This window comes from Amphibalanus amphitrite, unplaced genomic scaffold (assembly GCF_019059575.1).
Source record: "Amphibalanus amphitrite isolate SeventyFive unplaced genomic scaffold, NRLGWU_Aamphi_draft 000059F_arrow, whole genome shotgun sequence".
Taxonomy (NCBI): Eukaryota; Metazoa; Arthropoda; class Thecostraca; order Balanomorpha; family Balanidae; genus Amphibalanus; species Amphibalanus amphitrite.
This window is the reverse complement of record NW_024881555.1, coordinates 1,124,905-1,178,046: the sequence shown is the minus strand read 5'-3', so window position 1 is coordinate 1,178,046 and position 53,142 is coordinate 1,124,905. Positions and strand designations below refer to the sequence as shown.

The window sequence follows — 53,142 nt, the reverse complement described above, 5'->3', positions numbered from 1 at the left end:
CATTCAAAAAAATCCGAGGTCAATGTCATAGGTCAAGGTCAAGGTCACTTTAAACGTTAATTTTAGTCCCCGTACCCTATAAAATCTTCATTTTTGGAGCTATCGGAAACTTTCGGCCACCACTGTGTTCGTCTCATCAAGAAGCAGTAGCACATTCGAAAAAATCCGAGGTCAAGGTCATAGATCAAGGTCAAGGTCACTTTAAACGTTAATTTTAGTCCCCGTACCCTATTAAATCTTCATTTTTGGAGCTATCGGAAAACTTCGGCCACCACTGTGTTCGTCTCATCGAGAAGCAGTAGCACATTCAAAACAATCCGAGGTCAAGGTCATAGGTCAAGGTCAAGGTCACTTTAAACGTTAATTTTAGTCCCCGTACCCTATAAAATCTTCATTTCTGGAGCTATCGGAAACTTTCGGCCACCACTGTGTTCGTCTCATCGAGAAGCAGTAGCACATTGAAAAAAATCCGAGGTCAAGGTCATAGGTCAAGGTCAAGGTCACTTTAAACGTTAATTTTAGTCCCCGTACCCTATAAAATCTTCATTTTTGGAGCTATCGGAAAATTTCGGCCACCACTGTGTTCGTCTCATCGAGAAGCAGTAGCACATTCAAAAAAATCCGAGGTCAAGGTCATAGGTCAAGGTCAAGGTCACTTTAAACGTTAATTTCAGTCCCCGTACCCTATAAAATCTTCATTTTTGGAGCTATCGGAAAATTTCGGCTAGCACTGTGTTTGTCTCATCGAGAAGCAGTAGCACATTCAAAAAAATCCGAGGTCAAGGTCATAGGTCAAGGTCAAGGTCACTTTAAAAATCGCCGTACCCTATAAAATCTTCATTTTTGGAGCTATCGAAAAATTTCGGCCACCACTGTGTTCGTATCATCAAGAAGCAGTAGCACATTTGAAAAAAATCCGAGGTCAAGGTCATAGGTCAAGGTCAAGGTCACTTTAAACGTTAATTTAGGCCCCGTACCATATAAAATCTTCATTTTTGGAGCTATCGGAAAATTTCGGCCACCACTGTGTTCGTCTCATCGAGGAGCAGTAGCACATTCGAAAAAATACGAGGTCAAGGTCATAGGTCAAGGTCAATGTCACTTTTAACGTTAATTTTAGTCCCCGTACCCTATAAAATCTTCATTTTTGGAGCTATCGGAAAATTTCGGCCACCACTGTGTTCGTCTCATCGAGAAGCAGTAGCAAATTCGAAAAAAAATCTAGGTCAAGGTCATAGGTCAAGGTCAAGGTCACTTTAAACGTTAGTTTTAGTCCCCGTACCCTATAAAATCTTCATTTTTGGAGCTATCGGAAAACTTCGGCCACCACTGTGTTCGTCTCATCGAGAAGCAGTAGCACATTTGAAAAAATCTGAGGTCAATGTCATAGTTCAAGGTCAAGGTCACTTTAAACGTTAATTTTAGTCCCCGTACCCTATAAAATCTTCATTTTTGGAGCTATCGGAAAATTTCGGCCACCACTGTGTTCGTCTCATCGAGAAGCAGTAGCACATTTAAAAAAAAATCCGAGGTCAAGGTCATAGGTCAAGGTCAAGGTCACTTTAAACGTTAATTTTAGTCCCCGTACCCTATAAAATCTTCGTTTTTGGAGCTATCGAAAAATTTCGGCCACCACTGTGTTCGTCTCATCAAGAAGCAGTAGCACATTCGAAAAAATCCGAGGTCAAGGTCATAGGTCAAGGTCAAGGTCACTTTAAACGTTAATTTTAGTCCCCGTACCCTATAAAATCTTCATTTTTGGAGCTATCGGAAATTTTCGGCCACCACTGTGTTCATCTCATCGAGAATCAGTAGCACATTCGAAAAAATCCGAGATCAAGGTCATAGGTCAAGGTCAAGGTCACTTTTAACGTTAATTTTAGGCCCCGTACCCTATAAAATCTTCATTTTTGGAGCTATCGGAAAACTTCGGCCACCACTGTGTTCGTCTCATCGAGAAGCAGTAGCACATTTGAAAAAATCCGAGGTCAAGGTCATAATAGGTCAAGGTCAAGGTGACTTTAAACGTTAATTTTCGAATGTGCTACTGCTTCTCGATGAGACGAACACAGTGGTGGCCGAAATTTTCCGATAGCTCCAAAAATGAAGATTTTATAGGGTACGGGGACTAAAATTAACGTTTAAAGTGACCTTGACCTTGACCTATGACCTTGACCTCGGATTTTTTTGAATGTGCTACTTCTTCTCGATGAGACGAACACAGTGGTGGCCGAAATTTTCCGATAGCTCCAAAAATGAAGATTTTATAGGGTACGGGGACTAAAATTAACGTTTAAAGTGACCTTGACCTTGACCTATGACCTTGACCTCGGATTTTTTCGAATGTGCTACTGCTTCTCGATGAGACGAACACAGTGGTGGCCGAAATTTTCCGATAGCTCCAAAAATGAAGATTTTATAGGGTGCGGGGACTAAAATTAACGTTTAAAGTGACCTTGAACTTGACCTATGACCTTGACCTCGGATTTTTTCGAATGTGCTACTGCTTCTCGATGAGACGAACACAGTGGTGGCCGAAATTTTCTGATAGCTCAATAAATGAAGATTTTATAGGGTACGGGGACTAAAATTAACGTTTAAAGTGACCTTGACCTTGACCTATGACCTTGACCTCGGATTTTTTCGAATGTGCTACTGCTTCTCGATGAGACGAACACAGTGGTGGCCGAAATTTTCCGATAGCTCCAAAAATGAAGATTTTATAGGGTACGTGGACTAAAATTAACTTTTAAAGGGACCTTGACCTTGACCTATGACCTTGACCTCGGATTTTTTTAAATGTGCTACTGCTTCTCGATGAGACGAACACAGTGGTGGCCGAAATTTTTCGATAGCTCCAAAAATGAAGATTTTATAGGGTACGGCGATTTTTAAAGTGACCTTGACCTTGACCTTTGACGTTGACCTCGGATTTTTTTAAATGTGTTACTGCTTCTCGATGAGACGAACACACTGGTGGTCGAATTTTTCAAATCGGACCATAAACAAAGATTCTACAGGGTACGCAGTATTTTGACCTCTCAAGGTCAAACGGTTTGACCTAGGAAAAAAGGTCACCATTTTCGAACTCAGCGTTCCATGGGCTATCTGTATGCCAATTTTGAGCGAAATCATTACTCGAATTTGAATCCGAATTTTAACGTTTAAAGTGACCTTGACCTTGACCTATGACCTTGACCTCGGATTTTTTTGAATGTGCTACTGCTTCTCGATGAGACGAACACAGTGGTGACCGATATTTTTCGATAGCTCCAAAAATGAAGATTTTATAGGGTATGGGGACTAAAATTAACGTTTAAAGTGACCTTGACCTTGACCTATGACCTTGACCTCGGATTTTTTCAAATGTGCTACTGCTTCTCGATGAGACGAACACAGTGGTGGCCGAAATTTTCCGCTAGCTCCATAAATGAAGATTTTATAGGGTACGGGGACTAAAATTAATGTTTAAAGTGACCTTGACCTTGACCTATGACCTTGACCTCGGATTTTTTTTCGAATGTGCTACTGCTTCTCGATGAGACGAACACAGTGGTGGCCGAAATTTTCCGATAGCTCCAAAAATGAAGATTTTATAGGGTAAGGGGACTAAAATTAACGTTTAAAGTGACCTTGACCTTGACCTATGACCTTGACCTCGGATTTTTTTGAATGTGCTACTGCTTCTCGATGAGACGAACACAGTGGTGGCCGAAATTTTCCGATATCTCCAAAAATGAAGATTTTATAGGGTACGGGGACTAAAATTATGCCCCCCCACGAGCCGCTGGGGGGGGGGGGGGCATAAAGTTGCCCCCCCCCTTTACGTTTTGTGAAATATCTCCGAAACCTGATGAGCTACGAACGTGAAACTTGGCATAGCTTCAAATGAATACCTAGGCAATGTTTGAGAAGTTTGGTGGTTGTAGCATCTAAGATGACGTCACATTGACGTCATAAAGTTTTGTCGTTTTCCGATATGGACCGTTTCTGATGACGCTGAGCATGAAACTCAGCTGTAAATGAACTAGACAGCACCTGCTGTCATCCTAAAACATCTAACTACACTTCCATCTAGTTTCTGACCAATAATCGACCCTTTATATTCGGTCCCATATATCTGATGTATCGTTAGGAACATGAGAGTCGCAAATCTATAATTTCACTTATGACGTCACTTTGACGTCATTTCAAATGGGATTGACACCAAATTTGAACACAACCTCGGCTAGGTATTCAGGAAGATGTGTGCAAAGTTTCGCTTCTCTATCTCTTCGCGTTGCGACGATATCGTCGCAGAAGTAAAGGGGGGGGGGGCAACTATATGTCCCCCCCCCAGCGGCCGGCGGGTGGCGCGGAGGCCCAGCGGCCGCCGGGTTAAAGTGACCTTGACCTTGACCTATGACCTTGACCTCGGATTTTTTTGAATGTGCTACTGCTTCTCGATGAGACGAACACAGTGGTGGCCGAAATTTTCCGATAGCTCCAAAAATGAAGATTTTATAGGGTACGGGGACTAAAATTAACGTTTAAAGTGACCTTGACTTTGACCTATGACCTTGACCTCGGATTTTTTTGAATGGTGCTACTGCTTCTCGATGAGACGAACACAGTGGTGGCCGAAATTTTCCGATAGCTCCAAAAATGAAGATTTTATAGGGTACGGGGACTAAAATTAACGTTTAAAGTGACCTTGACCTTGACCTATGAACTTGACCTCGGATTTTTTTAAATGTACTACTGCTTCTCGATGAGACGAACACAGTGGTGGCCGAAATTTTCCGATAGCTCCAAAAATGAAGATTTTATAGGGTACGGGGACTAAAATTAACGTGTAAAGTGACCTTGACCTTGACCTATGACCTTGACCTCGGATTTGTTTGAATGTGCTACTGCTTCTCGATGAGACGAACACAGTGGTGGCCGAAATTTTCCGATAGCTCCAAAAATGAAGATTTTATAGGGTACGGGGACTAAAATTAACGTTTAAAGTGACCTTGACCTTGACCTATGACCTTGACCTCGGATTTTTTCGAATGTGCTACTGCTTCTCGATGAGACGAACACAGTGGTGGCCGAAATTTTCCGATAGCTCCAAAAATGAAGATTTTATAGGGTACGGGGACTAAAATTAACGTTTAAAGTGACCTTGACCTTGACCTATGACCTTGACCTCGGATTTTTTCGAATGTGCTACTGCTTCTCGATGAGACGAACACAGTGGTGGCCGAAAGTTTCCGATAGCTCCAAAAATGAAGATTTTATAGGGTACGGGGACTAAAATTAACGTTTAAAGTGACCTTGACCTTGACCTATGACCTTGACCTCGGATTTTTTTAAATGTGCTACTGCTTCTCGATGAGACGAACACAGTGGTGGCCGAAATTTTCCGATAGCTCCAAAAATGAAGATTTTATAGGGTACGGGGACTAAAACTAACGTTTAAAGTGACCTTGACCTTGACCTATGACCTTGACCTCGGATTTTTTCGAATGTGCTACTGCTTCTCGATGAGACGAACACAGTGGTGGCCGAAATTTTTCGATAGCTCCAAAAATGAAGATTTTATTTGACCTTGACCTATGACCTTGACCTCGGATTTTTTCAAATGTGCTACTGCTTCTCGATGAGACGAACACAGTGGTGGCCGAAATTTTCCGATAGCTCCAAAAATGAAGATTTTATAGGGTACGGCGATTTTTAAAGTGACCTTGACCTTGACCTATGACCTTGACCTCGGATTTTTTTGAATGTGCTACTGCTTCTCGATGAGACGAACACACTGGTGGTCGAATTTTTCAAATCGGACCATAACCAAAGATTCTACAGGGTACGCAGTATTTTGACCTCTCAAGGTCAAACGGTTTGACCTAGGAAAAAAAGGTCACCATTTTCGAACTCAGCGTGCCATGGGCTATCTGTATGCCAATTTTGAGCGAAATCATTACTCGAATTTGAATCCGAATACGAATACGACGCTAACTTTATGGACATGGAACTTGAAATATTCCTTGCTGGAGGACGGGTCCTTTGTGGTAACTTCCCGCCCCCCCCCCCCCCCCGACCCCCCCACGGCGCCCGAAATCAGTGGGAAGTCGCCGTTTTTCCACAAGAGAGAGAAAATGGTTATTTCATAAGTATGTTTCAAACTGAACAGCATTAGATAAGGAAATGAAATCCAAACATTCCTCCCCGTCCTTGCCATCCTCAGGATAAACCTATCCGTATCCCCCTCAATTCTCATTCCTCTGTTACCTCTCCGGTCTGACGGCCGCCCCACCTGACAACCGGAGCCCGGTGGATGAGGTCTCTCACCGGGACCAGTAAATCCTCTCCAGGGTGACCGTTTGGGAGGCGGGCGGACTGTCCCAACGGGGCGATCCGGTCCCACCTCCGCGCGGCTTAGGTACCTACTGTCGGTGGATCCCGCACAGCCCAATGTCTACGCCCTATGCTATGCTACTGTAGGAGGGCTCCTCCTGTGCCGCCGCCTATTGCTCGGGCGGCTAGATGTTGGCGCTGGACTGCCGCAGGTCACGCGCCGTGGGCTTTATGCCGAGCTTTGCGGCGACGGCTTGCGACAGTGTGATGCCCGGCTGCTGATTGGCTGGCGCTGCGACGCCAGGGCAGCCGCCGATTGGTTTCTCTGTGGGAACCTTCTGTACCTGAAGGTCGTCTGAAGGTCATTCTGGAGCCGGGGGCATTGAGACGGGAGCTGGGGGGACTTGGACTTGAACTTGGACTGGACTTTGGCTTGGAACTGGTCTTGGGTTAACAATACACTTTGACTATGTTTTACGTTTAACCTCTCACGGCCATGTGTTCACTACCATCTCATAGCTTTGCAATGGCCTTTTTAGGCCGAAAGAGCATGCTCCCAACAAAATAGACAAACAAGTGAACAAACAAAATCCAAACAGCTTTTAAGTTCGGAAGCATCTTTTTGGGTGGCAGGTGTGTCCCCGAAGAGTCCAAGACCGCCCTTCTGGATCCACCCATGCAGACTCTTGACCTCATCATCCAAGGATAAAGCTAATCGATACGATACCGCATTGCCGCATTCGTTGGTAGTTCCAAAAAGACCAAATCTCTGCTTTTATCTCTCGTTTGGGCCTTAAAGTATGGTCTTTTTAGTGTGCTGATGCGACAGGAAAGCTTGGGTACATTATATTGATAATCCAACAGTCTTCAGACACAAATCCAAATACGTCAATAGTTCAGATATATTTGCAGAAATAATAAATACAAGTGGGATCGGCACAGTCGTCGCCTCTCTAAAACGTCAGAGGGACGGGTCACAGGAAAGTTGCACCGGGTCCGCGCCGCCGCGCCAACACATCACACTCTACACACACACACACACATACAAACACGTGCATAGCCGGTGCCGCTAATGCTGGCTGTGGGAGGGCGGTGGCGCCGCAACCCATCCTCTCCACCAGCGTCACAAGTATTGGAAGCGGGTGACTCAACACAACAGTCGGATCTTACAGGCGAATTTACACGGGCCGTGCCGTGGGTGGTCCACTAGCGGTAAAGCGTTACCACACTGTCCAGTATTTACATGGTGGCGCTGCACGAGAGCAGAGTCGGCTTCCTCTGCTGCAGAAAGTCCGGCCCGTGTCGGGATAATCTCGGCTCACAAACCAGCACCAAGTTCCACGGAAGTTGTGTACAGTGGTTGACGCCAAAGCGCAGCGTTTGCGAAACATGGCACGGCGATAATTATGGTGTTTCCGACGCAGGAAATTCAATTGCAGGTGCAGCAATACACGCCAGTCATCCAGGACTTCGGACAACATGGCATGGTAGAAGCACGAACGCGTACGCAAACCAAGGCGCAATGCAGAGGTGGACGTTATGAAACATACCTACAAATCGGCTCACGACGTAGAAAGACGTATAAAGCTCGTACCGAAAGTCAGTGCGAGAAAGTCACGTGAAACTCTCAGCAGAGGCAGCGCGAGCATTGCAACATGTCAAAGACCACTGACAAAACATAACCATCTTCCTGCAGGCATCGAAAGGTTGAGAAACGCACACTTCGCTTTCCCAAATCACGGGCTGGGAGACACGAGTACAGCCGTCGCCCAAAAAAACACCCCTATAGATGTCGCACCAGTCGCGGCCAGCACCGCGCGGCGGCAGCCTCCTGCGAGAGACTCGCTGATCGGTGCCGCTGGGTCCACAGCGCCCCCGTGCGGTCACTCCGTTTGGCCGTCGTATCCAGCTGCGGCACATTCGCCGCGCCACCGTGCCTTATCACAGTCAGTTCTGACGCGCCGCGTCACCTCACGCCATATTGCTGACCAGCAGCGCCTTGTCACTGCACTTGACCTCGCCGGCGGCCGGCTCGGGCGCTCCGTCAGCAGGCCGGGTGGTGGACAGCGAGCTGCGCATGTTGGCCAGCGCCTGGGCGGGCACGGGGCCGGCTCGGCCGCGGCCGCGACCCCGCAGCACCTGCGACACACGCGCCTCGAGCACGCTGTTAAAGAAGGACGCCATCACCAGGTAGATCGAGTACGTGTTCATGATGAAGCTGTACGTCGTGAAGAAGAAGAAGAGGGTGATGTCGAGCGGCGGCATGGTCATGGGGCTGCGGCGGGCCAGCGCCAGCGCCAGCACCACCAGGTAGACGAGTCCGTCGAACACGATGGCCAGGATGACGCCCAGCGCGGGCACCCAGCTGGGGAAGCGGCCGGCGCGCCGCTCGCCCACGATGGCCATCAGGTGGGTGTAGATGTTGCCGATTTCGGTGGTGAGCGCCAGCGCGGCCAGCACCAGCGTGGTCTGGGTGGCCAGGAAGAGGCAGTAGCAGACGGCGGAGACGGCGTGCGTCAGGCTGGGCACCGCGCTGCGGCCGGCACGCCAGCCGCGGCAGCTGCAACAGAGCACAGGACGGCGTCAGAGAGCGGGACATAGAACAGAGAACAGCGTCAGAGGGCGAGACACAGAACAGAGAACAGCGTCAGGGAGCGGAACACAGGACAGAGAACAGCGTCAGGGAGCGGAACACAGAACAGAGAACAGCGTCAGGGAGCGGAACATAGAACAGAGAACAGCGTCAGGGAGCGGAACATAGAACAGAGAACAGCGTCAGAGGGCGGGACACAGAGCAGAGAACAGCGTCAGGGAGCGGAACACAGAACAGAGAACAGCGTCAGGGAGCGGGACATAGAACAGAGAACAGCGTCAGGGAGCGGAACACAGAACAGAGAACAGCGTCAGGGAGCGGGACATAGAACAGAGAACAGCGTCAGAGAGCGGGACATAGAACAGAGAACAGCGTCAGAGAGAGCATCACAGAACACAGCCGGGCGCATCTCAAAGGGCGTAACACCGGGCACAAAAACCCAGAGTACAGCCAGGTGGCAGAGCACACGGTGGAACACGGGGCGAGTACGGTTTGAGTACGAACAGCGGAAGGGGAACGCAAACACTCACAATAAGGATGTCCGCTTAGAATAGACGAGAGATGTCAATCAACGGGTTTGAGCGCAGCTCAGAGTGTCCTAAAACAGACGGGCAAACGAAGTACTGACGTACGAGTATTACAAAGCGTTGCCGTTGGTTTGCTTCAACAATTGAATCAGTCGTCCATGTCGTTATAAATAACCTCGCCGGAAAGCTGACATACGGCGTCGGCTTGTAAGAAATACACCGCTACGTGGGTACAATTAATCTTATATAAGCGACTCGTAAATCAACTGGGTCGCATGAATCAAAAGCCGCTTATAGAGTCACTCATTCACCTCACAAAATCAACAGGAACTTCTGTCCTACGCCCGGATTTGAGGCCGTCTTAATTTAATTTTAGACGGAAGCCGCTGAGAAAATATTGAGATATGATCCTCAGCTGCGGGCCGCGGCAGACGGACCGCAGTTTATGTTTCATTCTAGATAAAAGTCGTGCGGTCTGAGTAAATTAAGTCGTGCAGAAATGAACCACATCGCAGCTTCTGCATAGTGATTAGTGCATTATAATGTCTGGTGATTTAAGATTCTTTGGAAATAAAAAAGGTCAGCTTCAACATGCACAACTTTCAACGATTAATTGAAAACAAAGTAATAGAAACATAACTTGCATGAATACCGAAGAACTTATCGAGTCGATTGCTACCGTCCGTCTGGCAAACAACATGCCATAGCCCACAACCGCAAGCACATGACTGCAAAACCACTTCTCTCTCAAAACCTCGCATACAAAAAGTACCCCGTCTTCGGAGAATTTTCTTTGTCAGAAAGTAAGTAAACTCTGTCCTTCTAACGGGTGGTCAGTATGAAACTGGACAAAGTTTGAATTGTTACTGTGTCGTAAGTTTTCAAGCGAAAGCAACGAAAATCGCGTTACCGTGCCATTATTTTGTTGTGATCACGCTCGCCCTAATGGATCTGCGACACTGGACCTCTGTCAGCCGCCAAGCGCACGCGCGCTGGCAGCCCCGCCATTATCTTTCGCGGCACCTCCGGGTCGATTTGACGGATGGCCTGCTGGATTCTCTGCTTCAATTTTGCGTCTCAGCTGACCTGCCACCTTCCCTTATACACTTTCTGTTTGATGAGCCCCACAGATCCTCAATGGGCTAAATCTGAGGGGTACGAGGCGGGGTCATGTCACGTGCTATTTCGGGCACCCCAGCCTCCTCAAGAAGTTTCGTGTTCTAGCGCGCGTACTGTGACTGTTGCAAGGTGGGAACCTAACAGAGCATCATGCTCTGTGTTCTGAGACTCAATAAGTGGTAACAACACGCCATTCAAACACTTTTCATAGCACAGTTCACCCGTTACATTGCCTGTGCTCGGCAAGTAACTGGACGCACGAGCCCCTCGGACTCATGGCAAGCCAGACGGGCATCTCGGGTGGGTACTTGCTCCCAGGTCGAAAGCGAAGGTGAGATCCACATGTGGAATAGTGTCTCCACCAGGTGAGGTGTAAAATTCGACAATGGAAGGCATTTGGCTGCCACTTCAGGTGAAATCAGATTCATTGTCCATATGCACCTCCATGTTTTTGCTACCCTGTATTGGACCCTGTGACAGACGGCGCAGGCGGTTTTGCTGTATACGAAATTGTGCCTCCGTCACCTTTATCCTATTTCTGTACCTGATTCCTGCTTGTGGACATATTAATTGGTCATATGTTTTGAAGATTCCAAAATTTCTTCCCAGAGATCACTGGGAGAGCCCCAACTGTTCGGTGACGGCGCCGGTTTGTTTCTTCCGGAGCTGAATGGGCATTTTCTTGGTGATCTTGCCGTGCCCACCATGCAAAACATCTGCAAGTCCTCAGAACTTATCGATGATCACATATTCTTTAGATCTGGTGAGATCCTATGGCGTAATGTGACGCAAAATTGTAGCATTTTTGTAATTTGTATTATTTTCAAAAACTTGCGCGAACAGGTCCCGGAACGCTTGCTGACTTACCGGCGCAATGTTTTCTACTCGTTAATAGTAGAAAGTTGAAATCTGAGCTGGTAATATAGAATAACTGTAAGTATTTACCTGCCGAAAATAATTAAGATCGGTCCATAATTGGAGATGCTATGCTTAATCAATTTTTGTCCAGTTTCATACTGACCACCCGTTACTTGTCAGCTGTGCCCGCAGTTCTGTGTAATCCCTCCTTACCACGGCGCCGCCGGATGCGGCAGATATCCTTCAAACGCTGTTTAATTTTCCGCGCCTTTGAAGACACCGTCGTGGTGGTACTGCGTCGCCGGCGCGCTCAAACGCGACATTTTACGGAGCGCCGTCCGTCGCCGCCGGCGGCCGCAGTTAATTAGTAACCATGCGATAAAGCCGGGCTCACGTGATGTCTTAGCGGCACTTTCATTAAGATTGACTCAGCGATCCGGTCGGCATTTCTCAAAGTTTAGGTGTTTTATGATGGACGCCCGGCACCGCTCGCCGGCTGGACGCAGCTGGGGCTATCGGGGCGATAGAAGAGAAGGGCAATATTTGACTGCGATACATACCCGCTCCGCCCCGCCCGGGGAACGCCCAGCTATCAGAACGGTTCGGCATACACGTGGCTCGTATCACGGTAAAACGGGGCTACCAGCTCGTGTGTCGCAATGCCGAAACGGGGCGCTGTTGGGGTACAATCTTTCCAGCCAGCACATTACACGCTTTCAATATAACGGCAAAAAGTAAAAAGGTACACAACGTTTAATTACATCGACACATAAACATTAACAAGACGGTTTAGTCATATCGGACTAGCTTCACTCCAAAAGAAACGAACTTAAGCACATATATTGAGAACACTCTTGAGTCCCTGACTGGCCTCTCCTTTCCTCCCCTTTCCGATCTTCCCTTGAGGACACACCCTTCTCTATCTCTCTCACTCTCCAACTAGTGCTCACCAGAAGAACACATGTCGTCCGATGGCCACACAGATGGCCGGCACCATGTAGCGGGAGACGCGCTCGGAGGCTGGCAGGAAGCTCTGGTCGAGCAGAGGCAGCCAGAGCAGCAGCGCCAGGGCGTACAGAGCCAGCGCCTGGCTCAGCACCAGGTCAATGACACTGCAACAGAGGCAGAGACAGGGAGGTCAGAGAGACATCTCGGCGGCGGGGGAGGGACGGGCGATCAGAGGTGAGAAACGCATCAGCGGGGAAACAAGTCAAAACACATCTGCTGACTGTTTGTCTGTTACCTGCCATCAACTTGACACACGTCGACAACATAACAGAGGCCAGAGCAGAAGGCCGAATTGGCCGGAAAAGGGTCACGCTAAAGCACATGTTGCATGTATTGGGTAGCAGCCATGAAACAATTCATCAGGACGATTGACGGCGCTGAAAAGGTCAACAGCGTTCCTCTGTCGACGTCACACGTCAGGAACTAACTGTCTTCCGGTTGAGACAGGTCAGAGGGGCCTGACGGAGTCAGCACCGGAAGGCGTCACTCAGCGTACCGACAGGCAAATGCAAAACCGACCGTGACCCAGGAAATTCAGCTCCGCTTTTTGAGCTACAATTAGCAACTGCTGCACTTCAATTAGAACGCCCGAGGATAGGAACAAGGCCCAGAGACAGGAAGACGTGACAAGAAGACAGACTAGTTATTACGGTAACAGGCTCCGCAATCTGTCTTTCGATAGGTGCTCGTCCTCACAGCAGCGCTCAGTTTTGGTTCCGGTCAGCGCCGGTGGCCCTGCCCTCCAGTCCGTCAGGGAATACCCGATCGGCCCCACTTTCCTGTGCCGCCCGCCGACGGGGGGAGGGGAGGGGGGGGGAGGTGGCCGGTTTGGGCAGTGGGCTGCAGGACACCTGGCAAACTGCCAACGGACTGGCACCGCGGCCGGGGACAGGTGCGGCTATGGACGGTAGACGGTGGACGGTGGACGGTGGACGGTGGACGGTGGACGGTAGACGGTGGACGGTAGATGGTAGACGATAGACGGTGGAAGATAGCAGTGGAGAACGAACAGCTGAGGGTGGATACTGGGGAAATATGGCATTGTTGCGTTTCAAACCTTTCACACTGGGGGGGGGGGGGGGGGGGTAATGTTTCAGTAGGACCTCAGTCCGATGCGTAGGTATTTACCGTAAGAAGGTAACGATACACTGTTCCATTGTGAACATCTAGCAAATATCGGCTGTGGTTCAGTCGGACAGGGGGTTGAGAGGGAGAGCTAGGTTACTGTCCAAGCATTTATGCTTGTGGCCGAATGCCAATGGTGTCAGCGAAGCCATTTCAGCCACAACAAACGGAAAAGAACCAGAATCCTCAGCCAAGAGCTCTGCCAGACGGCCAAGTTGCTTATTGCCCTGATGACGTCACAGTTTACAATGACGTCACCGGCGGCCCGCTGACGTAGCGCTCCGTCCGATGTAAATGTTTAACCGTTCGTGACAGCCCTGTTGTCGGCCGACTGATTGATTACCCAACGTCCAATAGCCCCCAGCCAAAGTCAATGTAGAAATGAATGATCTGCCTTTATGTGTTTCAATCACGAGCGCTTAATTCAACATTCATTTAGCAAAATAAACAAAAAAGCAAGGCAGTTTAACGGAGTTTGCAGGCCACACTTCACTTAACACTTGATCAGTTGCATAGCCTTCTGCCTCTGTCATCAAAGCCTGCAAAAGATCCGCCGGCCGGACGGCACAGAGCCGCCTGAGTGTCATCCGGTACAGCCTAACCGCAGGCGTTTGTTCCCAGAGCCAGCTAGGGGACAATAGACAAATTTAGACGGTCGGAGGCAATAGACGGTCGGAGACATGTCAGCTGACGTCGGTGAAGAAATATAAACTTAAATAAGCGTAATTAAAACAAACGGCTGATGTCTAGACAAAACAGACGTAGGCAGGTGAGCCGTCGGCGCAGTCGACTGTCGCCTGACTGTGATCTGAGGCTTACCGCCAACCGTTCCCGGTAAGCTATGACAGCTGTCCCGCTTCTCGAAACTGCAGGCGCCGCGCGACGACATGCGATAGGGGGAGGGACTATCCAAGAACCAGCCACACCATGCCCAGGCGATTTGCTTGCAGCGCGCCATTTGTTTGGTTTTGGCCCCGGGGGTGACGTGTGGACCTAAACAAAATGGTTTACATCCCCCTAGTCACGACAAACTAGGTCACCTGGGCGGCAGAGACGTGTCAGTTTAGCAGTCAGCAGTTCATATTGAAGGCCAAATGCGACCTACATACTGTCGGCTTCCGCTGTGAATTGTGAACTGTAAATGACGTTCGGCCTGGCACCAGCGGCCCGGACCGGCCGTTATATCGCCGGAGTTTCCGACCGTGTGTCAATGTCCAAAGTCTGCCCGTTTTGGAGAGCCCAGCCCTGTGGACACCGCCAAAACCAGTCAGTCAACCCAGACGGTATGCGCGTCAGTGGTCGCAGCTGGCGTCACCTTCGAAATGGCTCCGGCCCACCAGATGAAGTCACTGTCCGAAATATGTCGTGTTTCTGATCAGAAATACCATCCTCGCTCGATCCACATTGCATGCAAAATCCGCAGGCATTATGACCCTTCAGTGCATACAGATTGTTCAAATATTTAAACAGCAAATGAGACAGAGCAAACACCCATAAATCCGAGGCCAACCGCAGGATTGAGCAGTCATGCAAACAAGTATTTAGGGCTTCTCATACCGTTCGCTCCTCTGATCTGTTACACAGAGTTGGCTGTTGTTGGCCGTCTGCACCCAAATCGTGTTATCGTTCATATCATGATCGATAACAAGACGGGCCGACGACGAGTGTCTCTACAGGATGGTGTTAAGGACTGAAGGTTGTAGTGAGGGGCCGGGGGGGGGGGGGGTATTTTTCGCAGCCTGTCACTCAATCCCCGCTCGTCACACCGTCCGTCGCCTCTGAGCGCGCGTCTCGGACTGTTCGACCACGTGGTGTTTGCTTCTTTCCCCGGGCCTGTCCCACCACCCCTCCCTCCCTCTGTTTACTGCGCGTGCCTTATCTCGGGTCAGCCTCCTCCCCTCTGCCTCGGGTCGTGTGTTTCCCCTCTCCTCTTCCACAGACACACGTCTCTATCTACCGTCTTCGCGCCCCCCGCCCCTCCCCTCCTTCCTCGTGCCTGCTGCCGGCCGCTCACTGACCTTCGAGCCCCTAATCGACAATAGGTGGCCCTATTACTGATTAGGGCTTCTCATACCGTTCGCTCCTCTGATCTGTTACACAGAGTTGGCTGTTGTTGGCCGTCTGCACCCAAATCGTGTTATCGTTCATATCATGATCGATAACAAGACGCCAAACACGCCAACGGAGCAGAATGTACAATACAAAAGCGGGCAGATATATGGGCAATCGTCATACACCCATCGTTTCTCACCTGACGGAGGACACTCACTGCTAGCCCGCCTCGCTCCGGCCGGCGCCGGCTCGAATCCAATCCATGACACCTGCAACCAGACATGTGAGCCAAAGACACCCCTCCCCCGCCGGCTGGCCCATAGCCGCGCAGTCCCCCCCCCCCCCCCCGTCTGTACCGCCCCGTCTCGGCTGGCCCATCGCTCCCCCATCAGCACTGAGAAAACGGTTTCTCCATTTTATCAGATTCATATCATATCCATCAATCTGATATGGATAGATCATCATATCCATATCAGATCTTCCCCAGATCATCGTAGGAGACCTGTGAACAGTCTATTGTGTAGTAATATACATTACCGAAGACATCATTGCAGACCTTTCCCAGGTCATCATGATTCATGTGAGACCTTGTGGAGGTCGTCAATCGTCATGCCATGCCTCAGCCCAGGTCAGCGGATCATATTGAACTCTGGTCATGTGTCAGACTTGGTCTAGGGTGTTTTGTCACACTTAAACGAAGAACCGTTTAGACTCCGGGTGGCGGTCGTGATAGGCATAGGTATAACGATTTTACCCCAGGTCATCGTGTGGGGTCGATGCCAGACCATCTTATTGGACCTTTGCCCAGGTGATTGTATAATAATAATGCTTTACCAAAGTCATCATCGCAGACCTTTCCTTGGTCATCATATCAGACCTTAATGAAGGTCGTCGTCAGACAATAGCCTTGGTCATTGACCGTAGTTACCTCAGATCCCGTAATGGAACTTGTCCAGGAATTGTAGCACAAGTCAACAAAGTCATCTAATTAGAACTATTCACAGGGCAAGGTGCGAGACCTTTGTGGTGGTCCTAATATAAGACATTATCTCCGATCAGTGTGTCGGATCAAACCCAGGTCAGAATATATTACCGCGGTCTGGATATTGTGTAGTAGTTAGCCAAAGTCATCGTCACAGACCTTTCCCATGCAATCTGGGCAGACCTTGGGAAAGTCGTGATAGAGGGCCTTAGCCCAGAACATCGTATCAGATCCATCCAAGATAATCGTCTTAGACCGTTCCAAGTCATCGTATCAGACCTTTGTAGAGTCGTGATATAAGACCTCAGCCAAGGTCACCGTACCATATCGCGTTGGGTAATACCTGACCCAAGGCATCGTCACAGACCTTCCCAATTCATCGTGCCAAACCTTGTTGAGGCTGTCATATCCGATCGTATTCCGTGTCATCTTACCATATTGACGCAATTTCCGTATCAGCTTTTGGCCAGCAGTGAGCACGGCCCCCACCCTCCCGTCCCCGACACCCTCGTTTGTCGACGTCCACGGGTCATCGGACCCGGCTAATGGGGCCATGGGCCCGCTCGGCGCCTGTTGACATCCGCTTCGGTCGACTTCCCGACGCTCTGGTTCACGCAGCTGGGACCCTCTCCCCATGGTGCCCACTCGCCCGGTCTAATTGCCGGTGCTCTGTTTCACGCAGCTGTGCCCCTCGCCCCCACACAGGCCGCCGCCATGCAGCGAATCGCCGTTTCACGACGGGCTATCCGGCGAGTACACCCAATAGGACCAAATTTGTACCCAATCTCTTTACGCAAATCTTTTCCATGAAATTACCTCAGTGAATTAATCGGTGATACTCTCTGATATATGACAAATGACAAAGCAGGCATAGCAACAATTATTGCAACCCCAGCTGATAGCTTCAAAGATCCACACTGACACTAACTGACCAAATCTGCACCCAGCCTGCACCAGATGTGCTCCAAATGGACCAGATGTCGGTCGTGAAAAACGGCGAATATGACGCGGTGCCGTAGCCGCCCCGAGGATCATATGCGCGGTTAGCCCGGTACATGGCGTATCTCATTAGCCGAGTCGGTGAGGTAGGCACACCTAGACAGGAGCGGCTGCTGTTGACGTTCCTTGCCGTGTCGGTATGTTTTATACTGGGTCGGCTGGTAACTGCGGTTAGCCGAGTCGGTATAACATTCATGCCGAGGTCCTGCCAGCCTATGACTTTATATGATCAGATTAAATCTGCTGTTACGTTGTTATAACATTCTCGTACGTATGATGTTCGCACGCAAATGCTACTGTATCACTTAAGCCGAGTCGGTGAGATATTCACACCTGGACTGGAGCGGCTGCTATGTATGCAATTGCCGAGTCGGGATGTGGTTCTTACTCCGACTGGAGCGGCTGGTACTGCGATTAGCCGAGTCGATAAGGCGTTCAAGCCCAGACTGGAGCGGCTTACGTTCTCATGCCAGCCGAGTCTGGATTACAGTTTGTAATCAGACTGGAGCGACTGTTACGTTGTCGTGGTATTCGAACATGTACGAGTGCACGCACAAAAACAAAAAAAGATGCTACTGGTCTCATGAGCCGAGTCGGTATTAGTTACGTATTCCGACGGGAGCGGCTGGTACGGTATTAATATCACATAAGCCGAGTCGGTGAGATATTCACACCTGGACTGGAGCGGCTGCTATGTATGCAATTGCCGAGTCGGGAGTGGTTCTTACTCCGACTGGAGCGGCTGTTACTGCGATTAGCCGAGTCGATAAGGCGTTCAAGCCCAGACTGGAGCGGCTTATTTTCTCATGCCAGTCGAGTCTGGATTACAGTTTGTAATCAGACTGGAGCGACTGTTACGTTGTCGTGGTATTCGAGCATGTACGAGTGCACGTGCAAAAACAAAAAAAGATGCTACTGGTCTCATGAGCCGAGTCGGTATTAGTTATGTAATCCGACGGGAGCGGCTTGTAAGGTATTAATATCACATAAGCCGAGTCGGTGAGATATTCACACCTGGACTGGAGCGGCTGCTATGTATGCAATTGCCGAGTCGGGAGTGGTTCTTACTCCGACTGGAGCGGCTGTTACTGCGATTAGCCGAGTCGATAAGGCGTTCAAGCCCAGACTGGAGCGGCTTTCTTTCTCATGCCAGCCGAGTCTGGATTACAGTTTGTAATCAGACTGGAGCGACTGTTACGTTGTCGTGGTATTCGAGCATGTACGAGTGCACGCGCAAAACAAAAAAAGGTGCTACTGGTCTCATGAACCGAGTCGGTATTAGTTATGTAATCCGACGGGAGCGGCTGGTACGGTATTAATGTCACATAAGCCGAGTCGGTGAGATATTCACACCTGGACTGGAGCGGCTGCTATGTATGCAATTGCCGAGTCGGGAGTGGTTCTTATTCCGACTGTAGCGGCTGGTACTGCGATTAGCCGAGTCGATAAGGCGTTCAAGCCCAGACTGGAGCGGCTTACTTTCTCATGCCAGCCGAGTCTGGATTACAGTTTGTAATCAGACTGGAGCGACTGTTACGTTATCGTGGTATTCGAGCATGTACGAGTGCACGCGCAAAAACAAAAAAAGATGCTACTGGTCTCATGAGCCGAGTCGGTATTAGTTATGTAATCCGACGGGAGCGGCTGGTACGGTATTAATATCACATAAGCCGAGTCGGTGAGATATTCACACCTGGACTGGAGCGGCTGCTATGTATGCAATTGCCGAGTCGGGAGTAGTTCTTACTCCGACTGGAGCGGCTGTTACTGCGATTAGCCGAGTCGATAAGGCGTTCAAGCCCAGACTGGAGCGGCTTACTTTATCATGCCAGCCGAGTCTGGATTACAGTTTGTAATCAGACTGGAGCGACTGTTACGTTGTCGTGGTATTCGAGCATGTACGAGTGCACGCGCAAAACAAGAAAGGTGCTACTGGTCTCATGAGCCGAGTCGGTATTAGTTATGTAATCCGACGGGAGCGGCTGGTACGGTATTAATATCACATAAGCCGAGTCGGTGAGATATTCACATCTGGACTGGAGCGGCTGCTATGTATGCAATTGCCGAGTCGGGAGTAGTTCTTACTCCGACTGGAGCGGCTGTTACTGCGATTAGCCGAGTCGATAAGGCGTTCAAGCCCAGACTGGAGCGGCTTACTTTCTCATGCCAGCCGAGTCTGGATTACAGTTTGTAATCAGACTGGAGCGACTGTTACGTTGTCGTGGTATTCGAGCATGTACGAGTGCACGCGCAAAACAAGAAAGGTGCTACTGGTCTCATGAGCCGAGTCGGTATTAGTTATGTAATCCGACGGGAGCGGCTGGTACGGTATTGATATCACATAAGCCGAGTCGGTGAGATATTCACATCTGGACTGGAGCGGCTGCTATGTATGCAATTGCCGAGTCGGGAGTAGTTCTTACTCCGACTGGAGCGGCTGTTACTGCGATTAGCCGAGTCGATAAGGCGTTCAAGCCCAGACTGGAGCGGCTTACGTTCTCATGCCAGCCGAGTCTGGATTACAGTTTGTAATCAGACTGGAGCGACTGTTACGTTGTCGTGGTATTCGAGCATGTACGAGTGCACGCGCAAAACAAAAAAGGTGCTACTGGTCTCATGAGCCGAGTCGGTATTAGTTATGTAATCCGACGGGAGCGGCTGGTACGGTATTAATATCACATAAGCCGAGTCGGTGAGATATTCACACCTGGACTGGAGCGGCTGCTATGTGTGCAATTGCCGAGTCGGGAGTGGTTCTTACTCCGACTGGAGCGGCTGGTACTGCGATTAGCCGAGTCGATAAGGCGTTCAAGCCCAGACTGGAGCGGCTTACTTTCTCTTGCCAGCCGAGTCTGGATTACAGTTTGTAATCAGACTGGAGCGACTGTTACGTTGTCGTGGTATTCGAGCATGTACGAGTGCACGCGCAAAAACAAAAAAGATGCTACTGGTCTCATGAGCCGAGTCGGTATTAGTTCCGTAATCCGACGGGTGCGGCTGGTACGTTTAATAGCCGAGTCTTCGGTATGCTGTGCAGTGTAGTGCAGCCGAGTCGTTGTGGCAGTTATACATAGACTGAAAACGGCTGACGCGCAATCATGCCAGCCGAGTTAGTATTACGAATCATAATTCAGGTGGCTGGTAATGTGTCAATGAGCCGAGTAGTTACGGTAGTCATATCGGGTGTCTGCTGCTGTATCGGACCAGCCGAGCCGGTAGTACATCATACCCAGGCTGGAGCGGCTGGTGTCAACTAGAAGTTTGTACGCACATCGTCATGTCTACATGTGTCATGTGTTGTAACAATTTTAAACTGCCGGGCGGGCGTCCTGATATCTCCTGTTGCTAGCACGCTAGCTTGACTTACCGGCCATGACAGTCCCCTTATGTGCCTCTGCGCTGCGGACCAGGTACTCCGTCGCGCCACACTCACTGTCGTCTCTCCTTTCTCACTTATCCTGTTCGCTCATTTTTCGCAGCCTGTCACTCAATCCCCGCTCGTCACACCGTCCGTCGCCTCTGAGCGCGCGTCTCGGACTGTTCGACCACGTGGTGTTTGCTTCTTTCCCCGGGCCTGTCCCACCACCCCTCCCTCCCTCTGTTTACTGCGCGTGCCTTATCTCGGGTCAGCCTCCTCCCCTCTGCCTCGGGTCGTGTGTTTCCCCTCTCCTCTTCCACAGACACACGTCTCTATCTACCGTCTTCGCGCCCCCCGCCCCTCCCCTCCTTCCTCGTGCCTGCTGCCGGCCGCTCACTGACCTTCGAGCCCCTAATCGACAATAGGTGGCCCTATTACTGAATCACCCTCCTTCTACCAGGGTTCAGAAACTACAAAATAATGACACTTAGTGACAAAACCAAAACAACAGGAAACATTCCCGCTCTTTACATCTACGTCTTGAAATCTTTTCCTCCATTCGCTGCAATCCAAGCTGTCTATCTCGCCGTCCGCTGCGTAAGTACAGTATTTCCACCTCGCCGGTCGTTGCTGTCTTCTTATTCTCCGTCCTCTCTGCTCTGTGCCGTGTCTCCGGCCCCTGTCAGTGTCTGGCGTCCCTGTCTCCCACCCACTCCGGCTGGTCGCTGCTCCTGTCCGTGTCTCCGGCTCCTGTCCGTGTCTCACGTTCCCTGTCTCCCACCCACTCCCGCTGGCCGCTGCTCCTGTCCGTGTCTCCGGCCCCTGTCCGTGTCTCGTTCCCTGTCTCCCACCCACTCCCGCTGTCCGCCGCTGTCCGTGTCTCCAGCTCGTCAGGCCGTGTTCCGCGCAGTGCCGGCGCCAACCGCAGAGCAGCATTCCTCGAACGGAGGCCGTCTGCGCGGCCGCAGGTGCCCGGCGGGCCGCGGCGGCCGGCCGGGCGCCCGCTGACCCGCGCCGCCGCCGGTCCCTCCGCCACTGCCAACTGCCGACAAGCACGTCACAAAGACGCCAGACTCCCATGGCCGGGTCTGTCTGCCGCCCACCCCTCTGACCGCGGGGGGGGGGGCGCAAACCCTGTCAAGGTTACAGGCTGGGCCGCTGACTCCAGAGGAGAACAGAGATGGGCCGAACGGACATGAGCCGGGCCCGGAGATGGCAGTGGCAGAGTGGCAGCGGCGGCGTGCTGAAAGATGACCGATATTCAAATGGCCGGCCCGCTGATGAAACTCGCCGCTTCCTGGTGGTGTCTGGCGCCAGGTCGGACGGTCGGAGACAGGACGGGCACACGTGCCAACCACTGGACTGTGACGTGACAGCATCCGCTTCGGCATGTTGACACGGGGACGCTCCGGACGACCCGTCTGAATTGCTGATGGCGGAGGGCACCGGGCAGGCTACTGCGCTGTTTGCTTTGTTTGCTTTCTCTAAAATGGTCGTCGTGACACCGACGTTGATTGGCAAGTAAAGCCTCTTACAGCCAGAAAACCTCGAATTCGCGTTTATGACAGGCTTATGCGATAAGGGTTCTCTTGTTCAGAAACAGACGTAAAACTAAATCGTTCCGCTGAACGGGAAACACATGGAAAGGGTCTTTTGTCTAAATTTCAGTGAATACTGAATTCTCTCGAAAGCCGACCGAGTGCATATTCCGGAAGCACCTGTCATTCGCGCCGCGCACCACCTGGAATGTCCTGTGGGCTGTGACTTGCGTTTAGCGGGAAACACCCACCCACATCGACGACACGTGCGGCCACGTGCGGCCTCGTGCAGCCACGTGAGGCGGCATGGGACTCACTGCCTCCAGCTGAGCGTTATTCTCGGATTTTGACGTGCCGTCCGCGCCGTACCGGTCGGCGCGGCGCCCACAGCCCTCTCAGAAGCAATTTCCGGCGAAGGGGCGTCCCTGCCACCAGCCGGACGGTCGACGCATTCCTCCCCGCTCACTTTAGTCCCCCGTCCTGTCTGCCTCCCCTACAGCTGCCCTTCGCAGAACTGGTACCTACCGAACAAAATGGGGACACAAAAAGTCCCCGCGGTCTCGACAGTAGATCGATAGCCACTCGCTGCCCACTTTGCCGCGGCGTCGGCGAGTATTGTGCAGCGAGGCAGACACAGGGACAAGCCGGTGAATAGATAATGGCACGGACTTCACCGGCGGCGTCACGCTCACCATGGCGGCCACAGGCGGCCGTATTGTTGGGGGAGCTCGTGTAGAAACGGACGGTGAGGTACAAAGGAGGACAGGGCGTGTAGACAAGGAGAGACAGGGCGGCAGGTGGACACAAGGACAGATACAGGAGAGACAGACGGACAGAATAAAGGGAAAGACGGGGGAGAACAGAATATGACAGATTCGTGAAACATAAAAAGCGGTCATTGCGCAGATGGGTGCTTTGATAAGGCAAAGCAGCAAACGTTCTAGGGACTGAGGTAACTGAAGGAACTTAACGGAGAGCACTCAGAGCCACCACAAAAAGCCGTAAACTAATTGCAGGACTGCTCATATTACCCGGTATCTCCATTCACCCGAACGCAGCCCTCGCAGGAGATGACCTCAGCGCACGCCATTCCCGGCAAACCCGCGGTAACGGCGGCTAATAGATCGGTACCGGTGCGGTCCGCCGGATAACTGGAACTGCCGCTATCGGGTGCCGCTGCGTGGCTGTCAGACAGCGGTGCTGCCCGCAAACAGCACCCAACTGAGCCGCTGGGAGAGCGGTGCAGTGCAGCGGCAACAGATCGACACAAAACGGGAATCTACAGAGTACAGAGACGGAACGGCGCGGCCCCCTGAGCTCCCGGCTCGCCCCGCGTCGTGCATGTGGCCGACGAGGAAGCATTCTGGAGATTGGCGATAGGCAACAAAAGTTGGGTTGCGGTCGTCATGCATTGCATGCCAGGATATACAAAGCGAAAGCGATCTGGCAGCTACTATGAAAACGTTCAAAAGAGTGCCACAGACACCAAAAAGATAACCAAAACGAGCAAACGGTAGAGGGCGGCGCACTTTTTCCTATACTATCCGCAATAATAATTGGAGGGGAAAAGAAAGAAATTGTTGGAATAGTCATGGGACTTCTAAAGAGGCACTGTTACAATAGATAGATATCCATCAACCAAAACCAGCAAGCAACACCATCGCTATAAGACAACTCGACGATAACACTCCAAACTTGAACTATGCTATCACGGTTTGGAACTGCTAAGGCGCTGACTCGTTGCTTGAATCTCCCTGGCTGTTTCTAAAACAAAGCCTTCCCACGGCTCGACCGCATATCAAACGAACCCACAACAAATAATCAAATACTATCGGGCCGTCCAATATCTCATCGGGCCACTTTCCATCACGCTTGGGCGATAGCGCCGAAACCACAGAAGACATTGCATTATCCGCCGTGCCGGCTGGCAACGTTCGTCGCTTGGCTGGATGCGGCAGATCACAAACGGGCATCTGTGCACTTCTTGAAAGAGCGTCTGCGAACTCGCCCGACGATGACTATTGCGAACATGCTCGACGATGTCTAAGAACTCAATCGATGGGTATATATGCTTGACGAGCGTCTGCGCTTGTCAGCGGAGCGTTTGTGCTCAGCTGCTCGACGACGTGGTCTTTCGGCGGGCGTCTGCGTTTGATGGGCGTCTGTACTCGTCTATCGGACGCCCCAGTCGCTCGTAGGCCGTCTGCGGTTCCATGGGCGTCTGCGCTCGGCTCGCGGGCGTCCCGGTCGCTCGCTCGGCGGGCGGGCGGACGTTGGTGGCCGTTCAGTCGGACGGCGCGCCGAGTGGGTAATCAGCCGACCGCCGACCGCTCGCCTGACAGACTGTCATCAAGACGAGCCGCGCCCGCCGCCGGTGAGGAGCCGTTCTGAGAACCGAGCGCCGCCGCAACCCCCTCCGCGCGCCGCCGCCGCCGCCGCCCCGAGCGAGGTGCAGACCGGACCGGCGCGCGGCCCGCGCAGCGAGAGCCTCAACATCGCCGAGTGTCCTCTCACTGTGAGTGAATATCTCTCGACAGACGGGCATCCCCGACTGGTCGCGGCTGACAGCTCCAAATCGGGACAGGCGGAGCCAGAAGTCGAAATAAAAGTCACCGTACGTCTCAGCAGATTTATGGCATCAAGTTGAGAATCAAAGGCGTGGTGCTGACTGTCGGAAATCCTCAGATCCGTGAGCCTAAAAAAGGCGCCCAGACGTGCGGTTGCATACCAGCAACATGACACACAGAGAATGGTTGCAGACATTGACAAATTCAGAATGCATCGTCCAGGCAGCGTGAATGCAAATCCCATTCAGGGTGAACATAAATGGTGCATGCCTCATCTGAGAAGAAAATGAACTTGAACTATTAATGCGGCATCCTGGTCGGCCATGCGATACCAAATCATTGAGTTGACTGGGTGGCGGCTAGCTGCGGTTATATAAGCGCCCGTCTCCTGGAGATCCCCCGCCGCCTCTGGAGACCGCGCCGGGCACCTGTTGCTGACACAGCCGACAGGATCCGGTGTCGGCCCGGTGTCGGCCCACGGGACCCAGCCGATGTCGCCGCGATCGGCCGCCGGCTGTCGCGGTCCGGACGGCCATGCGACGCCCCGCTGAACATGCACGCTACCGCCGGCAGTGTGATCGGATCGCACGGCGACAGCGGCGACCGGCGCTTCGTGCGGCGCGCTCATGAAGACGGCGGCGGCGCCGGCAGCGGCGGTCTGCGGGGCGGCGGCGGTCCGTGGCGGTTCGACTGCCCGCTCCGACCGCCAGTCGACCTCGTCTGACCCCGCTCCGGCGCCCCCCGGCCGGTCACGCCGCCAAGGAACGCAGAGTGGCCAGATTTCGGAACTCGGTCCCGTCGAATGTGACTCAGAATCCGCCGGCCTTGGTCCACCCGATCACGATAAAGCACATTCACAATTAGGTATTTACCCTACAGTCCGTTGGTAATGATCACATCCGTGATAGCAGCTAATGAATGAATTTTTAACAAAGATAATGCAGAAAATTACCAGAAAACAAGCCATTGCCAGCGTTACGAGGTAGAGCGCCGACATCATATTTGTTGAATGAGCAAGCCTCTTGTCTGCATGATATAAAATAAGCTAGAGTTCCCCTCGGCAATTTTTGCTGCAGCGTAGACAATCATTCGTAGTTTCCTGCATTCATGCTCAAGGAACGAAGCACGTATGAGTTTGACATTGGTTGCACTTACGGAAGGGAGTTCGATATCGTTTTATAAGTTTCCCGAGGCATAGCCATCGAGCTATAACAAATAATTGGTTGAGTCGGCTACCGCCCGAGGAAAACTTGGTCACTAATGACAGTGTATTAATTTTACGAGCAAACAGTAAACACCTTTTTACAAAACATCGTGGAAAATGTATGTGCCACATGCATTTCGCATACAAAAGGCGAAAAATCACACGAACTACGAGCATTCTGTTGCATTTAGTCACTATCCAAAGCATGAGTGTGTGTGTGTGTGTTTTTTAGGATGACTAACCCTTTCGATCGTTCACCATTAGTGACGGCTTGTTCGGCGTTTTCCCAAGCGACCATTCGTCGAAGTTATTCCAATCGTCCCTGACGGTATACAAATCTCCCTTAGTTTGTCACGAAGTCGTTCGTTTAGTCTCAAAGTGACATGTGACAGTTGTGGAAGTTCGAACAATACCTGAGGGATCCTAGACCCCACCCTGATTCACCTCAGAGTGGTGAACGGTCTCAACACCATCCATCACCTGAACATATAAGCAAACAAGCTATTTGCCTTGGTGGCACTGGGCAGCGAACTAAGCAGCGGCTGCCGCCGGTAGCTCCTGCTAGTCACGGTGAGTTACAAATGAGCCATCGGCCGCAAAGAGCCATAAATTTCACAGTCTCTCAGCTGCCAAGCGGCTACAGCCACGCCTGCAGCGGACAGCCTTGCTCACGGAGCACCACGATTCAATCACAGCAGCCTGATATCGAAACTCAGGATCCCTGCCTCTACCCTGGCACTTCAGAGTGCAGTGAGACAGCTTAGACAGGTGAAAACCCTGGCATTTGTCCGTGATTAGCGGTTCGTGTAATGAGCGCCCGCGCTGGAACGGTGCACCTGCTAATTTGCTATACGGTCACTGGTCGTCACACCGTTTTCATTTTTGCATTTTTGTTTACCAGACTTGCACGGCGAAACATGAAACTGACAAAATTATGCAAATTTGTATACACTGGAAGGCGGTATATCTACCAAAAATGACGCAGCAACGTCGCGATATAGTGGCATGCGACCGGCACACGAGTGGGGACAGGACAGCGGCGGGGCAGCTCCAGTCACGAGTTACCCAAACAAGACGGGGAGGTCGGAGCACGGGGGAGGACCGCCAGACCGAACTGGCCCCCAGGGAAGTCCCCAGCCCGGCGCGGTGTGTCAGCCCGCCAAATAACGGACCACAGCTGCCGATAGTCGGCCAAAGTTGGCGCCACTCGCTGCAAACTTGACTCCTGAGCTGCGGGGCAGTACCACAGGCTTCGTCTCTCCTCCCCTCCCCCGCCGGCCGCCACCTCAGCCCGCAGTGACTGGTCAATGGGATTATCTCAACCGCCTTCACTTCGCGGAGGGAGAGAGGGAGGAAGGAAGAGCAAGAGAGAAAGAGAGAAAGAGAGAAAAAGAGAGAAAGAGAGAGAGAGAGAGAGAGAGAGAGAGAGAGAGAGAGAGAGAGAGAGAGAGAGAGAGCGAGAGATCCGAAGATCCGAGCCTCTGCCCTTATCCGGGACGGACGCATGCGGCACTCCTTGCTACAGCAGACACACAGGAGTTGCGCAGTGCGCACTCCTTGCAGCAGGTACTCGGAGTTCACTGGAACGGTAATTCGGAAATGCTGCCTATACCGATGACTCCGGTCAGCATGAGATGGGATGCAGTCTGCAGAGACCAATCCCTCATAGCGCCACCGACGGATTCCGGGACAACAGACCTCTCCCGGAGGCCGCCATCATTCCCCATACATTTGAAGCCCACATGCTCGTTCTAGCCCCTTGGCGCCCCCGCCAGGCCAGGTTCCGGTGGCAGACAGTAGACACCCGGTGGCCCGCAGCCGTGGTGCACGAAGCACGAGCTGTGCCGCGCGCCGGCACGGAACAGGCGCTGCCAGGACGCCGCCGACGCGCCGACCAGCCAGCCGGTGACGGATAGGCGTTCAAAGCGCAGCGCCGCCGGTTGGAGACTGGACTATACCGTCATACAGCGGCCCAACAACTGCAGTGCACGGGACTGGGCACGACAGAACTGCCGGCACGACCGCCTCCCACTCATGAGCCGAAAGCGGCGCGGCAGCGACATTTAAGGACTGTCGGCAGGGCGGTCTGTCGCACGAACTACGATAACAGAATGTCACAGGAAGTTTGAAAACTTTGGATCGTGTCGATGAATGAGATACCGGGCGAGTCTCAGTTTTCAGCGTCCGGTGGAGCGGCAACCAGCCACCGGTGCTGTGCGCGCTATTCATACATTCACCGCATTCGAATTCATGCATGTAAATGCCAGCAATACAAACTTACTCGCCGCACCATGAATTGAAGCAGTTGCCGCGCGGCGCCGGCCCGTTGTCTCATGCTCCAGAGGCTCCAGCGGCTTATCCGGTACTGATTGACGTCACAAAATCTGAGCGCCCCGCACCTCTGACGTCAGGAGCCATCCGGTCGCTACCGTCCTGGCTGCTCCAACCCAGGTGGTCGGGAGGGGGGCTCAGGACGGTGACGCAGTGACTCGCGTGTAGTGACGCGCGCAGTGACGCAGCTGCTCACGCAGTGAGCCAGGAGAGAGGCGAAACACGTTCCAGCGCCCTTTTCCTCCCTTCCTATTGGAAAACCGGCGGCACTGCGCACACCCAGGTGACTCACCCCGTGTCGACATCCCGGGCTGACCTCCCCTCCCCTCCCCGCGCCGCGCCGGTCCCAGTGCCCCGCTGTGCGGCCAGACGGCTGGTATGCGGCCGGCGCAGCGCGCACCGTGCACCGCCCTTCCGACCTGTGCACCGCGTCGTGCACAGTGCACGACGCAGCACGCCGGGTCGTGCAGGCCAGCGCAGGCCGGCGGGTACAAGCGGTGAGGTAACGCTAAACGCCGACAGGGCCTCGCTTCGACTCACCCCGACCGGGGATGATTTCGACGCTGCGCGGCGGACGCCACGCCATGGGCCGAGGGACAGGCCCGGTGTTTCACAGTCCAAATTTGCGGTAACGCGGTATTTCGGCGAGCGATAAGCGTGCGGTCGGTCCAGGAACACAGTGCACTGGTCCGGCCGGTCGGCCGGCGGTCCATGGTGGTGATCCGACGGACACTACCCGCCCGGCCGGTCCGGCCCGCACTCGCCAGCAATTCCCAGTACCGGTAATACGGCGCCGGGTCGCGGGCCCGGGCTTCCCTTCGCAGCGAGGGGCGCCACGCCACCGCCGCCGCCGCCGCTGCTACCGGTGTCTGTTGTTTGCCTGACTGCAGCTACCTGGTCTAACTCCACTGGCCCGGTCCACCTGGCCACCTCAACCGCCTTCTCACTTTCAACTCAACAGACTTCATCCAGCCTGCGACCTCGCCAGACACGGCGCTGCTCCCTCTACCACACATGATCGGATCGGTTCAATTCCGTGACCAGACAGGACCAGACCGGACCTAGGCAGACCACCAGTTCCGCTAGAATAAACAATCACTGCTGCGTCACCACTCAGCCGAGCTGTGCCCCCTCCCGGGCCGGTAAGTCCGACACGCCCTTCACGGTAGTCCCGGACCGCAGAGCCGCCCTCGTGCCCCCTCGCCGCCCCATCCCCGACTCGTGACAGGCCGTTCAATTGTACCGCCCACCATTCTCCCCGATGAGGGGAAGGGAGCCGCATGTCTCGTATCATCCCTGAGGAGCGATAGTGGCTGATCATGGCGGCGCCTCAGTTCCACTTGCCGAGCGGACGAGGGCGAGGCCCCACAAACCGAGCGAACGAGGCTCAGCCAATTCCGAGTCGACGCCACGGGTAAGCACCAAACAGCGGTGACATCCGTCTTAGCCCGGCGTCTAACTGTATTCACGGGCCGGGCGCCGCCGGTCGTGAGGCTCGCATTGCGGTCGGGTTTCGGTCCGGTGTCATTCTCAGAGCTCATTTGGTTGAGGCGCGCCTGAGCGGCCGGTGGGAATGTATGCTCAACAGAGACGGTTCAGCTGTGGTTACGCAAAACTGCCGGCTCCAAAGGATCGCCGGCAGGGTAATTAGGTAGGTGCTAGATAGAAATGGCTACCGCGAAGAGAGAGCGTCTTAGCGTGCTTTGTCACGCCACGCCGAAATGACCAGGGCATTATGTCGTTTGGTGTGCAGTTGAGTGGTTCGTTGGTTCGACCGTGCACACTAAATACGATGCAAAATGCGGCGCGGCGCTGGCACCGGCGGGCGTAAGGCAAATCAGCATGAAGACGCCCCGCTTTGAGGAATAATGACCGTGAAGGTCGATAGAATCGCCGGCCAGACATGCACCGGGGCCCCGGATGACGACTGAACAAAGCCGCAGAATCATGGCTCTCGGAAATACCTCAGATGGGGCCCTGCAGCGCGCCTGCTGCCCGCTGGAAGAACAGGCTCGGGAAATTACAGCTCTCTGTAGCGTCACCGCGGCCGCTGCGCCCGACTACAGGCCGAAATATACCCGCCGCTGCGTGCCGGCTGCAGCCGACAGGCGCATTCACCAACTGTTGCACACCATCGAAGTCGTGTCAGTGACACATAACAGCCCCCGGGGCGGCGGGGTGCCGGAAGGTTTCACCCACCGGCTCGAGTGTTCCGCAATCTTCCTTGAGCCGGGAAACCACCTCGTCCGGGGGCTGATTGGCCATATCAGTCGGACCGTTTCACAAGTGGGCTTGTCTGTCGGGCCACCTCTCGAGAATAGGTAGGATGATTGAGGCAGCCACTCGGCGTGGTGATACACAAACTGCGACTCCGGGGACTCCCTCGTCGTAGCGGCTCATACCCGCAATCAAGGCCAAACAATAGTCGGGAAAAAGCGCGACGTCTCATCACTAACCTTACCCGCGGGCTTTTATGTGAGTAATTTACATTCTTAGAGCCTTTTCACGGCTGCTGATTCCAACAAATGGGTCATATAGAGAACCCTAGACAACTCTGACGTTTGAACTGGGTAAAATCGATCCAGCCCGACCTCCGAGTGCGTCAACAGTGGCAGGGGCAGCAGCGAGCGGTGGTGGCCGGTCGTCGTGACAACTCCATAACTCTACCATCGCCGCCCGTCCGCCACAGGCATCGAGAAATTCGGACCGAGCGTCTCCGACCACATTTCCATAGGTCAGCGGGGGTATTCTCAGAGCACAAAGGCATCCGTCGGCTGCCCTTATCACTGAGCCCTTCTGCGAGACCAGGAAACCCCGGCCGCAGGTACCGGGAACGTCACTCGGCTCTGCGCTCCCAGGGTAATGGCGGCATACGGATCCGTTCCCCAGCAGACTGCCTGGCTCCACTCTCTGCAATTGGACTCCCAGCCCCCACCCCAGCCCTACATTAGTCACTCCATCTGATTCATCGACAACCGTCTCACGGACTGAAACACTCCGGGACTCCGTCTCTAAAATAGCACACTGTACCGCCTCTCCCGCAAATGGACCCATCTCCCCGTGCCGTTATCGTCGCATACAGCGTGCGTCGCCACCGACGAGGAAAACAAGGCGTCCGCGTCGGTCGGACGGCGGCGCGCGGTGGTTCCCCGTCGCGGGGTGCTGAGGCGACTGATAGGGCCGGGTCGATCGGTGAGCCCGGGGCGGCACCGGACGGTCGATCGCAGCGCCCGGAGCGGCACCGGGGAGCGGCAGGAGCGGCACGGAGCAGCCTCGGGAGCCGCACAGGGAGTGGCCAAGGCCAGGAGCCGACTGGAGCAGCCCGGAGCAGCAAGGACCTTTTACCCCAAGAGTAAAAGGACAAAGCAACCCAAAGTCCTGTAAATTTCTGACATGTGTAGTTCGTAGTGACATAGTATTCGACCTGGTCCGTTCGCATAAACAGTCGTTCCCAGGTCACATAAGTAAAACTCGCCAAAGGTCGTCTTGCTCGGATCGCCTTTTGCATCCAACAGCGACACCGTCGACGTCACCCACTCCTACGCCACAGGTGTCGAACCTACCATCAGCTGCAGCCGCGGGACAGTGTAGGGCAGGTGGCACCAGCCCTGTCACATGTCAACCCACTGTCCGCTGTGCTCCTGTCCGCGCCTGTCCGCTGTGCCCGCTGCTGTCCGCGCCTGTCCGCCCCTGTCCACGCCTGTCCACTGTGCCCTTGTCCGTGCTGTGTCCGCTGCTGTCCGCGCCTGTCCGCTCTTGTCCGCGCCTGTCTGCTGTGTACGTGTCCACCCCTGTCCGCGCCTGTCCGCTGTGCCCGTGTCCGTGCTGTGTCCGCTGCTGTCCGCGCCTGTCCGCCCCTGTCCACGCCTGTCCACTGTGCCCTTGTCCGTGCTGTGTCCGCTGCTGTCCGCGCCTGTCCGCTCTTGCCCGCGCCTGTCTGCTGTGTACAGGGTGTCCCATAAGTTCCTTCTCACCTAAATTTTACGTTTTTAGGCTCTCTTGCTTAAAGGCACGCTGAAATTGGTTCGTTACTGGGCTTACGTGGTTGCCATGGCTGGTAGAAATATGCTCCACAGTAACTAATTTCTGTAGACAAATTAGTTTTTGCTAGAGAGCCCGTTTCCTACACAGACGGCTAACGCCGCAACATAGAGGTCTCCAATACGGGTACGTCTCGGTATTTAGTCAGCACGTGACCATTCGCGACGATTGAGGGTGATTGAGGCCTACCAGTCTGTAGACAATGTCCATCGCTAACTGGACGCACAGTCAGCAAGTGATACCGATGATTTGTCGGGAGTCAATCATTGCAAGTTTATCCTCTTTTTTGTCAGCTCTCAGGAGTGAGCCATGTGGCCAAAACTGTGTGGCGCCAAAGTGGCCATCTAAAAGGTCAAAGGGTTAGAAAGTTGGTAAACAGACTTTTCAGGATGGATTACCAGCTGTCTAAGAGTGTTCTTTCGGGGTACATAACTCAAGGTGACTTAAGCTTTGCTTACCGGAGGGCTCAAAACAGTCAAAAACGTCTTAAAATGGCCAAACATGAGTTTCGTTATGCCTGAGGCTAAAAAAACTAAAGGGCTGAGGACATCAACCAGGTCATCTGGACTAACTAGTCCACGTTAGAGATGAAACACCCGTCCAAACCCGAAAACAACCCCATAAGGGCGAAGGAGGAGGCCTCCGTTTCGTCCCGTTATGTTCCTATGCGAAAGGCCAAGGTCACGGTATTGTGGGGTTATAGGCGTCCAGACGCTGACCAGGTTGCGAATGGTGTCCCAGAAACAGCTTTGGGAAGCATAATGCTTTTCCAAGAACATCTAGGAGGAGTTTCAACCCTCAAGCTTAACTCGAACCGCGAGTATGAACACATTTATAGAGGAGAAAATGGCATCCGAGAGGTCGTAGGCCCATCTTCAGGCAAGACAGTGCATCAGTGCACAGGTCAAGCAAAGCTTAAAAGCGGTGCAAGGAGACTGTGACAGGCGTTTGTGGCAAGACCACATGCCAGGCACCTCATCGGATCAAAATTTCATAAAAATTTGTTGGTTATGCTGAAAATTAGGCTCGTCGAAGCGTAGCGCTGTTCCAGCCTCGAGGAGCTCACGACGCATGTCAAGTCAGTCTGGATTAACTTTAAGCCATGCTATGCAGCCAAACATGCCGGTTGGCATGCCGCAGCATGTGTTCATGTGTTTGCCTATTAAATGGGGAGCACATTGAGGGGTCACAAATATATCAAGACGCAATGTACTCTGTTTCACATGCAAATATAATGTGAAAACGAACTTATGAGACACCCTGTACGTGTCCGTCCCTGTCCGCGCCTGTCCACTGTGCCCGTGTCCGTGCTGTGTCCGCTGCTGCATCCGCGCCTGTCCGCTCCTGTCCACGCCTGTCCGCTGTGCCCGTGTCCGCGCCTGTCCACTGTGTCCATGTCCGTGCTGTGTCCGCTGTGCCCCCGTGTCCGCTGCTGTCCGCCCAGTCGGCCGCTGCAGTCGGCGCCGCCAGTCACGGCACTCATTCACGGTGACCGTGTACAGAAGTGGCGGCGGAAAAAATCCCATACGAACCGCCGCGAATAGCCGCTCCGTGCCAGGAAAAGGCACCGTCAATGGCCCGCCGACGACAGCGGCAGCCGGTCAGCGGCAAAAGGGGCGCGACGAACCCCCCCGCGCCCGCCCCCGGACAGACGGGATCCGGTCCGGTCCGGCTGTCTCCCAGTCTGTCTGTCTGTCTGTCTGTCTGTCTGTCTGTCTGTCTGTCTGTCTGTCTGTCTGTGTGTATTGTGGTGGCGTCTAATTGTCTGTCGGTGCAAAAACGTGTCCAACTTTTATAACAAAATATCTGTAGCTGACCACGTCTGTCTTGCGGAATTTGTTCAATAGAAAATACCGGCATATTTCCTTCTACTATGCCAGAGAAGAGACGTAATATATTGACGACATTCTCAAATAACTACGAAGTGGAATTTCAACAGCACATTTGGCTGTCATGAGACATCATAACTTCCCGTCTGAGCCCAGTCGTTTGATGATTTCTCAAACTTTTCAACTGGGAAAGCGGCCGCCGAGTTACGAGCCATTTCATTGGCCCAACGCTGTCAGCGTCGCGCCGTCGACAGCCGTTCACGACGGCCCTGAACAGACACGGTCGATGCTGTCCGTCCGTGAGGTGGCGACAGTCACAGCCATAATGTATCGATCACAATCGTAATGTCATTGAAACTCGCACACATGGTGCACACCTGTGGGGCGCCGAGCGGCAAAAACCAGCGAGCAGCAGGCTCCGAGCGATCGGCAAGAAACTGCGACACTGCCGCCCGGTGGACAGCGCTGGACGACCGAACGTGGCCTCACCTGGCCTGGACAGCTGCACCTGCGTGTCACCGTGGCGTGTTCACCGGCAGACCGGCGGTAGCTCCTGACTCACCAGCTGTCAGTCTGACCCTGCAGCTCAGTCTGTGTTACCGTAGGTCCACCGAGGACACCCTCCCCCCTCTCAGTTCCCCTCAGCTGGGTGAAATTCACTCCGTCTGACCTCGGCCGAGCTCCGGTGAAAAATGTAACGAACATTGTCTACACCGATACCTTTGCATGGCAGACAAGCGGGGCGGCCGCGTGCTCGGATTACCCGGGGGAGCAGACTCTATCAGTGGGAAAGGCCCACAGTGTCTATCCTAGACCCGTGTAAGACCCGCGACAAGGCGGGCCAAAGACGGGATTATCGTGTTCGTGAATCCTCGTCGCGGGCGGCGACGCTGCGCGGCGGCCGATTCCGGCCTGGGGCGGGCGATATCGGACTCAGATCGACCCCGCTCGCTCGTCTCTTGGACAGTTAGGATCGCGATTAATCTCATCCGAGCAATCCACGACAGTCGGGCCACAATATCACGTACCGAAATCGCGGCCGGCGCCAGCTCCGACGCGTGAATAGCATACCAGTCACCCCGGACTGGCACTTTCAGTTATTAAAAATATCGGCCCGGCCGGCCTACTCAGAAAACTGAGCGGTGGGTTAAGTTCAAAACAAAGGATAGCGGGCATTATGAACGCATGGGCACGGTTCACGGTCCTCGTGTCTCTGATCTTTTCAAAATCGAGACACTAATTTCGGCATTCACTCTCACGAGCACGTATGGTTCGGGAACTCAAGACATCAGTCGTGATTGACTGCATTGTTCGCCGATGCGTTTACTATATCAGTCACAGTGGCATCCGCTAGAGGACTGCTCTAACGTCATATGGTAAATAGGTAATGACTTGAAATGCACATTAAAGCGCTTATAAATTTAGTTAAAAAGAAATGAACCACATAAATACATACACCACTGGGCCTCCGATTCGTATTGGCAGCATTTCTAGATCGTTTTCCAGTCGGCGTATAGGTACCTATAGCCCACGGGCAATGCGGCACAGCCTACCTACAGGCGCATACCACTGGCGCCACCTCGTAGCAAAAATATAAGCTAGCATCCACCATATAGGTATAAACGCAGTCTCGCATGCTTCCAAATGCTTTGGCCAGCTTGTAGTCAGAAGATAAGCGTCTTCACATTCTGCCTGTCCGCCATATCCATACACGCTGGCCAGCTTAATGCTTACGCCAGCACATGTCCAGAATTTAATGGATTCGCAGAAGCTGACGCATTAGGAGGCATAGAGCCACTGTTGGTCCCTGACTATAGTCTGTTTTTCGTATCTTCTACCTTCACTCAAAGATGTTTTGGCCCCTCCAGCACGTTTTAAGGGTACAGTTTTCAAATCTTGACCGCATGGCCCACCACTCATTGCAGGAGTTTGTTGCTCGTATTGGAGTTCGCCTTCGCTGCGCAGATAAAATCGGAAAAGAAACCTTTAAGCTAGAGTATCGCTTGTATTATCGTTACCACGGTTTATTGGTACTGACTACCGACCTATACACAAGGACGTTTTGCTGCTCATAGGTACTTGCATTGTGCGAAGCGCTCTTGCTAAGAACATTTAAAAAATAGTTTAAAGCTTGCACTTCCTTTTCATTGGGTAAAAGAAACTAAATGCGTTATATGTTCTGCCATATTTTTTTCAAATGCTTAATTTATGTTTTGCTTTATTTACGTTGCGATAACTTTTACACCGACGAATAACAAAATTGTCTTAGCCCACGCCCGCTTGGGGGTCCCCAGGCAGATTTGCTTCATCTTATAGTTTTCCTATCTGCCTCACGCGATCATCCCGAAAAGTAAGAAAGATGCGAAGACGCGGGCAAGAATCGATAGCTCTCAACAATTACTTTCAGCAGTATACGTATATAGTATATACCGCATTTTGCTGAGGTCAATAGTGAAGGCCACTGAAGGTCATAAATTTAAAAACTCCCGAGCTCAACATGTTTGGACAAATCTGACCAAACCTTGTCAACCGATTGAACTACAACGCCGTCGAAACATTTTTAGTTCTAGCAGCTATTAGGTATTGTCGAAAGCTGCTGGTGATCATCTGACATGACTTTTTGACCGCTGGCAATCACCAACGCCTTAGGGCTTATATTATGATACACAAATGCAGGTAATAACAACAATAACACCCACGTATGCATTTTTCGTATTATATTGCGCTGAAAGCATGACGGAGTTGAATTGTGCCACCACCGTCGGTGTTTCTCCGCGCCTTCAACACTTTTCTTTCTGCTATCCAAGGAAGTAAGTTCGTTATTCTGGCGATATTCGTTGGCTGTGCTCCTTCTTCACCGTCTTATTTCAGTCACCTTACCCACATTTCTTTTGCTTTGAAACGTTGAAAGAAAACGTTACGATCATTTCGTCTTGTCTGAGACCAAGGCCATTGCCCTTCTGTTGTTTGAAAACATAATGAAATTAGAAAGGGATAATTTGGCCAGATAGAAAATAAGATGACACGTTTTTATGCAAATTCATTTCACTTGACAAAGAACATTGCATTTTGATTAACGAGATCGGCCAAGGGGACAGACGTTCGATCTTGCGTTCGAGATAAAAATTGACTTTGCAGCGGTGTTGATTTAATTAGATGTTCGCTGGAGCACGTGATAAGAGAGTTTACCGTCTTTGAGTGAAGGTAGAAGATACGAAAAACAGACTATACCTACTCACATAAGACTTAGCACATTTTCGTGTAGATTTTGTGTGTGTTTAGAGCTGAAGTGCGATCTACGTCTCAAAGCGAAGGGAGAGAAATGGAGAAGGAAGAGAACCCGTCATACCTACTGTCCCATCATGTTCCCTCATATTCGAGGACTAAACTAGTGTACAAAATATAAGTGTTAGGTAGGTACCGCAATATTTGATACCCAACTAATTACAAAAGAATATTTTAACAGCTAATAGTCGTTTAAACTTCGAAAGGTTTATTCGCGTATTCCAATTTAATAATGCCATCAGCGTAATCTCTGTGCGCTTAAAAAACCGTCTCAGGCAAAGACCGAATATAGGCTTACCTATCAATTTCAGCTATAGTGACCCTATACGACGCAACGTTCGTCCATGGAGAAAACATTTAACCATCTATAAAAATGCAGCTTAAACGCAGAACATGCCATACTTGCATCGCAATCTACAAATCGGTCAATGAATCGCCATGTGGGCTGCAACAGATGGCCGGGTGTCCATTTCTTTACCGCACCATCATAGGCATTATATACCTACCTATTTGTAAACGGGTCTTGAAGGGAGGGATGACCAAACTGACCATGTCCGTTTACCGCCTCCAGCGGTTAATATTGTGGTAAGTACCACTTATGTAGATCAAGTGACTGCGGCATATTGGCACTCGCTATGTCGGACCTTCAATTAGGGGAGAGAGGTCATATTGCGCCACCTTAAGGATATCGGCCTATGGCGGCTAAAGTTGACCAGCTGTCATGCTTGATGATATCTCAAATTGTACCTCAGTTATTTTGGCATCAAATTACAACTCCTAATTTGTATCACACCCATAAAAATTAACAAGAGAAAAGTTTTCCGACACACCTGCAAAGGGCGCATTTACGGACTACACCATCAAAAAGCGCCCATGCCTCTCATGTAAAAGCGCCCTATTAAAAACAACGGTTTGCCACCTAACTAAGTAGCCTATTTGAACGTCTCAGCCCATTAACCATTTATGCTGTGAAGGCTAAGGTAACGGTAAGGTGAGCGCTCTAATAATCAAAGTGTTCAATGAAATGTGTCCCAACCACTAGATGCTGTTTCTCTGGGTTGAAGAATAGGGCGCAAATAGGGTGGGCGCAATTACGAATGGAACACATTTTTCATGAGCTTCAAATATGGCGAGGACAGTGAAGCCACGGTGGTGATAAACTTTCAAAACTACCATTAAACGAGCAATTAACAATGATTATTAGTTGAATCACTATCTCTAAGATAAACCATGACACTAGCAAAGGTCGAAATAGACTGTTTCGCGTAAGAAAATTGAGGAAATCACAAAAAATGGTCTGCGAGAAAGCTGAGACACCTCACCTGCCCCCGTGGACCGGAATAAGAGCGAGTTATTGGTGGTGAAGTAAATGCACACATTCGAGCATTCATTCGAATCGAATTTTGGCCAGGAGGAAGGTGTGGCGCATTTAAGAACATGGCGCAATATGACCTCTCTCCCCTACAGTATGTAGGTAATCCGTGGACGGACCCCAGTGTAGCTAAAAAAATCAATGAATGATGAAACAAACTATACTAATTATTTAATTTTCGCTGAACGATGACCCGCTTCGTCATGTGATATCTATTTTCTGGGCAGATGTTGCAGATTCCCTCTGCATTTGTGCAGGTAAAATAGTTGATCGGAATTGTAAGTGACGTCTTCTCTGGAGATGAGCCAGCGAGAGGCAGCGCCACCTCAGCCTAACCGGAAAACGGGTGACCTCATTCGTAACAGTGAAACGGGACGAGGCACCGCCAGACCGATCAGCAGACGGGCTATGACGTCATTTAGGACACCACACGCACTGTGACGTCACATGGTCCGGAGACCGTCCGGTGGTGACGTCACTCGATCCGGGTCCGGCGTGTCCCGAAATCCGGATGGTGTTTTCAACCGGGGGATCCCGAGACCATTGTTACCGACCCCGGTTCGCGTGAGCGGCGCCCATTACACAACATTCTCGGAGTGACCGACTACTGCGCTGAGTCGCCGATATCGGAGACTTCGGATTAGGTACTGTACTCTCAAACCTGCCTACGTGGGGCCGCGCAGGCTTCCTGGGAAGATACGATCAGCGTGTGTGATAACAAAGAGGCGAGCTGATTCACCGCACTCACCGGTACATCTTGAAGCCGTCGGTCCCGGCCGCCGGCTGGCAGACGGGCGGCGGCGTGGCCTTCTTCTCCGAACGCGCGCGGCCGCAGTTGCGGGCCGCCTCCAGTAGCCATCCGCCGAGTCCGATGACGTTCATGGTGACCGAGATCACCGTCACCCAGAGCAGCAGGTCCAGCTCGGAGACGGTACGCTGTCCGTCACCGGCGCTCCACGAGTCGGCCTCACCCATCGTCCGCAGACGGCGCCAGGTCACCGGCCAGAGAGCGAGTCAGCTCAGCGATCCAGCGGCACGCACGGGTCGTGTCCGCAATCCAAACACCCTCGGTAGGCGCAGGATAACACTGGACTACTGCGACGCCCCACGCGGCAGCCGCACGGCTCAGCACGCACCCTCAGCGCACCCCTCGAGCCGAATCCGTGAGCGGCCACGCCGTCGCCGCGTCGGCCGAGTCGGGCTAGTCCCGAACGTGACGTCACACCAGCAGCGGGCGCTGATTGGTGCGTGACCGGCCGGAATCGCGTGGTTGGTCGCAGAAGTCCGAGCGCGGAGCGGTGGCCGGCCGCCGGAATCGGAGCCCCCTGCATAGGCGGCGGAACGGGGAGTGATAATGTAAAGTGGGGAGGGCTATAAAACGTATAGATAGTAGATACACACCTAAATAGGATAAACTAATTAGAAAAAACACTAATGCCTGTGAGGTCACCGGTTGACTTGAGGCCATTGACTTTCTCTAAAATCGGGGACAACCCTGACGGCCTGACCTGTGACCTCTAGATTGACCTTGACCCCTTAACGAAAGATCAAAAGTCGGGGTACCGGGTGGGTAAGTGCCGAGACCACAGTAACTTAGGAAACGATCAGACGAGGGCACTTCATGCGGTACCTCGACTTGGGGTCAAGTCAAGGTCAAGTTAGAGATCACAGGTCAGGGTCATTTCCAAAGGTCCTTTAGGCGAGGAACACACAGAGACCACTTAGAAAATGATCAACATAAAAATTAGGCCACTTATGCGGTGCGCCGACCAGACCCTTGACTTGACCCTCGATTCGAGGCAAGGTGAAGTAAGAGTTCACAAGTCAGCGTCCCACTCGTTGGATCTTTAGGCGGGGAGCACATAGACACCACGTAGGAAAAATATTTGAACGAATCTGAATGTGCATGTGATGATGCAACCAAACGCGCAGCAATTTATTTTCCGCTGCTGTAAAATAACTTGCAAACCTATCCATTGCGCAGGTGCGCCATACCTGGCGCAGATGCGACGCCATATTTCAATTTCTGCGAAAAAGTGACGCCGGTTGCGAAATTACTACGTATAGGGCATTGACTACGGCTCCAGGATTTTCCTAGAGCCGTCCTGCGTTTTATTTTTTAACTTAGGATTAACTTATAAATTTTGTAGGGTAAGTAAAACGTGTTTTATTACATTGAGTGGATATTTTTTGTGCGAATGCAACGCTTTTGTTAGGCAACGCATCTTGCTCAATGCTATGCCATGCTGCTCTTGTGGTTTGGTTCAAGTTGTGCTTCTAATCATAATGATTAGGGACTCATCTTGTTTCAATAAAATTAAGATGTCTTAAGGTTGTGAATTTGTTTTTGCCGTAAATGTGTTTGAGAATTGAGACTACATTTAATTGTTTTACGCCCCTGCTTCAAATTAAGTGTGCGGCTTAACCCCTTAACAATAAGATATCCAGGAAAGTTTGGTGTTACTAAGTTTAGCTATTCATATGATGGCTACTGCTTATTTAGTATAGTCCTTTAGTCCTTTATTTTCAATGTCATGCTTAAGGCTTCTTATCCTTTGTTATCCTTTGTTATTTTTTTTCAGGTACATTTCAACTCTTGAAGTCTTGATTACACAGAAAAGGCATACTGCCTGTAACTTCCATTTCTCCTTACTGTTAAGAGAAGGTTTACTCACTTTGCTTCATTGTTGCATGCTTCCCCTTTTTCTGCTAGCCCTTTTAGCTTGTACATTTAACATTACACATGTTAATATTATTTGTAACTTTCATATTTTCAGCAAATTGAAATACTCCTAAGTCCTACTTGTGTCATAATTATGTGTGTTGTTTTGCTACACTCTTTTTCATAAGTTGATTGAGTTTATCAGCAATTCATCTCACAAGTAGCAACTAAATTTTTAGCTTAAGGAAATATAGGTGCCACTAGTCTTCTCAAATTAGTTTTTTATTAGTTTGATAATTTGTCTTGTTAATATTATCATAAAAGACAATAATGAATGTTTACAAAAGGGATTTTAAAAATATTGTCATATAGGAAGAACTATTTTCCATCTTTGGTACTAATCATATTCCCCAGGTCAAGCCAGCTACATGTTGATAAGCTGACAATTGTCCTCTGCCACAAGTGGCTGCATGCCTCCATAAGGGAATGCATTCAGAACTAAAATTGATATATCTTTGGCTGGGATGATTGTTTGTTGGAGTGTAAAATCCTCAGAATTTACTAGAATCAGGCCAAGCTACAAAACTGCTGTTTCAGTTCCAAACCCAAGTTTAAAGTGATATACTTTTCTTAAAGTACCTGCACATCCATGAAGAAATACTGCTGCCTCATTCATTGTATGTCTATTTTAAGGGAAGAACTGCCTGTTATCTCTGTTCAATTTAGTCAGTACATTTAAAGCATACCCTAACCCTCCAGCAGGGAGTTGTGTTCCGAATTGTGTGGAATTGTACTTGTAGTGACTAGTGGAACAAAAAGTTGGCACCGATATTGCACCTGACCTATGCATTATCTACTTACACCTTTAAATTTAGCAAGTCACCATTTGAATTCATGCTAGGTGATTATTGCTCATATGGCCCAAGTGGTTCCAAAGATTATGCATATAGGTGGGAACTTACTAATGCAGAAACTATTGAAGATTATAGTATAAGTTTGTCACATTTCATAAGGGAGATTCATCATAGGGAAGGAGTTACCTGTCAGTTGACACCAATGCTATGTTTTTACAAAACAATTTGAAGTTCAGTCTTGGCTCACCTTTCTAATGCAGGCTAACCTGATATTTTTGTGTTTCATGATAACCCTCAGTTCAGAGAGAATATAGGCTACCGAGGCAGTTTAGGCTCACCTCATACCATCCAGTCCAAAGTGGCATTAGCCAGTTGGTACTGAGCTTGGCTGGCAACTGGCCAGAAACACAAGAGGAGTGACAATTTCAAGCTACATTATCTTGCTGCAGGCCAAACAGTGATGAATTATTATTTTTTCTTCAAAAGGCAATGAACAGCCTGCCATGTTTAATGATGACACTGCTGACTGCTTATGAACTTGCACAATCAATGCCTATAATAGTGGTCAAAACACATTAGTACTTAATTGAAATGATAGATACCTATTTATTTTCGTCTGATGTGTTAAATAACACTTATTTCAGAAACTAAAGCAGCCAAGCTAATGGGCTCACCTAATCTGTTTAAGAAGATAATTTAAGAGGAGATATTATGTGTATTGATGCTCTTTAGGGGAGGTCAAGTTTCAACTGATGAGCTTGCTCTCTCATAATTCTCAATTGCATTCACATTAACCTGTGTTTTTGTGGTGGTTTGATCTTACTCCATATGAAAGTGCAAAGCAGTTGAACACCAGTAATGGGACTTAGGCTTGGACAAACTGTTGCATAACAATAATGTGGACTATGGAGCACAGTGACTATCTGCATTGTTTCGCTGCCAAAATACAGCACCAAATGACACCCACCTGTATATATTTACATTCAACCTCGTCAGATGGCATCCATCCATGTCTTAGCCTCGTGGCTATCAAATCGCACCAGGGGCCGAACATCTGATCAAAGAGGACCGACCCTGTGTGCCGCCCGAGTCGCAGGAAACCGCGCAAACGCCGATCTCGGAGCTCCTGACGTTGTCGAGTCGCGACCGGCCAAACACGTTTGAAAAGTTGTGCCGCTTTGATTTGGTTCTTAGACTTGGGGGCGCAGGTTTCTGAAACCTTCAAATCTTTGGAGACAAACTGTTCTAAGGATATGAGCCAGGATTGTTATGGTAGGTAGGATAAGTTTAGCTTAGCGTGCTGATAAGTTTGTTCTGGGATGAACACACAACCAACTTCCTATCACATTGAGTCATATTATATACTAGCAAAATCAATGTTGCGTGCTCGTTTTCTGGGCCGGAACATAATCTGAAATGGTTTTTGACTGTTCAACTCGTGGAGTATGGTGCATGATGCTCGTCGGTTATCGCACTACAACTGCTGGTACTTCACAAGATACTGTCCCGCCATGTCACCTAGCTGTTGTCCTAATGCAGGGGAATTAGCCCGACTCTGATAAGTGATACGGCAACGCTGAGCCCTTCTGATACTATTGTGTTTATTCAAGAGTTACTTAGATGGCTCAGTCAGGTCGACGGGTTTGTCGAAGGGCTTCGAGTGCCTGTCGCTAGTGGAATGTGGGTGGTTCACCCGTCGGGAATAAGTGCATTGTTGTAGTGGTTGATACAGGCTATCGTTTTAGCGCTCATGTTGCCTCAGTCACGGGTAGTTTTATGTTATCAAATGATTCAGTACTCTGTCTTGAGTCCCCTCCTCGCTCTTGCTCTCTCCCCTCCCTCCCTCTCTCCCCCTATTTCTCCCTGTGACCGTGTCTGAACTCTGACCCGATCTGCGCCGCTGCGTCCTCAGATGTACCGGGGACGCGGCGCCGGAGGCCGCGGTGGCCGGCCGTTTCCCCTGCGCGGCGTCCGACCCGTCCAGATGAAGCCCGGCCGCGGCCGCCCGGTCGGACCGCCCGGCTTCTCTCCCAGCCGCGGGCCGCGGCCGCTGCTGGAGCCCGGCTGGGCGCCGCGGCCGCCGCCACCTCCTCACATGATGCGCGGCATGGGCCCGCGGCCGCCGCCGGCGCCCTACGCCTCGCCGATGCGCGGCCGCGGCGGACCCCCGAGAGGCCGCGGCGCGCCGCCCCGGGGCCGTGGCGCGCCGCCCGCCAGTCCCGCAGCCAGGGGGTTCTCATCCAGCCGCTCACGTGGAGCCACCAGAGGCAGGGGACGGGGAGCCGGCAAAACTCAGACCACCATCAAGAACGACATCAAGAGCAGCAAAAATGAAAAGGTGAGCGTTTGCTGCCTGTGCCTATACTTCTCCGAACGAAGCTCGGTTTGCCGCAATTCCAGTGAGCAGCTCATTGTCAGGTGTGCGCCAGTTTGCCTGTCCCGTTCTCGGTACATCCAGCGGTACGGCGAAGTGTCACGCCGAAGGCACGGTGTCGTTGCGTCACTTGCCCGTCACGTTAGCGATGTCCCTGAATGTGTCGCGTGCGGTTCGCTGAAGTCCGTGGTCCCCCGCGGCGTCCCCGCTGACGGTCGCCGCGCCTTGTGTGCACGGAGGGCGGCAATGTGCCCTTGGAGGGGACACTCGGCCAGGGAAAGGGTGGTTTTGTGGCCTGGAAAGCATGGCGATACGTCATGCTAAGTGGTAACCACCCTGTCCGATCACGTGACCCTCACGTCTATTGTTTTTGTTGTTTAGTTAAATGTCACATAGTTCTTCTTTATTAGTGTCGCAGAACTCGTAGATGCACTTGACAACTTTGATGAGTAATAGGCTGAAATGCGACAAAACGTGATCAAGCTTGGATTTGCCTTTCATCTTCAACTTCCCTTATTTCCGTCGCATCAGTTTGACTAATTATCTATTAACCCTCTGATGTTCTCACTAAGCTGGTAATCAGTTCCGATCCTGATAAGCCCCCAGCAGCTAACCCGTCGTCCCCCTCGGTATGTCAGCAGCGGGACGAGATCGCTCTATCCCGGCCGTGGATCAACGACGCGCTGCGGGCCGAGATAAAGAAAAAGTCGGAGCTGCAGGCCATCTCGATGAAGTCCAAGTCGGAGAAGGACTTTGAAGCGTTCAAGGAGCAGCGCAACAAGGTCGGCAACATGCTGCGCGCCGCCAAACTCGAGTACATCGGCATGCAGGAGGAGGAGGTGAGAGTCAACAGTGAGCGCTGAGCTGGATGGGACACCGGGTGGTAGTGTAGCGAAAGAGGCCGCCTGAAATAGTGATTGGACGAGAATTGTGCCATTTGTTGGTTAAATTAATTATTGTAGACCAATTTTTATGGTAGCTATTATGTAGCAAATGACGAGTTATGGTATCATTTTTACAAATGCTGTTGCATGATAAACAACTTGCTGTGCTGACCTTACCAAATGTGCAACACTTCCTTTATTCCACAATAGTTCTTAGTGAACGACATATCAAAGTACTTTGAAATTCAGTGCAATCTTGAGCAGTAGCGGCGGAACACCTTCAATTAAGGGGGGGGGGGGGGGGCACTGCCGACTTTTGGTCCCATTCTTTCCATGCAACGCGGCCCCATAGGGCTAATGTTAAAATGCCAAAATCAAAGGGGGCACAGTGCCCCTGTGCCCTCCCCGTTCCGCCGCCTATGATCTTGAGTACCTTTGAAATGAAATCAATTGATTACGGTGGCCGAAGACTTCCACTGCCGTTGTAACGTTGCTTCATTGTTGTCCGTTTCCTCACACACTCCCGTTTTTCAGGACGTGGACAAGATTATGGCCGACGCTCGGCAAAAGACAAAGGAATCTATGACCGAAACCAAAGGCGAGGTGAAAACTGAGAACGGTAACGGCACGTCGGACGCGGCCCCGGCGGAAGCGACCGCCAACGGAGAGGCCGCCGCTGACGCCCCAGTCAAGACGGAGCCGGCGGCGGAGGCGGCCGCCGTCTAGCACCTGGCTCCCGCTCAAGCCCCTGCGGCCTACCTGTCTTATGTTGGTCCCCGCTCCATCGCTCCCTGTGTTCAGCCCCGTGAAGACTGAGCCGCCGCCCGGCGGCGGCTGCGCGAGATTACAGTTCACTGACAGCCCGATAGATGGAGGGCGATACGCCGTGTTGTGAGAGGAATGACGTACCGTCGGTAGGTTTCCTCGGCCGGGCGAGGTCACACCCCGCCCCGCGGGAACTGTGGGCCATTCCCGTGGAATGGCGTGCTTATGTTGAGGCGAATTGGCGGCGGACCGAGCGCCTGCCTCCCCAGGAGAGCCGCAGCCCACAACCTCAGTTGGTTTTTACAGTACAACGGCGTCGGACCATGCGTTCATCTGAGGCGGGCAGCTGAGGCCCGCAGGTACCCGTGGCGAGAGGCCATTTTTGTACGTGCTTCTGGCATTCAATACACGGGTCATTCCTGGCATTTTTCGTGGCGGATATGGGACCGATGGTGCTGGCTGGTGACGTGCGGAGTAATGGGTTTTCATTGGTTTGTTGTTTGTTTTGCTGGGTTGGGGTCTTTCGGTCTAACGAGATCATTGCAGAACCGGAATGATGGCCGGAATTAGGGGGAGAAATTGGTCTGGGCGGGCACCATGGTGACTGGTGAGTCGGGGCTGAGCCCATCTAGTGGACAGGCCACCCAGCCTCCTGACAACGCACTCAGTCGGCACCAGGCAGCGACATCTACATCGACTGGAAGGGAACCAGCGGTTTGTCTTAATGTTAACAATAATTTTCACTCAATTTTTTACATACGGTTAAATGAAACACTTTTATATCCCATGGATAACACAGAAGACATCTTTGAGTGCAATTCTTTTTATAAACTACTGGAAAATTTCGCGCGCTTTCAACGCAGCTTCATAAGTGACGCAACTGTTACTATTCCTCACTATTCCATCTGTTCTAATAGGTGACTCAAGATTTTGTTGCCTAGCAACTTGCTTTGATTCACTCTTGAAATGCCTGGTTGCTATGCAATTAGGTGTTACTGACTGACAACAGAATTATTGAACACAAATTATGGAAAGCGTGCTATTTCGTGGTTTACGGCTTACTTCAAAGCGATCAAATTTCTATTTGACGGGGTTGTGTGCAGTCGTCATTCAAGCTAGTAAGTTTTTGCGTTGTTAGAGAACATTTGTTGTTTTATGGTAGCGTGTTAAGTGAGAGAAAAACAGAAAGGAGGGTCAAAGGAGGCAGAACAGTTGCCAACCTCGAATGCTTGTGTCGCTCTTGATACGGGATCGGCCCATGCCTGTGCTTTGTTTCCAGAATCAGCTCATGCAGTACACCGTCCTAGCTCTTCAAAACCTCCATGTCCTCCATATGGCTGATTGCTGGAGGCATGTCATTGTAACTCGGAATGGAGTTGGTGGTTCATGTCATTTGATCCACATACCTATATTTAGCCAGCTGGGAACTGGTGAGAGATAATGGTGAAAACAGGGCGCCTGTGGCGATTCGATCAAGGCTCTTGAAATTCACTCGCACAAACTATGTGACAATCACTGTGTAACAATCACTGTACTGTTAGAAGGTGTTGAGAGGGGAGAACTTCTCAATAGTCACGTGACCAAATATGCCCTTCGGCACCCTGTTTTCACCGGCGTCCCTGGTGAGCCATGAGGGAGGACCACTCCAAACCTGAGCAGTCTATTTAGACAACATTTCTATAAAAAGTCAATCTTTTGGCTCATCTTGTGGTCTGTCCTGAAGTTCCTTGATTGATCCTGCTCTGCCCAAGTTGACAATGACTGGGTGGGGGGCATGGGTGGATGTCATCTTGCACTGCTGCTTGCCGCATTTGGGCACACTAGTGGCCTGCCCAAGTTACACTGTAGTGAAAACACATTGATTTTGATCAAAGTGGGCTAACCCAAGCTATAGCCCAAGCCACCCAATGTTGGCTACAGTTCAGCCCAAGCAAATTGGTGGCTGGGTACATGTCTCATCATATTGTCTAGCACAGCCTAAGTCATTAGCACAGACTGTCGCCAGTTGGTCATTTCTCCATTGCTGGCCTAGCGCAGATATTGCATTTATTGTAGGCTGAAGTTGACTTTTGAGGAATAGAAATCACAGTAAACATGCTGTTAGGTTCCCCAAATGTGTTGAGAGTGGTCCATTACTATAAGAATGAAGAGGTACATGCCTAGCAAGGAGGTTGATTCTTATTAGAGAAGGCCTTTCATTGAATGGTTGCACAGCAAGGAAAAGTTCAGTTTTCATCCCTTATTAAAGTGATGGGTGCAGGCTGAGTTGGATCAGGCTGCTCAACTACCCACGGGGGCATTTTGGTCTTGTGGAAGGCATGTTTTGTTAGGTACAAAAGATTTTCATTCTGAACTCCCTTGTAATGGCCTAATTTCAGATAAGTACCAGTCATGCCTGCTGAGATGATCAACGCCAGCCCAGAAGCCTGGCTGACAGCTCCTCTGGATGAGATCGGACGTCGGTTCTCAGCTGGTTTGGCGGCCGGTCTTTCCCCTGCCGCGGCTGAGAAGCAGGCCGCCGCCGCGCTGACAGAATTCGCCAGCCAGCCGGACATCTGGCGCCAGCTGCCTCTCCTCAACGCCACACCGTCACACGCCTGGCGCGCCGGCCGGCTGGCGCGCTTCCGCGGGATGGTGCAGGACATGCACGACCCCGAGTTCTACCTGCGAGCGTTTGGGGTCCGCGGCGCCGGCGCCACGCGCACCGCATGCGGTCGTTACCGGGACGTGGTCGACTGCGGCCCAGATGAAACACTCGACCCTGACGTGCAGGAGACGGGAGACCGACAGACGCTGCGCTGCGTGACGGTCCCCCGCCGCACGGCCTGGTCACGGGAGGAAGACCGTCCCGCGGCGCCGCCCGCCGAGACAGGCAGTGGTGAGAGGGAGTCATCGGCCGCCAAACGGACCCACGAGGACGAGGACGAGGACTGTGAGATGCAGGAGGAAACTGCAGCGGAGGACGGAGAAAAGAAGGTTCGCACGACGAACGGATCGACAAACTCGACTGCACCGGCGACGGGTGGCGAGAACTCCTCTGAACAAAGCGCTGCGTCTGTTGCCGCTGCGGCGGTGGCGCGCGATCTCCCCATACCCGGCTCAGACGCCATGGTGTGTCTGGTCAAGGTGTACAGCGACGAGCACGAGCTGGCGCTCAACGATCTGGTGGAGTTTGTCGGTGTGGTGACGCTCGATCCGACGCTGGCGGCCGCGCCGGAGGTTGAGGACGCTATGGAGGCGGACGAGGCTGCGGCGCACCACCCGCCGCCGTCGCTGGCGCCGCGCCTGCACGCGGTCACCTGGCGCCGCCTGGAGCACAGTAACCCTCTGCTGCCGGACGTGCTGCCCTTGCCTCCGGCAGAGGCGGCGCAGGAGATGTCTGCCACCCGCCGCCAGCTGCTGACCGTCCTCCAGACCGCGCTGCTGGGCGACGCGCTGGCCGCTGAGCTGGTTCTCTGCCACCTCCTCTCCTCCGTATACATCCGACACGACGTCATGGCGCTGGGAAAGCTGGCTCTGAACGTGTCGAACCTGACCCCCGCGGCTACAGCGGCCGGTCTGCCGCGGCGGCTCTACTCCCTACTGGAGAGACTGACTGAGAAGGCACTTCTCGTGCCGCTGTCGATCGCCCACCTGAACTCTGCGACACTCGTGCCCAGTAAGGACTACAAGTGTAACGTGCTGGTGACGGGAGACCTGCAGCTGAGCCGCAACACACACCTGGTACTGGACGAGACAGAGCTGTCGCAGGGTGAGTGGTGCTAGACTAGACTGTTCTAGCAGTAACGTAATCGAGTTGTGATATCTGTGCTGATAAAAGCCGGGTGCGGGGTTTAAAGTGTGGGTTTTTTACAGTCAAATCCCAAAGCAGTGGGTTTGCTTGCTAGAAGATGTTTCAGCCTGTTTTTTACGTCAGTCAATGATTTAGAATCTAGTTCTAATATCCTACCTTAATCGGCTATTTACGGTCCTTGCGTATCCTGCCCCCCGTAGGTAGTTTCATGACCTTGCTGTGTCCCTTGCTCTGACCTACCCCTCCCCTTCTCTTTCAGGTCAGCTGGACGAGCGCGGCGTCAAGAACCTCTCCGCGCTGGGCCACCTGATCACCTGGCAGAAGGTCGAGTACGACTTTTCCTTCCACCGTCTGGCATACGAGGCGGACGTGCCGGTACTGGTGCTGTCCGAGGGTCGCTCTTTGCTTCCCTCTGACTGCCGCGTGCCCCTGCAGCCCTCGGAGGAGGCCGAGAGACTGTCGGAGCAGCACCGCGCGTTGGAGGAGTACCTGACGCCGTCCCTGCTCCAACAGATCAGGAGGTGAGGGACTGGAGGTGGGAGGATGGACTGTTGGAGGGATGTGATGATTTTGTGCTGTAATGGCGACACGTCTCATTGGCGGCTGCTAAGCATTGTAGTTTCATTGAGATAAATTTGGTGTTTCAATTTGTAAAAAGTGTATGGCGATTCGTCATCTCTCCTAAGGCGCTAAGGTGCATGCAATTATTTCGTCCCGTTTGAGCTAAGTGTCTGACGTTATCCCCCCTCCCCTCAGATACCTGACAGTGTGCCGTCGCCTGCCCTACGCGGTTCCCGAGGCTCTCCAGGGGGCCGTCCAGCAGGAGTTCGTCAGCTGGCGGCAGGAGTCGGGTAACCAGGTGAAGGCTGAGGACCTGCACCACCTGCTGGTACTGGCGCGCCTGCTCAGCCTGTCCCACGGGAAGACAGAGCTGACAGCGGAGGTGTGGAGGGAGGCGCGCCGGATAGAGGAGCAGAGGAGGGCGCGCGTGCAGCGCGCCGGACCCACACCCGTGGCTGCCTGAGCGGTGACCTGATACTGGAAGGGTGAGTGGGATGGAAACGACCTTTTGTGAGAAACCGATGGGTGTTCGCGAATTTGATGGAAAGTTTGGAAAACGTGCAAGCTTTGCACAGGTAGCATTCCAGTTATGACACGTACTTTCGATTGTCTGCCAAGTCAGCGTATGTGATTAGTTCGGGTGTTGTGTGGTCACACGGTGACCATGTTTGTGGTAAAGTACAACGGGCGGCGAGATGGCCCGGTGATAGAAAAGATTCGGTGAGATGAGTTGGGGTTTCAGCAAGTCCGCTGAAACACCTGAGACCTGAATGACGGTGTGATGTGTTGTCGCTTGCTCGGCGTGTTGTTTGGTCTGATACGCGTTTTGACTACCTGATTCGTTAGAAGATTGTGAGGACCAACGTTTGTGTGTCATAGTTTTCTACCGTTCTCTGCTTGAAGTTCAGCGTCTCTTCCTCTAGTGCATTGTTTTGATCAATACACCAACTTTGCTATTATTTTGCGTAAGTTTTCGCCATTCGTGCGCTTTTTCTGGGGAAGCAATCCTTCCAAACATATTTCAGAAAGCTTGTATGACAAAGCCACCCTACAAACCATCAGCACGTATTTTCTGCTGACAGCCGGCGGTTGATGCCTCGTCCTCGACTGTCCTGCCGTGTCACTAGCGGCCGTCGTCCGACCTGATACTTCCTCCTCCGACCGAGAGAGGGCACTGCGATCGGCAGTCTGACTCAAGTGGGCGACCTCCACCGGTGAGCCAGCCGTCTCTCCTTTCCCTAGCTTTTTCATCCCGCTCAAACACCAGTGTCACCAGTTCAGTTCAGCTCTGATCCCCATGCAGTGTGGTGGACTGGTAACTTCAAGCCGGCATATTGCAGATTCAATGAAAATGATATTTTTCCAAATTTTAATTGGTACCTAACTAGTTATCATTCGCCCCATCGAACCAAACGGAACTTGGCCCGTTGTGTATAGTTTGGGTCCTGATTGATAACTTTTATGAAAATACGTCCAGTCTCATCCCCTCCCCAGTCCCCACCCCCGTCTTCCCGTTATCACTAGGGCTGATCTACCCGCTCCCCGTGCCGTGTGCAGCCACCCCTCCTGCCGACCTTCCCAGTGACCTTCCATGGCTGCGGACGTGCATCGCTAGCATGTCACGCTGAGCTGCCCATTGGATATGCAGTTAAAAGGCCAGTGAAGTCATACCGGCGATGTAAGGCGCCGCCGTTGTCCGTTTGACGTGGACACTGGTCAAACTGGTGGAACTGCCGGATTATGGCATGGGCGATGATCAGCTGAATGGGGGAGTTTGTCGGGGTCGGACAGGCAATGCATTTATGTTGGAAGTGACATTTGAAAAGCATTATCAGCTGTCTAGACACTTCAATTGCTTTATTCGTGAATGGTCATCCGTCGTACTAAACTGCTCAGCAGCCAGCAGGCGATTCAAAGAATGGTCTGTTGCAATTTCTCATTGTAAGATGCATCAGGACCGAATTTATGACGCACTAAAATTATAATTCTCTACGCATAACCGCGTACTACGCAACGGGCTTACCACGAGTTCTCATATTCCCCACGGACTGCGGTCATCTCAAACTGCCTATAATTATCTTGGTTTCACACTGCTCAAAAATTCCACCGAACCATCTACCGTGTTTCAACAGTATCCACT

The 53,142-nt window shown here is 51.9% G+C and overlaps 3 protein-coding genes across 3 annotated transcripts; 2 read left to right on the top strand and 1 right to left on the bottom strand.

Moving 5' to 3' along the window:
* Positions 1-7,207: 7,207 nt before the first annotated feature.
* LOC122378408 lies at positions 7,208-40,703 on the bottom strand. The gene is made up of 3 exons (XM_043359430.1): positions 39,858-40,703; positions 12,369-12,530; positions 7,208-8,881 (listed from the first exon to the last, which is right to left on the bottom strand). The coding sequence occupies exons 1-3, from the start codon at positions 40,082-40,084 to the stop codon at positions 8,293-8,295; spliced, it is 978 nt and encodes a 325-aa protein (XP_043215365.1). The 5' UTR covers positions 40,085-40,703; the 3' UTR covers positions 7,208-8,292.
* A 283-nt stretch (positions 40,704-40,986) lies between these two features.
* LOC122378409 (formin-like protein 20) lies at positions 40,987-47,073 on the top strand. The gene is made up of 4 exons (XM_043359431.1): positions 40,987-41,260; positions 44,538-44,963; positions 45,638-45,838; positions 46,418-47,073. The coding sequence occupies exons 2-4, from the start codon at positions 44,538-44,540 to the stop codon at positions 46,607-46,609; spliced, it is 819 nt and encodes a 272-aa protein (XP_043215366.1). The 5' UTR covers positions 40,987-41,260; the 3' UTR covers positions 46,610-47,073.
* A 504-nt stretch (positions 47,074-47,577) lies between these two features.
* On the top strand, positions 47,578-51,961 carry LOC122378461 (mini-chromosome maintenance complex-binding protein-like). The gene is made up of 4 exons (XM_043359555.1): positions 47,578-47,766; positions 49,027-50,399; positions 50,701-50,962; positions 51,198-51,961. Exons 2-4 carry the CDS (start codon positions 49,040-49,042, stop codon positions 51,463-51,465), a joined length of 1,890 nt encoding a protein of 629 aa, XP_043215490.1. The 5' UTR covers positions 47,578-47,766; positions 49,027-49,039; the 3' UTR covers positions 51,466-51,961.
* Positions 51,962-53,142: the final 1,181 nt, after the last annotated feature.

Excerpts from the sequence above, each read along its gene's own strand:
- LOC122378408 (XM_043359430.1), bottom strand. The coding sequence starts at position 40,084 with ATGGGTGAGGCCGACTCGTGGAGCGCCGGTGACGGACAGCGTACCGTC. Across the intron at positions 12,531-39,857 it reads GACGGCTTCAAGATGTACCG|TGTCATTGACCTGGTGCTGA; the intron begins GTGAGTGCGGTG and ends CCTCTGTTGCAG. Across the intron at positions 8,882-12,368 it reads GGACGACATGTGTTCTTCTG|CTGCCGCGGCTGGCGTGCCG; the intron begins GTGAGCACTAGT and ends GCTCTGTTGCAG.
- LOC122378409 (XM_043359431.1), top strand. The coding sequence starts at position 44,538 with ATGTACCGGGGACGCGGCGCCGGAGGCCGCGGTGGCCGGCCGTTTCCC. Across the intron at positions 44,964-45,637 it reads AGAGCAGCAAAAATGAAAAG|CAGCGGGACGAGATCGCTCT; the intron begins GTGAGCGTTTGC and ends TCGGTATGTCAG. Across the intron at positions 45,839-46,417 it reads TCGGCATGCAGGAGGAGGAG|GACGTGGACAAGATTATGGC; the intron begins GTGAGAGTCAAC and ends CCCGTTTTTCAG.
- LOC122378461 (XM_043359555.1), top strand. The coding sequence starts at position 49,040 with ATGCCTGCTGAGATGATCAACGCCAGCCCAGAAGCCTGGCTGACAGCT. Across the intron at positions 50,400-50,700 it reads CGAGACAGAGCTGTCGCAGG|GTCAGCTGGACGAGCGCGGC; the intron begins GTGAGTGGTGCT and ends CTTCTCTTTCAG. Across the intron at positions 50,963-51,197 it reads CTGCTCCAACAGATCAGGAG|ATACCTGACAGTGTGCCGTC; the intron begins GTGAGGGACTGG and ends CCCTCCCCTCAG.